The sequence below is a fragment of the Dama dama genome, chromosome 18 (genome assembly GCF_033118175.1).
Source record: "Dama dama isolate Ldn47 chromosome 18, ASM3311817v1, whole genome shotgun sequence".
NCBI lineage: Eukaryota > Metazoa > Chordata > Mammalia > Artiodactyla > Cervidae > Dama > Dama dama.
Window position 1 is genome coordinate 70,734,609 of NC_083698.1, and position 72,089 is coordinate 70,806,697.

The following is a 72,089-nucleotide window of genomic DNA, read 5'->3' on the forward strand; positions in this document are numbered from 1 at the left end:
TTTGGGTAGATTCCGGGAATTGGTGATGGACAGGGAGGCCTGGTGTGTTGTGGTTCATGGGGTCGCAGAGTCAGACATGACTGAGCCATCGATCTGAACTGAACTGATTTCCTTTAGGATGGACTGGTTGGATCTCCTTGCAGTCCAAGGGACTCTCAAGAGTCTTCTCCAACACCACAGTTCAAAAGCATCAACTCTTTTACACTCACCTTTCTTTATGACCCAACACTCACATCCATACGTGACTACTGGAAAAATCATAGTTTGACTAGAAGGACCTTTGTCAGCAAAGTAATATCTCTGCTTTCTAATATGCTGTCTAGCTTGGTCATAACTTGCCTTCCAAGGAGCAAGCGTCTTTCAATTTCATGGCTGCAGTCACCATCTGCAGTGATTTTGGAGCCCCCAAAAAAGAACTCTGTCACTGTTTCCCCATCTATTTGTCATGAAGTGATGGGATCAGATGCCATGATCTTCGCTTTCTGAATGTTGAGCTTTAAGTCAACTTTTTGACTCTCCTCTTTCACTTTCATCAAGAGGCTCTTTAGTTCTTCCTCTGCCATAAGGGTGGTGTCATCTGCATATGTGAGGTTATTGATATTTCTCCTGACAATCTTGATTCCAGCTTGTGCTTCATCCAGCCCAGTGTCTCTCATGATGTACTCTGCATATAAGGTAGATAAGCAGGGTGACAATATATAGCCTTGACATACTACTTTCCTGATTTGGATCCAGTCTGTTATTCCATGTTCAGTTCTAACTGTTGCTTCCTGACCTGCATACAGATTTCTCAGGAGGCAGGTCAGGTGGTCTGGTATTCCCATCTCTTTCAGAATTTTCCACAGTTTGTTGTGATCCACACAGTCAAAGGCTTTGGCATAGTCAATAAAGCAGAAATAGATGTTTTTCTGGAACTCTCTTTCTTTTTCGATGATCCAATGGATGTTGGCAATTTGATCTCTGGTTCCTCTGCCTTTTCTAAATCCAGCTTGAACATCTAGAAGTTCATGGTTCATGTACTGTTGAAGCCTGACTTGGAGAATTTTGAGCATTACTTTACTAGCATGTGAGATGAGTTCAGTTGTGCGGGGGCTTGAATATTCTTTGGCATTGCCTTTCTTTGCAATTGGAATGAAAACTGACCTTTTCCAGTTCAGAGGCCACTGCTGAGTTTTCCAAATTTGCTGGCATATTGAGTGCAGCACTTTCACAGTGTCATCTTTCAGGATTTGAAATAGCTTAACTGGAATTCCATCTCCTCCACTAGCTTTATTCGTACTGATGCTTCCTTAGCCCCACTTGACTCATATTCCAGGATGTCTGGCTCTAGGTGAGTGATCACACCATGATGATTATCTGGGTCATGAAGAACTTGTGTAGTTCTTCTGAGTATTGTTCCCACCTCTTCTTAATATCTTCTGCTTCTGTTAGGTCCATACCATTTATGTCCTTTATTTTGCCCATCTTTGCATGAAATGTTCCCTTGGTATCTCTAATTTTCTTGAAAAGATCTCTAGTCTTTCCCATTCTATTGTTTTTCTCTGTTTCTTTTCATTGATCACTGAGGAAGGCTTTCTTATATCCACTTGCTTTTCTTTGGAACTCTGCATTCAAATGGGTATATCTTTCCTTTTCTCCTTTGCTTTTTGCTTCCCTTCTTTTCACAGCTATTTGTAAGGCCTCCTTGGACAGCCATTTTGCTGTTTTGCATTTCTTTTTCTTGGAGATGGTCTTGATTCCTGTTTCCTGTACAATGTCACAAACCTCCGTCCTTAGTTCTTCAGTCACTCTGTCTATCAGATCTAATCCCTTGAATCTACTTGCCACTTTCACTGTATAATCATAAGGGATTTGATTTAAGTCATACCTGAATCACAAGGTCACAAGATTGTATGGGCTAGCAAATGGCAGAGCCGGTCAACTGGCTGGTAAGTCAGACAGGAGTTGACGGGTGCAGTCTTGAGTCACAAATTTGTAGGGCAGGCTCACTGGCAGGAAATTCAGGCAGCATGTCTGTGTTACAGTCTTGAGGCACAGTTCTTTCTTCAGGAAATCTTAGTTTTCATTCCCAAGGACTTTAACTGGCCAGATGAGCCCCACGCATATTATTGAAAGTTGTCTCCTTCATTTAAATTTAATAGATTTCAGGTGCTAACTACATCTACAAAATACCTTCACTGAAAAATCTAGACTAGTACTTGATTAAACAGCTGGGTACATAATCCCGCTAAGTGGATGCATTAAAACTGAGCCATCCCAAGTGGGTTCTTTGTTCTAGACAAGTAGAAGTCTTCACTGGATTTCTTTGTTCTAAAGTCTCTTAATCTCTTCAATGCACTCATCCTTGATAATAAGTGTAGGTGATTTGCATGCAATTCATGTAGTTCATTCATTTACTCAACAAATGTTTATCGAGCATTCCTCTGTCCTGGCACTGTTCTAGGCACTAGGGATATAGAAATACAGAAGCGAGACACAATCCTTTCCATCATTAGCTTTATATTTATGTTGCTTAGAGTACTTATTACCACTCAATGTTATACTTTATATCTACTTACTTATTAGCTTAACCCCACAGAAATACTATAAATATTCTGGGAACACTATTGTGACTTTGTTATTGCTTAGGCCCCACACCTCCAGATCCAGGTAGAAAATAGGTAACCAAGACATGTGCTAAATGAATTAATGAATAGTGCAGTATGTTTTACAGATGATAAATCAAAGGCTCAGAGACACTGACTTATTTAAAGACACACAATTTTAATTATTCAACACAGATAGCCAAGCTCAAATATCTTTCAAGAAACCACACATATAAAAGGTACATTCAATAAACATTTATAAAAACCATGTTGATTTATGAAAATAATGATCCCAACAAAGAGCAATTACCCTGATGAATTAGTCTAAGACTATCATTCATTTTTCATCGTCTTCCTTCCTCCACAAATTTAATGTCCATCTGACTACTTTCTTCAATCTTGAATTTAAAAAGATAGCCTTGGTATTTCAGAACAAAAGTATAATTAGAACTCCACTGACAACTGCAAATTAGCATGAGGAGTCTGAGTCCTAATATAAATAAATTATTCTATCAACCCACACTGCCTAACTTTGATACACATAGTTTAGAACTTAAACAAAACTGTAATAGCTTGACAGTCTATCTTAAGTTTTCTCCAACAATAAGCCTGCTTTCCTACTGGAAATTCATTCCGTGAGGCTGAAGTGGAAACAGTCCCTAAACTTCTATCCTCTCGTTTGCATTTCTGGGTACAGGGAAGGGGCCACACCCAGAACAAGTCATCCAAAATACTACATTTCCCAGAAATGGTTTCAAAGAAACTACAGGGCCTGAGGAGGGCCAATCAGAGGCCACCTATGAGGCGCCTCCTCTAAGGTCACTACATATAAGAACTCGGAAGCTTTATGCTACTGGCATGATCTTTTCAATCATGAGGAGCTAGACTGTAAATGAAGTCAATTTAGTAGAAAGAAAATCTGAAAAATGGGGGAATGAGAAACCTTATCATATACCTTGAGGGTCCACATCTAGTTGTGCCTGAATTTCAGATTTTCAATTACATGGGTCAATAAATACATCCTTTTTTTATTTAAGAACATTTTACAAGAAAAGCTCCGATAGATATAGTACTAGAAGTCTATAAATGCTGATAGTTTGATTCACTGCTACATCACCAGCATCTATAATGGTACCTTAACATCTAGAAAGTCATTCAAAAAACCTGGAAAATAATGGGTCCAGTTCCATGGAGTCTATGTCACCATGGTCAAAAAAGTGCAAAGAATGTCAAGCCAAGATCTCTGTCACTAATGTAAATCACAACGCCCAAAAGAGCTATCATGCACTGCTATTTCTTATCTCACACATTTTAACAACACAAGCAATAGTCATTATTATCCTCATGTCCCAAATGAGGAAATTGAACTCAGAGAGGTTAATTAATTTACCAAGGTCATACAGCAAATGATGGCGCTGAATTGAATTGAATCCAGGTGTTATGTCTGACTATGTCTATATGCATCCCTTTAATTATAATACTATACTATTTTATTTTAAGAATATTATAAGTGTTGTTAGTCATTTGACACAACAGAGCAACTTTAGCCAACTTCTTATCTTTAAATAAAAATTTCATAGAACTAAAAGTCAAACAACTTGTACCAAATGAAGCAGCAAGGATAAAAGGGCTGTAAATAGATTACAAGATTCACCATTTGCTATTTAACACTCTTAATCAATTTCAGCTGCTATAACAGAATACTATAGAATGAAGAGATTAAACAGCAAACATTTATTTCTCATAGTTCTGGAGGCTGGTAAGTCCATAATTAAGGGGTTGGCAGATCATGTCTGAATCTTTGCGACCCTATGGACTACAGTCCGCCAGGTTCCTCTGTCCATGGGATTCTCCAGGCAAGAATACTGGAGTAGATTGCCATGCACTTTTCCAGGGGATCTTCCCAACCTAGGGATCGAACCCATGTCTCTTACATCTCTTGCAGTGGCGGGGGGGTTCTTTATCACCAGTGCCACCTGGGAACCTCTACCCATTTTACTGGTGGCCATTTTTTTGTTGCATCCTCACATGGAAGAGGGGAGAGAGAGTGTGAGAAAGAAAGCAACCTCTGGTGTCTCTTCATACAGGTGCACTAGTCCCATTCACAAGGGCTCCCAAAGTTCCCCAAACCTAACACCATCATATTGAATGTTATGATTTCAATATATAAATTTTAAGGAGATATAAACATTCAGTTCATAACAAGTCCTCTGAATCATACATATGTTAAGCTGTTTTCTAAGTACTAAAATAAAAGAATACACTGAAAGCTAAATTACATACAAAGAATGTTCTTGACCACTAATGGAAGATTAAATTTAGGACATCACTTAAATGTTTTAAAAAGTTGGCTAATCATTAGTTGGTAACTCTTTCACAGGACTACTGAAATGTATCAGTGTTTCGAGGGGATTTGGTGATTTTGAATATGATTCTGTACAATGAGTCATCACTCACAGTTTCTCACTATGAAGTTGAGGTCAAGTGTTTTGGTCCCAAAAGATGTATGATAGCTTTTTAGAATCAGATCTTGTCAGTTCTCCTCTTAAAAATCACATGGAGCAAAGGGAATCATGAAACTGAAAAAATTACTTTTTAGCAAAAGTAGGGGACACAGTTATTTGAACTGGCTTGCATAGGGAACAGGTATCAAGACCATCCTAAAGAAACAGAAATGCAAAAAGCAAAATGGCTGTCTGAGGAGGACTTATAAATAGCTGTGAAAAGAAGAGAAACAAAGAGCAAAGGAAAAAAGGAAAGATATACCCATTTGAATGCAGAGTTCCAAAGAAAAGTAAGGAGAGATAAGAAAGCCTTCCTCAGCGATCAGTGCAAAGAAATAGAGGAAAACAATAGAATGGGAAAGACTAGAGACCTCTTCAAGGAAATTAGAGATACCAAGGGAACATTTCATAAAAAGATGGGCTCAATAAAGGACAGAAATGATATGGACCTAACTGAAGAAGAAGATATTAAGAAGCAGCAGCAACAATACATGGAAGAACTATACAAAAAAGATCTTCATGACCCAGATAATCACGATGGTGCAATCACTCACCTAGAGTCAGACATCCTGGAATGTGAAGTCAACTGGGCCTTAGGAAGCATCACTACGAACAAAGGTAGTGGAAGTGATGGAATTCCAGGTGAGCTATTTCAAATCCTAAAAGACGATGCTGTGAAAGTGCTGCACTCAATATGCCAGCAAATTTGGAAAACTCGGTAGTGGCCACAGAACGGGAAAAGGTCAGTTTTCATGCCAATTGCAAAGAAAGGCAATGCCAAAGGATGCTCAAGCTATCACACAATTGAACTCATCTTACACGCTAGTAAAGTAATGCTCAAAATTCTCTAAGTCAGGCTTCCACAGAACATGAACCTTGAACTTCCAGATATTTAAGCTGGATTTTGAGAAGGCAGAGGAACCAGAGATCAAATTGCCAACATCCATTGTATCATCAAAAAAACAAGAGAGTTCCAGAAAAACATCTACTTCTGCTTTATTGACTATGCCAAAGCCTTTGACTGTGTGGATCACAACAAACTGTGGAAAGTTCTGAAAAAGATGGGAATACCAGACCACCTGACCTGCCTCTTGAGAAACCTATAAGCAGGTCAGGAAGCAACAGTTAGAAGTGGACATGGAATAACAGACTGGATCCAAATCAGGAAAGGAGTATGTCAAGGCTGTATATTGTCACCCTGCTTATTTAACTCATATGCAGAGTACATCATGAGAAATGCTGGGCTGGATGAAGCACAAGCTGGAATCAAGATTGTCAGGAAATATCAATAACCTCACATATGCAGATGACACCACCCTTATGTCCGAAAGTGAGGAACTAAAGAACCTCTTGATGAAAGTGAAAGAGGAGAGTCAAAAAGTTGACTTAAAGCTCAACATTCAGAAAGCTAAGAGCATGGCATCTGGTCCCATCACTTCATGGCAAATAGATGGGGAAACAGTGGAAACAATGACAGACTTTCCTCGGGGGGGTGGCTCCAAAATCACTGCAAAGGGTGACTGCAGCCATGAAATTAAAAGATGCTTACTCCTTGGAAGGAAAGTTATGACCAAGCTAGACAGCATATTAAAAAAGCAGAGATATTACTTTGCCAACAAAGGTCCGTCTAGTCAAGGCTATGGTCTTTCCAGTAGTCATGTATGGATGTGAGAGTTGGGCTATAAAGAAAGCTCAGCACCGATGATTTTCAACTATGGTGTTGGAGAAGACTCTTGAGAGTCCCTTGGACTGCAAGGAGATCCAACCAGTCCATCCTAAAGGAAATCAGTCCTGAATATTCATTGGAAGGACTAATGCTAAACCTGAAACTCCAATACTTTGGTCACCTGATGTGAAGAACTGACTCATTTGAAAAGACCCTGATGCTGGGAAAGATTGAAGGTGGGAGGAGAAGGGGAGGACAAAGGATGAGATGGTTGGATGGCATCACCCACTCCATGGACATGAGTTTGAGTAAACTCCGGGAATTGGTGCTGGACAGGGAGGCCTGGTGTTCTGCAGTCCATGGGGTTGCAAAGAGTCAGACATGACTGAGTAACTGAACTGAACTGGACAGAGAAAATTGAAAATTTACTAGACATGTATATGCATGATCCAAAACTCCTCAAAACAGCAAAATTAATCACGGAACCCTAGATAGAGCAATCAGAATACACAAGAGTACAAAAGGAAGTATCGAGTTAACATATGTAGAGGGACTAATGAAAAGTTAGGGTTATAAAAGGTGATAAAGATCAAAACAATCATCACCAAATATTCACCCCTAGGTAGATAGAACCCCACATGAATAGGAAATGCTGTAAGATGGTCAAAAGCAAACTAGGAAACATAGAAAACCAATAAACTCCAGATTCTGCATCAATACTACTTAAGATACAACCAAGCAGAATAGAACCAGAGGAACAGGCAAAAGGGCTTCAGTATAAAATAGGAAGTTCTAGGTCTTAAACCAGAAAGATTTCAGAAATCTTCGAGAAATAACTGTTTCCAGAAGTAGAGGGCCTTCCACTCAAAGAAAACTGCTAGAACAGCCACTGAATAAACAGAATTCCTGAGGCAGTGAGAGCAATGAAGAGAGAAAATCTTGATGGGTGTTGCCAAACAACTGGTAAAGCAAATCCATCATCGTGTAACTCAAAGGCTCTGAGGAGATGTGGGAAACACAGAATTGGAGGCAGGTGCCTTGTTAAATCATTTTGGGTTCTGAAGGTCAGAGACGAGGCACCCAGAAAGATGGGCTATATTTTTAATACCTGACTCAGGCTACAGAGAAGGGAAGACTTGAATTATGAAACTTGACTCCTTTTCCAATTCAAATCCAACCTAAAATAATCTCCTATCATGAGTTCAGGAAAATCCACATGCTTCAAAATGCATAACATAAAATAATTTGGTCTGGTTCCATACAAGCAAAGGATGAAAATGAGTAACTAAACTTTTTAACAACTGATGAAAACTCAAAAAACATTTTTTTGAAGCAGATGAAAATTTTAACATAACACTCCACAATAAACATTCTGAAAAACACTCCTGAGGAAGCAATATCAGTTATTAAAGAACATAAAAGAGAAATGGGGGAATTCAAAGGAGAAAGAACCAGAAAAATAGAAGGATGTGCAGAATGCATGAAAGAAACTGAAAGAAGGGCAATTTTAAAAATAAGACAGGTTGCATCCCCACCAAGAGTGTAAGAGGGTTCCCTTTTCTCCACACCCTCTCCAGCATTTATTGCTTGTAGACTTTTGGATAGTAGCCATTCTGAATGGCGTGTAATGATACCTCATTGAGGTTTTGATTTCCATTTCTCTGATAATGAGTGATGTTGAGCATCTTTTCATGTGTTTGTTAGCCATCTGTATGTCTTCTTTGGAGAAATGTCTGTTTAGATCTTTGGTCCATTTTTTGATTGGGTCATTTATTTTTCTGGAATTGAGCTGCAGGAGTTGCTTGTATATTTTTGAGATTGATCCTTTGTCTGTTTCTTCATTTGCTATTATTTTCTCCTATTCTGAAGGCTGTCTTTTCACCTTGCTTATAATTTCCTTTGTTATGCAAAAGCTTTTAAGTTTCATTAGGTCCCATTTGTTTAGTTTTGCTTTTATTTCCAATATTCTGGGAGGTGGGTCATAGAGGATCTTGCTGTGATTTATGTCGGAGAGTGTTTTGCCTATGTTCTCCTCTAGGAGTTTTATAGTTTCTGGTCTTACATTTAGATCTTTAATCCATTTTGAGTTTATTTTTGTGTATGGTGTTAGAAAGTGTTCTAGTTTCATTCTTTTACAAGTGGTTGACCAGTTTTCCCAGCACCACTTGTTAAAGAGGTTGTCTTTTTTCCATTGTATATTCTTGCCTCTTTTGTCAAAGATAAGGTGTCCGTGGGTACGTGGATTTATCTCTGGGCTTTCTATTCTGTTCCAGTGATCTATATTTCTGTCTTTGTGCCAGTGCCATACTGTCTTGATGACTGTGGCTTTGTAGTAGAGCCTGACGTCAGGCAGGTTGATTCCTCCAGTTCCATTCTTCTTTCTCAATATTGCTTTGGCTAGTTGAGGTTTTTTGTATTTCCATACAAATTGTGAAATTATTTGTTCTAGTTCTGTGAAGAATACCGTTGGTAGCTTGATAGGGATTGCATTGAATCTATAGATTGCTTTGGGTAGTACACTAATTTTCACAATACTGATTCTTCCAATCCATGAACACGGTATATTTCTCCATTTATTTGTGTCCTCTTTGATTTCTTTCATCAGTGTTTTATAGTTTTCTATGTATAGGTCTTTTGTTTCTTTAGGTAGATATACTCATAAGTATTTTATTCTTTTTGTTGCAATGATGAAACTAGTACAGCCACTATGGAGAACAGTGTGGAGATTCTTTAAAAAACTGGAAATAGAACAGCCATATGACCCAGCAATCCTACTCCTGGGCACACACACCAAGGAAACCAGATCTGAAAGAGACACGTGCACCCCAATGTTCATCACAGCACTGTTTATAATAGCCAGGACATGGAAGCAACCTAGATGCCCATCAGCAGATGAATGGATAAGGAAGCTGTGGGACATATACACTATGGAATATTACTCAGCCATTAAAAAGAATTCGTTTGAATCAGTTCTAATGAGATGGATGAAACTGGAGCCCATTATACGGAGTGAGGTAAGCCAGAAAGATAAAGACCAATACAGTATACTAACGCATATATATGGAATTTTAAAAGATGGTAACGATAACCCTATATGCAAAACAGAAAAAGAGACACAGATGTACAGAACAGACTTTTAGATTCTGTGGGAGAATGCGAGGGTGGGATATTCAGAGAGAACAGCACTGAAACAAGTATACTATCAAGGGTGAAACAGATCACCAGCCCAGGTTGGATGCATGAGACAAGTGCTCAGGGTTGGTGCACTGGGAAGACCCAGAGGGATGGGATGGGGAGGGAGGTGGGAGGGGGGATCGGGATGGGGAACACATGTAAATCTATGGCTGATTCATGTCAATGTAGAGCAAAAACCACTACAATACTGTAAAGTAATTAGCCTCCAACTAATAAAAATAAATGGAAAAAAAAATGATAAAATGAGGCATAAGAAAAAAATAAAAATAAGACAAAGTTTTAAGAGCCACAATAGAAAGTAGATATACAGAAGGATCAGTAGCAAAGTATTTCGTCTAAAGTTAAAAGTGAATAAAATAAAAGTGATACTTAAAAAGAGAAGAAAAATTTGGAGAGAAGCAGATAGACATAGAAGAGAATAATGTAATACTGTAAGAATGGTGAGTCAATCACTTTTAACACCAGTACAAAAGTTAAAAGACCAAAATATTAAGAATAACCATAACCACAAAAATTGGTTAATAGATCCACGATGTAAAAAAGTAAATTCTAACATTAAAAACATAAAGTATAGAGAGGAGTAAATGTGTAGATTTAAAAACTAACAAAAAGCTCACCTTTATTCTACATATCAGATGACATTAGTGCATATATCTTTCACAAACTTCTCTTTATACTTTTTAACCTTCAATTCTGTTGCCTTACAAGAGGAAGATGTGGGGTTTAATTTTTTAAATTTTAAAATATAAGTTATTAGCTGAATAAACAAAGGCTACTCATTGACTAAACACTGATTTTGCTATTAGAGAATGTGTAGAAATTTTGTATACAATTGAAATTTAGTTATCAGTTTAGACTATTATAATGATTAAAAGTCTTATGAAAGCCTCATGGTAGCCACATTGAAAAAGCTATCATAGAGACAAAAAAGGTAAGGGAAAAAAATCAAATCATCAAATCACAAAAAGGACAACAATAAAGGAAATGAGAAACAAAAGAACTACAAACCATGCAGAAAACAAAAAGTTTCTTTCTATCAATATTTTGTTGTTTTCAGCGAATAGATTTTTCACTTCCTTGGCTAAGTTTTTTTTTAGGTATTTTATTTTTTTAGGATTGACTTCCATCAAACCGGTCAATCCTAAAGGAAATCAGTCCTGAATACTCATTGGAAGGACTGATACTGAAGCTGAAGCTCCAATACTTTGGCCACCTGATGCGAAGAACTGACTCTTTGAAAAAGACCCTGATGCTGGGAAAGATTGAAGGCAGGAGAAGAAGGGGACGACAGAGGATGAGATGGTTGGACGACATTACCAACTTGACAGACATGAGTTTCAGCAAGCTCTGGGAGTTGGTGACAGGGAAGTCTGGCGTACTGCAGTCCATGGTGTTGCAAACAGTAGGACATGACTGAGTGACTGAACTGAACTGATTTTATTTTTTGATGCCATTTTAAAAGGGAGTTTTTTAAGCTTCCTCTTTTTGATATTTCAATATTAGTGTACACAAATGCAACAGATTTCTGTATATTACTCTTGTATCCTACAATCTTGCTGAATTCATTTTATAGTTCTAATAGTTTTGGGGTAGAGATTTTAGAGTTCTCTGTATAGTGTATCATATAGTATCATAAATAGCTGACTTAAAACTCAGCATTCAAAAAACTAAGATCATGGTGTCCAGTCCCATTACTTCATGGCATAAAGATGAGAAAACAATGGAAACCGTGACAGATTTTATTTTCTTGGGCTCCAAAATCACTGCAGGTGGTGACTGCAGCCATGAAATTAAAAGACGCTTGCTTTTTGGAAGAAAAGCTATGACAAACATAGAAAGCATTTTAAAAAGCAGAGATGTCACTTTGCTTACCATATAGTCAAAGTTATAGTTTTTCCACTAGCCATGTAGGGATATGAGAGCTGGACCATAAAGAATTCTGAGTGCTGAAGAACTGATGCTTTTGAACTGCGGTACTAGAGAAGACTTTTGAGAGTCTCTCGGACTGGAAGGAAATCAAATCAGTCAGTCCTAAAGGAAATCAACCCTGAATACTCATTGAAAGGACTAATGCTGAAGCTGAAGCTCCAATACTTTGGCCATCTGATGTGAAGAGCCAACTCACTGGAAAAGACCCTGATTTGGGGAAAGATTGAAGGCAGGAAGAGAAGGGGCAACAAAGGACAGAGGTGATGGATGGCATCACCGATTCAATGGACATGAGTTTGAGCAAACCCAGGGAGATGGTGAAGGACAGGGAAGCATGCTGCAGTCCATAGGTCACAAAGATTCTGACACTACTGAGCAACTGAAAAACAACATATGTTATCTACAAATAGCACAGTTTTACCTCTTCTCTTCCAATTTGGATAGTTTGTATTCTTTTTATTGTCTGATTGCTGTGGTGAGTTCTTCCAATATTATGTTGAATACAACTGGTAAGACTGGGCATTCTTGTCTTGTTCCTAAATTTAGCAAAAAGGCTTTCAACTTTTCACTATTGATTATTACATTGGCTGTGGGTTTATTGTTAATTGCTTTCATTATGTTGAGATATGTTTCCTTTACACCCACTTGGGTGAGACTTTGTACTATGAATGAAGGTTGAATTTTACCAAATATTTTTTCTGCAACTACTGAGATAATCAGGTTTTTTATCCTTTATTCTGTTAATATGGTGTATCACGGTGGTTGATTTGCACATGTTGAACCACCCTTGTAACCCTGAGATGAATCCAACTTGGTCTTGCTGTATGATCCTTTTGTGTATTGTCGGATTCAGCTTGCTAATATTTTGTTGAGGATTTTTGCACCTATATTCATCAAAGATAATGGCCTGTAATTTTCTTTTCTTGTAGTGTCTTTGCCAAATCCTAGTAATATGGGGATGGGGCTTCACAGAATAAATTTGGGAATGTTTCTTTCTTTTCAATCTTTTGAAATAGTTCGAGCAGAATTGGTATAAGTTCTTCAAACCAGATTCACTAGCACATTAAAAACATAACATGACCCACTATAACATGACTCTCAAATATCCACAGTGGGACTTATTCCTGGGATGCAAGGATGGCTCAAAATACACAAAATAATAAATGTGATATATTAAATAATGAAAAATAAAAACCAAATAATCACCTCAATAGATGCAGAAAGGTATTTGACAGAATTCAACTTCCTTTCATGATAAAACTCTCAAATTAGGTAGAGAAGGAAGTTACCTCACACGGTAAATGTTATTGTATTTTTACTTTTATTGAAATAATAAATGATAGCATACCAAAATGTTGCTTTTCTCTTCCATTGTCAATATTAAAATGGCTACACAGAAATTCACCAATTCTGCTGTTTTTTTTAAATGCACACTGATATGACAGCTGTCACAGTACAATCTAACAAAATTGTTTCAAGTGACGTTAAAGACAGCTAAGCACTACTAGAGCCATCTTATGAAGAAAACCAAACTTTTGGCCAACCCAATAGAATAAGAAAACAAACAGCCAAACTTCTACCATCTTTTAATGCTAACAAAGGTCCGTCTAGTCAAGGCTATGGTATTTCCAGTGGTCATGTATGGATGTGAGAGTTGGACTGGGAAGAAAGCTGAGCGCTGAAAAATTGATGCTTTTGAACTGTGGTGTTGGAGAAGACTCTTGAGAGTCCCTTGGACTGCAAGGAGATCCAACCAGTTCATCCTAAAGGAAATCAGTCCTGGGTGTTCATTGGAAGGACTGATGCTGAAGCTGAAACTCCAATACTTTGGCCACCTCATGCGAAGAGTTGACTCATTGGAAAAGACCCTGATGCTGGGAGGGACTGGGGGCAGGAGGAGAAGGGGACGACAGAGGATGAGGTGGCTGGATGGCATCACTGACTCGATGGGCATGAGTTTGAGTAAACTCCGGGAGTGGTGATGGACAGGGAGGCCTGGCGCGCTGCAATTCATGGGGTCGCAAAGAGTCGGACACAACTGAGCGACTGAACTGAACTGAACAATGGGCGGGCATAACAAGTTAGGATCCCTAGGAACACCATGCACAGAGTAAGTCTGTCCCTCTTCCCCTAGATCTTTACCCAGGACACAGGATAAAATGCTAAATCCTATGCAAAACGCAGCAGAGCTGAGAAAGATCTAGTTTGAGATGCACAGGAGCTTCTCCTGCAAGGCAGCAGGCTGTTAATAAGGGTAGGAGAACTAAGTAAAATCCTTGGAAGGCATTACAAAGGATGAAAGAGAAATAGAAAAGAGAGAAATACCCAGGAACAGAAAGTGTAGGGTGGAAATTAAGAGAAGACACTATCCACAGTTCAGAAAGTTGATAGGTAGGTAGGTATGTTAGTAAGTAGGCAGGTAGATGGAAATATGAATGAGAGATAATAGATGGTAATGATATGTAAACAGAAAGATATGTAAATAGAAGAAAGATGATGGATGGATGGGTTTTCTTTCTCCTTTTCAAATTGAGTCATACTACTTTCTGCTTTAAAAAAAAAAAGAACACTATAAATGGTTTCCTTTGTGAAGACCTCTTAGAATTTTTCAGAGATCAAGACATCCGCATTATCATTGCTATGAGATCCCACTGAAATCAAGAACAAAGGTCTCCTTCTAAATGTGTGTGAATTGCCTTCATTTACAACTTCCAGAAAGAAACCTGCCATGGCATTACTAAGAGTAAAATCCATTCTTTTGTTCACTAAAATTAAACCATTGCATTAGTGCAGACCAAGACAAACACAAAATATCACAATAATGCTGTGGGGGATATACGCTTCATTAAAGATAATCCACTACAATATGACAAAACATAAGGTAGCTATTCTTTCTGCAGCAACACAGATGAAGACTTTATTTTAAACCCATAGCAGATTGAATTTTTGCATGATGTTTTCTTTAAACTGCCTTGCTTAATCTAGAAATACATTAAAACACTCATTCACCAGCTGTGCCGGTTTCAGCTGTGGCAAATTGATGATGAGCTTTCTCCTGACAATATTTTCTTCCCACAAATTTTTAAAACAGACTGAAATGACATTAAAAGTCAGGAATGGAAAATACACCTTCATTATTAACTATTTAAAAGCTGTTTTATCATTAAATCATTTGAATAACATTAGCTAAAACCATGAATATTGAAAAACATTAAATAGAAGTGAACTTTTTGTGTTTTATTCTTTAAGATAAAATTCAAAACTTATCATCCCAAAGCCAAGTAAATAGGCAAAATTAATCAGCATCGCCTACACGAAACTCTGTCACAAAATTGGGGGTTTCTGTAATAGTCATAGCACTTGGTAGTAATTTAAGGCAACCTTGGTTATTAATGATGCAGATTTTTTAATCTTCTTTGCTATTTGATTTACCAGTGTATTTTAGTCCAATTTAATTAATTTTCATATTTAAAGTTAATTAAATTAGACTAAAAGAAAATACATGTAAATGAAAAAGGGTCTAAGCAAGAGTTAGCAAACTGGAATACATGGACAATGGTCTGTTTTTGTAAATAAAGTTTTATCAGAACACAGCCACTCCCAGTTGTTTACATATTGTACCAAACAGACATCTCATAGTGGTGAAGTCGAGTAGTTACTACAGAGACCTAAGAGCCTTCAAAGCTAAAATATTTACTATCTGGTCTTTTTAAGAAAAAGTCCAGCTCCTGGTTTAAATGAGAAGTTTCAGCCATCTCTCACCTTCATTCCATAAAGTTTTTTGGTATGTTCTTCCAGGAGGAGAGGGGCTTCCCTCGTGGCTCAGATGGTAAAGAATCTGCCTGCAATGCAGGAGACCCGGCATCAATCCCTGGGTTGGAAAGATCCCCTGGAAAAGGAAATGGCTACCCACGCCAGTATTCTTGCCTGAAGAATTCCATGGACAGAGGAGCCTGGTGGGCTACAATACAGTCCATGTGATTGCAAAGAGTTGGACATGACTGAGACACTAACACTTTCTTTCTTTCTTCCAGGAAAAGAGAAAAAATTTTAAAACAACTAAAACATATGGTCTCCAGATTAAATCAACTGCATTAAAATTAAGGAAAAACAAAAAGTAAATCACCTCTACATTTGTCATTTCACTGTCCCTTTATCTGACCCAGATACTATATTGAGTTCTCATCTTAGCCCTATAGTGCACTGTACTGCTCATGACTGATTATCATTTTGATTAAAATACACACTCTTGTCACTGACAGTATCTCATACCTATCCTTATTTTCATTCAAATTATTTTGTACTTCTTAAAATTTTCAGTCATCAGTACCAAATAAATGAAAAGTTAATTAATTTGACCCCTTCAAAGGCTGGGAGGTAGGTCAAATTACTCAACATCTAACACTTTTAGACTTAAAACTTTGTAAAATCATTTATGGTCAAAATCTACTACTTTATCGAATTCTACAAGCCCCTATGTGAAGGAATCGTAACTGGTCTTGGTAAACTGAATATATCCTAACTGGTAAAGCCTTCTTGATTATGAAATCCTATACGTGCTAAGCACTGGCTGACTCCATGTATGAGAATGAAAATCTTTGGATTATCTTCCAAATTTCAATTGAAAGGATATTCTAAACTGGAACCCATTCCTATTGTGAGACTTAATAGGTAGCTAAAGAAGACAAGCTAAAGTCACACTGTAAATATCACCTACCTTCTATTTGATGACAGAATTAGAGAAGAAATGAAGCACAAAGAAATAAGTCCAAATTCACAAAAACCTGTAGAAGTCATTATTTAAGGAAGTCTATAGTTCCATGGGTTTCTAACCTTCCTGCACATCAGCAACTGGTAAACATATTACAAAATAAAACTAATATTGAGTGCCCTCCCTGTAAGATTCTGATTCAGTAGTTTTGTTGTGGTATCTGAGATAATAATACTTTTAATAAACACCTCATGTTTTTTTCTGCAGTGGATACATGAACAGATGTTTAGGAATTGATACTGTTGGTATCAATGCAATGTAAGAAAGGAATGACAATTTAGATCTATTTTTTGTTGCTATTCTTTCACAAATAGCTTTTTTGCAATCAGTGTAAAAAGGGGGTAAATTATCACTTTGCCAACAATGGTGCATATAGTCAAAGCTGTGTTTTTTCCAGTAGTCATGTATGGACGTAAGAGTTGGACCACAAAGAAGGCTGAGAGCCAAAGAATTGATGCTTTTGAACTGTGTGTTAGAAAAGACTCTTGAGAGTCCCTTGAACTGCAAGGAGATTCAACCAGTCCATCCTAAAGGAAATCAGTCCTGAGTATTCATTGAAAGGACTAATGCTGAAGCTGAAACTCCAATACTCTGGCCACCTTACTCAAGGAAGTGACTCATTGGAAAAGACACTGATGCTGGGGAAGATTGAGGGCAAAAGGAGAAGGGGTCGACAGAGGAGGAGATGGTTGGACAGCATCACTGACACAATCAATGGACATGAGTTTGAGCAAACTCTGGGAGATAATGAAGGACAGGGAAGCCTGGCATGTTGCAGTCTATGGGGTCACAACGAGTAACTGAATGACAAATCTTACTGAAAGTTTGAAAGTTCAGAACTCCTCATTCTTTCTCAGTTTTATTACTGTCAAACTCTGAAATACTGGGCAATTCTGCTGATCTTGTATGTTTCTGTTTTCCCATCTGTTAAGTGATGAGCATGACTGCTTGCCTATCTCACAGTTTGGGTGTGTAGCCACATGCCTCAAAGAAAGTAGAGGAGAACAGGGTAAATACAGCAAACTGGACATACAGATTTTACTCCACTTTCTCCTATATGACAATAATGACCTTAAGGGTATATTTAAAGGTATTACATCATAAAAGCAAAAGGAATGGGAAAGAAGACAATATTCACAAAATTTATGCAGAAGGATAAGTGCAAGTGATTTTTCAACACAAGGGAAAGCTGAATCTTCAGTAAGCATTATGGAAAGTTGATATGTAACCAAATTTGTATGGCAGAAGCTTCAAATGGTTCAACCTTGAGGGGAGGGGGAGCAGAGGTGAAACTGACAGTATTAAAAAAAAAATGAAGGAGTAGCTGAAAGTTTGTTCAGGATGTAATTAGAATCTCGGATGCCCTTAACTGGAAGACCACCACTCTCCTCCTCCAGCAGGAGTGTTGTATGCTCAGTCACTTCAGTCGAGTCTGACTCGTTGCAACACCCCCATGGACTGTAGCCCACCAGGCTCCTCTGTCCATGGGATTCTCCAGGCAAGAATACTGGAGTGGGTTGCCATGCCCTCCTCCAAGGGACTCTTCCTGACCCCAGGATTGAACTTGAGTCTTCTGCATTGGCAGGTGGGTTCTTTACCACTAGCACCACCTGGGAAGCCTCCAGTAGAAGAATGGAGCTCCATTCTCTGCAGAGAGCCAAACAGAGCACCTCAGATTTGAAACATGCCAGATATAGTCAAGGGCAAGGTTACCATATAAAATCAGAGGGATTCAGGAAACATTTCATAAAAATATTGGGAGTCCCTGCTCTAACCTCTGGTTCAGCTATGTAAACACTAGCAATCAAGCTTATTATACTCTAAGAAGGCAAATGGGAGGTTCTTCCTACTGAACTGACCAGATCAAGAGACAAGACCTCTGGACGTTGAGGCTCCTCAATTAACTATCCCATAAAAAATTGGGTTCACCCACAACCACCCAATTTTCCCAAGTATACAGAGCTTACAGTCAGTACAAACACCTGCAGAAAACCTCTACTGCAAAAGGCAAAGACCCAAAGAGTAAATACAACTAGGAAGAACCAGGATTTAGGCAGGGAGATGGAAAGCTTTAAAAACTGTAATTAGGTCCAACTATGAGATCAGTCCTGGGTGTTCATTGGAAGGACTGATGCTGAAGCTGAAACTCCAATACTTTGGCCACCTCATGCAAAGAGTTGACTCATTGGAAAAGACCCTGATGCTGGGAGGGATTGGGGGCAGGAGGAGAAGGGGATGACAGAGGATGAGATGGCTGGATGGCATCACCAACTCGATGGACATGAGTTTGGGTAGACTCCAGGAGTTGGTGATGGACAGGGAGGCCTGGTGTGCTGTGATTCATGGGGTCGCAAAGAGTGGGACATGACTGAGCAACTGAACTAAACTGAACTGATGTGTAAAATGTAATTTGTTTACCTAATTATATTCTGACCAACTCGCATCATAATTCAGAGACAAAATATTCTAATTCTGAACTGAAAAAATATTCAAAAATACAACAAAAATAACATTAACAATTCACTATAATATATCCCTTGATAAGCCCAGTAGTATGTATGTACTATCCCACAGAAGATCAAGACTATTGATCTTATTGATTAATGAATACAAGCCATAAAAAGTTATGAATGAAATGGTTTGTCATACTCAAGGCTAATTTAAATTGAACAAGTATTTATTTCATATGTGTATACCTTCCTCAAAGAGATCTATCTGCTTCTATGCTTGTCCACTCCCAGTCTTCTTTTCAACAAGCAACCAAACTGATCCTGCTACAATAAAATCTTGAATCATGTCACTGTTCTGCTTAAAACTTTCCCATCTCATTCAGTGTAAAAGATAAAAACTGGACAATAGCCTACAAAGTCCCACCTCCTCTCTTCCTACTCCCTCCCTGATGTTCCCCCTCCTCTCTCTCAGCAGCCACACTAGCCTCCTGGAAAAGTGAAAGTGTTAGTCACTCAGCCGTGCCCAACTCTTTGTGACACTATGGACTGTAGCTGGTCAGGTTCCTCTGTCCATGGAATTCTCTGGGCAACAATATTGGAGTGGGTAGCCATTCCTTTCTCCAGGGGATCTTCCCGACCCAGAGATCGAGTCTCTTATGTCTCCTGCATTAGCAGGTTAGTTCTTTACCACTAGTGCCACCTAGGAAGCCCCTTCAAAGGCATTCAGTTCAGTTCAGTCGCTCAGTCGTGTCCGACTCTTTGCAACCCCATGAGTCGCAGCACGCCAGGCCTCCCTGTCCATCAACAACTCCCAGAGTTTACTCAAACTCATGTCCATCGAGTCGGTGATGCCATCCAGCCATCTCAACTTCCGTCATCCCCTTCTCCTCCTGCCCCCAGCCCCTCCCAGCATCAGGGTCTTTTCCAATTAGTCAACTCTTCGCATGAGGTGGCCAAAGTACTGGAGTTTCATAGATAATGTTAAAAACTGAAGAACATCAAGAAAAAAATAAGCTACAAGCACAGTTTCAAAAGTATGAATATTACTTAAGAAAGCCAGAGCTCAAAGATCTCTGTGCCAGGAAAAGTCACTCTTAACCATGCCTCCTTTTAAAAGTACGTGAAAACTCGAAACATCCCACGCTCGCCTCAACAGATAAGTATTAAGATCGAACTTCATACAAAGGTGATATCAATTTAGTTCAGTGTAGTCTCTCCGTCGTGTCTGAATCTTTGCGACCCCATGAACCGCAGCATGCCAGGCCTCCCTGTCCAACACCAACTCCCGGAGTTTACCCAAATTCATGTCCATTGAGTCAGTGATGCCATCCAACCATCCCATCCTCTGTCGTCCCCTTCTCCTCCTGCCCTCAATCTTTCCCAGCATCAGGGTCTTTTCAAATGAGTCAGCTTTGCACATCAGGTGGCCAAAGTATTGGAGTTTCAGCTACAACATCAGTCCTTCCAATGAACACCCAGGACTGATCTCCTTTAGGATGGACTGGTTGGATCTCCTTGCAGTCCAAGGGACTCTCAAGAGTCTTCTCCAACACCACAGTTCAAAGGCATCAATTCTTCTGTGCTCAGCTTTCTTTATAGTCCAACTCTCACATCCATTCATGACTACTGTTGATATAACATGAAAGAAATTTAAAAACCAGAGTAAAATCTCAACCAAAACTGAAAAGATACTGGGAAGAGATCACCAAAGAACAGATAAACACTGTAATCTTCTATTTCACAGTAAATTATAGTATTAATATTACATGATACAGAAAAGCAACAAAAGCTAGAAGTGCAATAATTCAGAAGTGAAGTGACAGAACCCAGAGAAAACAATAGAGAACAAATGTAAATTTAAGAAATAAAAACCAAACTAGAAGAAACAATAGCATAAAATACAATAGATAACGCCTAAGAAAAACAGGAGGGAAAAGTTTCATAAATCAAAAATCAACAGGGAAAAAATAATTCAATAAAAAGTTGAAAGCAGGCAAAAAAATCCTTCATATAGATAATGAGGTGCAAAACAAATATTAAAACTGTAACTTGGAAAGCTTACTTGAAATAAAAATTTAAATTATATATGACATAGCATATAGCAGATGTTAAAATATTGTCCTACAATTGCTAACATGAAGAAGTAGTCTGGTAACATCACCAGATTTGAAAGAAACAGAAAAAAATATTTTAGGCACTTGCCTTATAAGGGAAACAAAATTGTATTAGACTTTAAGGCAACCATACTTAAGAGAAACTGGAATAATATTTATGATACTCAAGGAAAGAAAAAGAAAAGATTTTACATCCTGAAAAACCAACTTGAGTATAAATAGACAACCACTTATCAGGATGCAAGAACCATATTAGCCTCATGAACTCTTGCTGAGGAATCTACTAAAGAAAAAGCTTCAGACACCAAAGTATCTAGAGAAGCATCAATGTAATACCAGAAAGTGAGCATTAAAATATAATTAATTGTACAACTAAGACTAAATGAGTGCCAAACAGAAGAGAGTACAGTATGAAATGGCTACAAGCTCACAGAAGGTAGACATGGTATAACCATTAAAAAATATGAGGGGGAATAATGGGAAAACATATTGAAAATGATCAATAATTTTTTGGATGTGTTATCATTGTTATTTTTACAAAGTGGTATATTTGTTGCAGATTAAAGTAAATGATGATATATGCTATCACCCTCCTTGGTCCTTGCAATTCAAGATTCAAAGTGTTAATGAAAGTAGATACAAATATAATACAAAACAGGGTCAATTAAATAATCCTGTAGTTTTGATTTTGACTTGGAAATATCAGTAGGAACTCATAAATATTTCACCTTTAGAAATAGGAAGGTATTAATATTTTTCTCTTCTCTATAACAGATCAAATGGCACAGAAATTACTTGCTCCTTTAAAAGTTAAAAGCAAAATCACCCAAAATTAGAGCATATTTAGACATCAATTGTTTCACTTAAGTATTAATCTAATTAGATTATATAATTTTTCTTGAATGAGCCATTAGTTTCAGGTATATTTTAATATATTAGCATAAAGTTGTTTTTGTTTAATTATCATTTGAAATTATATCTCATCTGTATCTTTAATAAATTTTTGTAGTGTAAAAATATAGTGTATTTGACCTCTGAATATTCTCTTGCCATGATAATATTAGCCATAAGTTTTTATGATTTTATGATTTATTCATAAAGAATTACTCAAATTTCCTAAAAAAGATATTATATATTAATAGATTCCTAATTCTGTCCACTAAAGAGTTTCAGAAACAACAGCCAGCCTAAGAGCAAAGACACCTCTTAAATCCAGAGTGTGTTCTTGAAATACCATTTCCATTTAAAAGAAACCAGAAAATGTAAGAGATGAATGTGTAAGAATTTTTGCATACCAAAGACTAAAAATAGCCACCAGAAACATAGAAGGTCATGTTGATGCAGTCAGAACTTCAATTTAGACAGTTTTGACTGGCCAAAAATGGGACAATTTCAACTTTTAAAAGACTAATAATTGCAATGGGTTAAAATCTATTAAATATGTCCAAGTCTAGGAATTCATTATGATATTTAAAAAGTAAAACTAATTGATTGTCTTTGGACAATGATAGGAAAGCAATTCAATATTTTGAAAACTAGTAAGTAAAGGGAAATAATCAAACGTATTCTCCCTTTGCTGAAAGTGAAAGTCACTCAGTCGTGTCAGACTCTCTGTGACCTCATGAACTATACAATCCATGGAATTCTCCAGGCCAGAATACTGGAGTGGATAGCCTTTCCTTCTCCAGGGGGTCTTCCCAACCCAGGGGTCAAACCCAGGTCTCCCGCATTACAGGCGGATTCTTAACCCAGGTCTCAGCATTGCAGGAGGATTCTTTACCAGCTGAGCCACAAGGGAAGCCCAAGAACACTGGAGTGGGTAGCCTATCCCTTCTCCAGCAGATCTTCCCGACCCAGGAATCGAACCGGAGTCCCCTGCATTGTAGGCGGATTCTTTACCTACTAAGCTATCAGAGAAGACTGGATAACTAAATAGTAGATGAAGATAAATGTCATAAAACTATCTCAACTATAAGTTGAAAAGAAATAATAGACACAGAATATCATCATTTTGTATTCCCTAATAAATAAATGTGTCTAGGCTCTGAGCACCTACAGCTATTTATATCTTAAAAAGAGACACAACCAGGCATTATGTGCTTCCTGATGAAATAACACAGTAACTTGTAGTTCTGACGAAAGAATAAAACATAGTCTGATCCAGCCTCTGAATCAAGCTGAACATTTTGAAAAGTTCAGAGGATGCAGAAACACACTGAGCCCTTACATGAGTATGCAACTTTAAAAACCCCACCCATGAGAAGTACTATATGTCCAACACCAAGATTCCTCGAATAGAGTTGACCTTTGAACAGCATGGATTTGAACTGCACAGGTCCGCTTACACACGGATATCTTCCACTAACTACTACTACAGTCTACATAATCTGTGGTTGGTTTAATTCAAAGTGCAAATACAAGATAACCAATGGTAGGTAAAATTATAGTGGACTTTCAACTATGCGGAGGGTTACTCTTAATCCCAATGTTGTCCAAAGGTTCACTGTAAATTGTAAGGATAAAAAGGATGACGGGAAATCTGTAACTTAATGGGAAACTTAAAGAAATCTTAAATTTTTATAAAAACAGGTAAGACTAAATTAATCTGTCTAGGATCCACAATTGGGTAATAAAACCAAAAAGAAACCTCCCCCCAAAATGATTACTATGAAAATCAGGGTGGCTGTTATTTTGAGGGGCAGGAAGAGGACTGTAATTAGGCAAGGACACAAATAGGCTTGTAGGGAAGTCTGGAAATTTCTATTTCTTGACCCTAATGCAGTTATAAGGTCTTTCAATAACTCACTAAGCTATAATTTGTTATGTGTGGTTTTCTGAATCATTTCTATAATAAAAATGCTTCAGATGCTCAGATTTTTAAAAGTATATAGAATAGCTAAGAAAATTTCCTAGAATAATAAAGAAAATGGATATAACCTACCAGCTACTAACAATCATCATAAAATATGGTGATTTTAATACTGTAAGGCAATAACACTGAACAGAACAGAAAGCCAAGAGATATACAACCACATGGGCACACATATATACAGAAAAACTTACTACCAGAAGAATTAGCATTCAGAATCACAAAAGAAAAGCTGAACTACTTAATAAAAGGTGCTGGGACAACTGGCTATTCATATGGAAAGCTGAACTCCAAGTAGATACTCAAAAGTTCTAAGAAAAATAAACAAAATGTATTTCAACCATATATAAACATCTAAATGTAATTTTGTAAGTTTATCATGCTTTGAGAAAATGACGGGCGTATTAAGGAAATTTACATATGATATTGAGATAGTAAAATTTTCTTTAAAAAGCTATTCAAAGAATATAGATAATAAAAATTGGCCATATCAAAGTCAAATTCTTTTCCCAGCAAAATACATCATAAATACAATTCACCAATCAGCTAAAGACAGAGAAAATTTGCAATATATAAAAGCTTAGTACTCAAGATATAAAATCAATAACTACAAGGCAATATTTAAAAAAAGAAAAGAGGTCAAAGCTACAAAGAGGCAATTTACAGGATAATTCACCATGGCAAACAAGGATATGTAAAGATGCTAAAGCATTACTAATCTGTGATAGTATATCCACATAACATTTCCATATTTGTCTGATTGGGAAAAACAAAAATTTTGACAAGGTATGTCTTGGTAGGGATGTGCTAACACAAGAACTTCTATTCAGAAAGTAAATTAGGACCACCACTTTGTCGATTAATCAATTAACCAGCAATATCTAGCAAATGTTGAAAATATTCATGCCCTCTAACTCAGTTATTTCCCTTTGAAATGTTTTCCCTAAAGATACCTAATACAGGTGCATGAGGAGGGAATTAAAAATTATTCACTTATATATTTTTATAAGTATAAAAAAACAGAAGTCTGTGAATAGGTATTAAATCAATAAAATAACTGTGTTTGACTCAAACAATATAATGTTATATACCAGAAGAATGAAGAAACTAAATCTATATGTATTTTTGGCAGTCTTAAATATATGTGATTGCCAAAGCGATTGCATTACACATAAACTCTTATATATAATACAGTAGCATTTATATATATTTTAAGACACACAAACATTAAAAACACAAAGTAGTAAATGTGCTTAATTATGGTAGAAAGAGAACATGGAGTTGGACTGGAATAAAAGGAAGTTCACCAGTATCTATACTTTCTTGGGACAACAAAATGTTTGAAGTAAATGTCATACAACTGTAAAGTAAAATATGTTTGTGAACCATTTGTCACTTTCCTTATTTTTATAAAAATTTCATTCCATTTAATAAAAAACAAAAACAATCAAGTATGAATTCAGATTCAATACAATAACATTCATAAATGTATAGGCTTTGATTAATGTTTCATATAGAAGAAAATTAAGGAAATAAAAATGACATGATGAAAGATAAACAGCACTTAATGAAGAAGGCTACCATAAACGCACTAGAAGTTCCAGAAAAGACAGAAGAGGTTGAAATGATATTTGAAGAGGTAATAGCTAAGGATTTTCCATAACTGATACTTTAAAAAAATCAAGTCACAGAGTCAAAAGCACTATAAATCACAGTAGGTTAAGAAAATAAATCCACGTCTAGGTACACAAAAGGAAACTGAGGAAATCAAAAACAGAGAAAAATGTTAAAAAGCAACCTGAGAGCAAAGAATACATTACCTCCAAAAAACCAAATATTAATAATGGCAGACTTTTACACAGAAACAGCTAAAGGAAGGGAACAAGGAAATTACATTCTGTTTAATGATATTTAATTTTATAGTTTTATTATTTTTAAAAGTGCTAGTATGTCTTTATTTTTTAACAGAATTTTGTGCCCACAGATGATATTATTCAAACAAAAGATAAAAAGAGACATTTTTGAGGAAAAAACTGAAATTCTTCATTAGAAGACTTGCAAAAAAGAAAATAATAAATGAAGTTCTTCAAAAAATAATTCCAGATGAAACTCAAAGAGGCAGGAGAAAATAAAAAGTATATACTATATGTATGCCTATATATGATATATATATATCTTCATTTTGTATATTTGTATTTTATATGTATTCATTGTATACATGTTGGTTCATGTCTAGTATCATAGTCTCTATATATAAATATGGAGATATAGTACAGTAACTGTAAAATTAATATATAGTTGAACAGAAATAAAATATGTGACAGAGCTTCCCTGATAGCTCAAGGGTAAAGAGAATCCACCTGCCAGTGAAGGAGATGCAAATTCTATCGCTGGTCTGGGAAGATCCCCCGGAGAAGCAAATGACAACCTACTCCAGTATTCTTGCCTATAAAATCCCATTGACAGAAGAGCCTAGCAGGCTACAGCACATGGGATCATAAAAGAGTTGGACATGATTTAACAACTAAACAACAACAACAAAATATATTAAAACATAATTTGGAAATATGCAAGTAGATTTAAAGTATTTTACAGCCCTTGCATTTTCTCAGAAGAGTAAAAAATGCCAATTAATACCAGACATTGGTAAGTGTATGGTGCCTGTGCACCATTAGGAAAATACTAAAAGAATAGCAAATGAGGGTTTAATTTCCAAACAGCAGAAGGAAATAATTAAGGAATAAAAGCATTTAATCAATTTTAAAGATGAAAGAATAGAGCAAAGAATGTTAAACAGCATGTCCCGTAAAACATCCAGTAAGTCAATAGATTTCAACAAAATTGTCAGTAATTACATTAAATGTCAATGGGATGACTATTCCTATTAAAAAACATAGACTTTCAGGGCAGATTTGATAAAAATAAAACTCAAAGTTAAACATTTATCAGCAGAACACAGGTTGTTTATTCAGAACTGGATTGTCTTACTTATAGGTTATATCTTTCACTTTTTATATTCAATGACAAGCTGTTTTCAAAGAAGTTTATCAGTTTATATTGTCAACAAGGACATGTGAAAATGCATATTTTTAATATCCTTGCAATCTTTTAATTCTGCCCATTCTGATGAGTGGATAGTTGCATATCATTGTGCTTTAATTTGGATCTCCCTCATGACTAGTAAGTTTATGGGCCAATTCTTGTGATGTGCTTGTTCAAATCTCTTTACCTTTTTCATTTGGCTGACAGTCTTGAAAAACTGACTTTTAAGAGTTCTTTATATATTCTGGATATGGGTCCTCTATTGGATCTACATGTTGCAAATATTTTTTGCTTTAAGCTTGCTTTTTTACTAAAATAATGGTATCTTTTGATGAACAGAATTTTAAATTTCAATGTACTTCAATTTATCAGTCTTTCCCTCCATTGTTAATGCTTTCTGTGTCTTTTTAAAGAAGCCCTTCCCTACTGCGAGATCGTGATACATTCCCTTATGTTATTATCTAGGAATTACAGTGTTACTTTTCACAGTAGACATATAATTTACATTCTTTTTTGTTTGTTTGCCTTATGGTTAACACAGGGGTATAATACTAATTTTCTATTTGTGTATAAATTGTATAAACATCATTAATCTAAAAGATTGTTCTTTACTCACCTTTACAACAAAGATATAACCTTTGTTATAACACACGTATTCACATATGTGTGGGTCTGTTTTTGGACTATCTATTCAATTGATTTATTTCATTTATCTCTGTCTTTCCTGAGGCAGTGCCACGCTGTCTTAATTACTGTTGCTTAATAAAGTCTTACAGTCCAGGAAACAGATCTTCTCATCTTGTCTGATTGCTGCAGACAGGAATTCCAACACTATGTTACAACAGAAGTAGGGAAAGTGGGCACCCTTGTTTTGTTCCTGACCACTTAATAAATTTCCAAATTATGAATTGCCTATTTGTCTTGCCTTATGCATTTTGTTTTAATACAGATGGATGAACATAACTGATATATTCTGTATCCATTTTTCACACCATTTTAAAAGTTCTCTTGATTTTAGATAATTCCTATTTAAACTTTTTCAAAATTTTTCTGCTAACTCAAAGTATGATGTTAATGATTATGGAAAGAGAATTGTTTTAACTTTTTACCAACTGGGTTCACCTGACCCAAAGGAAAAGCATGATTTTACTGAATGGTGTAGGCATTTTCTAGCTGCCCAAGTATGCATTGTTTCCATTTCCTCTCTCTTTTCTTTCTTCTATCCCCTATCTGTGTTATCTTCCTTGAGGAATTTGAACCAACAAGAGCTGAAGGAGAGAACAGAAATTCACACACTTGTGTTTCGCCAACCATCTCCTGAGCAGAGTGAGAAGTAACTGTGATGGTTGGTGTTCAACTGGAAGTTCAGTGCAGTTTTAGTGAACAGGGACTCAAAGGAACAAGATCATCATTGCCTCCAACAGTCTTTGATGTTCCTCACTATACTATATTGATGAATGCTGCATGACTCCCAAATTTGCCCTAATACCCTCACTGCCCTTTCCATTTCTAATGGTATTGTGGATCTCTTTAGGGGATCTTGACTCCATGCTTCTGTCAGACTGACCCTTTTCATAAATCCACAGTCATGCATATGACAGTACAATAGGCACTATTAAATAGCTCAGATGACATATCAGAGAGAGATTTTAAAAGGATTGTTAAAGGTAAGAGATATTACTATACACATAAGAGAGAATTTCATTGATCCACAGGACAGAAGTCCTAAAGGAAGCCAGCCAAACCATGAATGCATTCTAACATTTAAAACTCAAAAGCTAATCCCATGCAAAATTTTTAAAATGAGAAAATGTCATGGGAAAATTAAGTGAGCCTGCTTTCATAGACAACAGTACATGTGTGAGCCAGATGACACAATATAAAGGGTAAACGCACACACACGCATATACACACACACACACACACACAGACACCTCATGCTCCTCTACTTTCCACAAATTAGATACTGAAAAGCAATTCACCAAAATATCCCTTGTGTGTTAGGTCAAAGTAACAATACTATGCGAGAGACTTGTGAAAATATTAGAAGGAAGATTTGATATTTTATTGTGTATCAGAATAGTGAAAAGACCCTAGCCATTTGAGCTTCTATTACACTACCACATCATGTAGTAATGCAGGCTAGAATGTATCTGCTTATGCCTTTTGGATGATGATTTTCAGATTCCTGATCTACCACTTGTCCATCATACCACCACTCAAATCCTGCACCTACTCTCAGTTCCCACTGCCCACAGACAAATACCCCTGGCTCTTAACAAAACAAAACAACCACTTAAAGATATTTAGTCTCATGGGGAGTCAGGAAAGGCAGCCAACCACACAAGCACATATGCAGTCTTAGAAACTGAACAAATGGGCAACTGCTCAGAGCCTCACCTAAGCAAAGCCATGAGTAATAGCTGAACACAAATATAATTTCAGAGAATGGACTTTAGGAGAATAGATACTTTTAGAGAAAAGTTCTGTGAGAATTCTAAAGAAAAATGGGGGAAAACACATGAAATACCATGAATAATATATAGCAGATTCAAAGGGCCCTAAATATTACTGCCATCTGGGTTTTCATATATTCTACAGACATTGATAATTAAAACCATTTTTTCATTAGAAGCACCTGGGAAATTACCATACACAATATTTAACTTTTCCTTGTTGTAAATTTTGAAACTCTCAGAAAAGAGTATTTTTTAAACATAAAATTGTAAAACTTTTAAAATTTACACCAAGTATATTTGCTTTATTTTGCTGTTTCTTTCATTAATAGTTTCACTTCAAACTAAAAATAATATACATACTCACATGATTTTTTAGTATGTTTAAGTATCAAACATTATCAGTGATATAATTTTAATTTGTAAGAACTTTTAAATAATATACAAATAATATGTTCTGCAAGGATACAAAAGAAGCCACCAATAATACTGCTCTAACAGTGGCCATTAGGCTGAATTTACTTAATAAAGAAGGCACAGAGGACCCAGAATGACTTAAAAATCTGTTGTTGTTGTTGTTGTTGTTTTTATAGGAAAAGGATACAATAGAGGCACCACATCATATGTCATCAAGGAAATGCAACTTTCAATAAGACACCAGTACACACCTTTTGGGCTTCCTTAGTGGCTCAGTAGTAAAGAATCCACCTGCCTGTCAATAGAGGAGACGTGGGTTTAATCCCTGTGTGGGGAAGATCCCCTGAAGAAGGAAATGGCAACTCCAGTAGTCTTGCCTGGGAAATCCCATGGACAGAGGAGCCTGGTGGGCTACAGTCCATAGGGTCACAAAGTGATGGACAAAATTTAGTGACTCAACAACAAAACAACACATATACTATAATGACCAAAATCCAGAACACTAACAATACCAAAGGCAGATTAAGATGTCCTGAAGCAGAAACTCTCATTTATTGCTGGTGGGAATGCCAAATGGTATAGCCACTTGGGAAGACAGTTTGGTGGTTTCTTACAAGACCAAACATACTCTTACCATACTATTTATTATGCTCCACAGCATTTACCTAACGGAATAAAAAACTTCTATCCACACAGAAACCTGCACATGGATACTTATACCAGCTGTGTTTATAACTGCCAAAATTTGGAGGCAACCAAGGTGCCTTTAGGGGAATGGATAAACTGCAGTACCTTTAGACAATGAGATATTATCCAGCAATAAAAAGAAATGAAAAGACATGGAGGAAACTTAAACATGTATTACTAAGTGAAAAAAGCCACTCTCAAAAGGTTACATACTATATGACTCTAGTGACATGACACTCTAGAAAAAGCAAAACTATGGAGACAGTAAAAAGATCAGACATTGCCAGGGGTTGGGAGGGAAGGAAGGAATAGCATAGCACAGAGGATTTTTAAGGCAGTGAAAATACTCGGCATGAAATGATAATGGTGGTTGCATGTCATTATACATTTGTCAAACCTCTAGAGTTTTCAAAACCAGGAATGAGCTCTAGGGTAAACCATGGACCTTGGGTGATCATGATGTGTCAATGCAGGTTCATCAACTATAACAAATATACCACTCTGGTGTGCAATGTTGATAATGGTGAGGCTATGTATGTGTGACTGGAGTATATGGCACATAAATACTCCTTCAATTTTTCAGTGATGCTAAAACTACTCTTAAAAATTTCATGTTTTAACAATTGGGAGTCAAAAGTTTTTTTAAAAAATCAAGTAGAGCCCGTCTAAATGTCCTACAAGATTCCGATATTCTTTGAAAAATGGTACAATGCCAGAAATTTTAAGTACGATATAGAAAAAGAAATTAAGTAAGGATACGCTTCTCCGCAAAGGCTGCCTCATAGCAAGGAACACAGGTAGTTAGGTATGGGCTCTTTTGATGTCCTTCTCTGAGGGTGCACCTTCTCTCTTGGATCAGGAACCAGCAATATCCGCATGGGACACTTTGGAACCAAAAAGCCTAAAACAGAGTCTCAGCTTGGTGTTTTGTTTTGTTTTGTTTTTTGCTTGTTTGTTCAATTTTGCTGGTCATGTGGGTATAATCCTAATATGCAATCAGCCTCAACAGTAGAGCCCTCCCTGGGTCTCACTGAAGCCAGGTGCAAATCATCAGTCTCGCTGTTATTAATAAATAATGCTCACAAGCTTATATAAACCACTCCAAAACTCATTGGCCCATGTCCACAAGATAACATCAGTGTGTTTCATGCCTTGACCAGGAGTCAATGTAGTACAGAAACATTTCATATTTCAGTAGGATACGTCAGGCTAACTCCAGACCTACCAATTTAGCCTTCACAATACAAGCAGTTTCTTTGTTGAAGAATAAATCAAGTGAGTTGACCAGTGGAGTGATTTTGATTTTCTTTTTATACTTTGTTATTGCTTAGAGCTTGAACACTCTAAAAGAGTATCTTCCTTTATAGACACTATTGGCATGTGCATTAGCAGATACCATCCACTCTGAGTGAAACTGAAAATAAATTGTTGTAAATGAAATTTATGTACAATTGTTATGAAAAATCTTGCCAGTAGAAGGCCACACTCCTCTGTACTTAGTGATCTCAAGAATAATTAAAAACAAGAAGGGAGAACCAAACTCTATTTTATCAACATTTAACTTCAGTTTTCTCTTTAAGAAAAATCATTCTTAGCACATCAATGAAGCACAAAAGCACTTTATGGCAGATCTTTTAACCCAGAATGCAACACGGATTCTCTAAAAAGTTTATTATTTGTTTCAAATACTAACTACTGCTTTTGCTTCAGTATTTGAAGTATTTCAGTATTTCAGAATTCAGTATTACTGAAATTCAGTATTCCAGTAAAGTATTTGCTTTAGTATTTGCTTCAAATACTAAATAAGAACAATTAAGGCCCACTCAAAACTCTGACCCTGCCATCTCTCAATTTTTCCTTTATCCATAAACTGAAGCTCAAATTTAAAGTTGCAAATCCTAAACATATACACACTGTGCTATGCTTAATCACTCAGTTGTGTCTGACTCTTTGTGGCCTTCCAGGCTCCTCTGTCCATGGGGATTCTCCAACAAGAATACTGGAGTGGGTTGCCATGCCCTCCTCCAGGGGATCTTCCCAAATTAGAGACTGAACCCAGGTCTCCTGATTTGCAGGTGGATTCGTTACCATCTGAGCCACCAGGGAAGGCCGGTATACACACTCTGCTTAGTTTAGTTCAGTCGCTCAGTTGTGTCCAACTCTTTGTGACCCCATGAGCCACAGCACACCAAGCCTCCCTGTCCTTCACCAACTTCCAGAGTTTACCCAAACCCATGTCCATTGAGTCGATGATGCCATCCAACCATCGCTTCCTCTGTCGTCCCCTTCTCCTCCTGCCCTCAATCATTACCAACATCAGGGTCTTTTCAAATGAGTCAGTTCTTCGCATCAGGTAGCCAAAGTACTGGAGTTTCAGCTTCAGCATCAGTCCTTCCAAAGAACACCCAGGCCTGATCTCTTTTAGGATGGACTGGTCAGATGTCCCTGCAGTCCAAGGGACTCTCAAGAGTCCTCTCCAACACTATAGTTCAAAGGCATCAATTCTTCAGTGCTCAGCTTTCTCTATAGTCTGTCACAACCATATATGACCAATGGAAAAAGCATAGCCCTGACTAGACAGACCTTTGTTGACAAAGTAATGTCTAGGCTTTTCAATATGCTGTCTAGCTTGGTCATAACTTTCCTTCCAAGGAGTAAGAGTCTTTTAATTTCATGGCTGCAACCACCATCTGCAGTGATTTTGGAGCCCCCGAAAATAAAGTTAGCCATTGTTTTCCACTGTTTCCCCATCTATTTCCCATGAAGTGATGGGACCAGATGCCATGATCTTACTTTTATGAATGTTGAGCTTTAAGTCAACTTTTTCATTCTCCTCTTTCACTTTCATCAGGAGGCTCTTTAGTTCTTCTTCATTTTCTGCCTTAAGGGTAGTGTCCTCTGCATATCTGAGATTATTGATATTTCTCTCAACAATCTAAATTCCAGCTTGTGCTTCATCCAGCCCAGCATTCCTCATGATGTACTCTGCATATAAGTTAAATAAGCAGGTGACAATATACAGCCTTGACATACTCCTTTTCCTATTTGGAACCAGTGTGTTGTTCCATGTCCAGTTCTAACTGTTGCTTCCTGACCTGCATACAGGTTTCTCAAGAGGCAGGTCAGGTGTCTGGTATTCCCATCTCTTTCAGAATTTTCCAGTTTATTGTGATCCACACAGTCAAAGGCATTGGCATAGTCAATAAAGCAGAAATAGAGGTTTTTCAGGAACACTCTTGCTTTTTCAATGATCCAACGGATGTTGGCAATTTGATCTCTGGTTCCTCTGCATTTTCTAAAACCAGCTTGAACATCTGGAAGTTCACGGTTCACGTATTGCTGAAGACTGGCTTGGAGAATTTTAAGCATCACTTTACTATCCCGTGAGATGAGTGCAATTGTGTGGTAGATTGAGCATTCTTTGGCATTGCCTTTCTTTGGGATTGGAATGAAAACTGACCTTTTCCAGTCCTATGACCACTGTTGAGTTTTCCAAATTTGCTGACATATTGAGTGCAGCACTTTCACAGTGTCATCTTTCAGGATTTGAAATAGCTCAACTGGAATTCCATCACATCCACTAGCTTTGTTTGTAGTGATGCTTCCTAAGGCCCACTTGACTTCACATTCCAGGATGTCTGGCTCTAGGTGAGTGATCACACCATCGTGATTATCTGGGTTGTGAAGATCTTTTTTGTACAGTTCTCCTGTGTATTCTTGCCACCTCTTCTTAATATCTTCTGCTTCTGTTAGGTCCATACCATTTCTGTCCTTTATTGAGCCCATTTTTGCATGAAATGTTCCCTTGGTATCTCTAATTTTCTTGAAGGGATCTCTAGTCTTTCCCATTCTGCTGTTTCCCTCTATTTCTTTGCATTGATAGCTGAGGAAGGCTTTCTTATCTCTCCTTGCTGTTTTTGGAACTCTGCATTCAAATGGGTATATCTTTTCTTTTCTCATTTGCCTTTTGCTTCTCTTCTTTTCACAGCTATTTGTAAGGCCTCCTCAGACAGCCATTTTGCTTTTTTGCATTTCTTTTTCTTGGAGATGGTCTTGATCCTTGTCTCCTGTACAATGTCACGAACTTCCATTCATAGTTCATCTGGCACTCTATCAGATCTAGTCCCTTAAATCTATTTCTCACTTCCCACTGTGTAATAATAAGGGATTTGATTTAGGCCATACCTGCATGGTCTAGTGGTTTTCCCCACTTTCTTCAATTTAAGTCTGAATTTGGCAATAAGGAGCTCATGATCTGAACCATAGCCAGTTCCCGGTTTTGTTTTTGCTGACTGTCTAGAGCTTCTCCATCTTTGGCTGCAAAGAATATAATCAATCTGATTTTGGTGTTGACCATCTGGTGATGTCCATGTGTAGAGTCTTCTCTTGTGTAGTTGGAAGAGAGTGTTTGCTATGACCAGTGCATTCTCTTGGCAATACTCTATTAGCCTTTGCCCTGCTTCATTCTGTGCTCCAAGGCCAAATTTACCTGTTACTCCAGGTGTTTCTTGACTTCCTACTTTTGCATTCCAGTCCCCTATAATGAAAAGGACATCTTTTGGGGGTGTTAGTTCTAACTCAATGAAATTAAACATTGTCTAACTCAGTGAACCTAAGCAACGCCATGTGGGGCCACCCAAGATGGACAGGTCATGGTGGAGAGGTCTGACATAATGTGGTCCACTGGAGAAGGGAATGGCAAACCACTTCAGTATTCCTGCCTTGAAAACCCCATGAACAGTATGAAAAGGCAAAAAGATATGATACTGAAAGATGAACCTACTGACCTGGGGAGAGTATACACACTACTAAATATAAAATAGATAACCAACAAGGATCTACTGTATAGCCCAGGGAACTATATGTAATATTTTATAATAACCTACAAGAGCCAAGAATCTGAAAAAGGATATGCACATATATGTTATATATACATAACTGAATCCCTTTGCTGTATATCTGAAACTAACATGACACTATAAACTATGCTTCAACTTTTTTAAAAAGCTGTAAATTCTATTATTAATAATAATGCTGCATTAGTCAGGAGAATTATATGTCCCATTCTCTACCCCAGGGATAAGTGGGGAGTTCAGAAGAAAGAGGCTAAAGCTGAGAAAAAGTAATGATTAAAGGAATACATAAATGCCACCCGAATGTTTACCTGATTGAATGCCACATACTATTTATAGTTGAGGGGTGGTCATGAATTTGGCCAACCATAGCAGTCTGGATTCTTTTCTTGAGTCAGTTGGCCATTTTTTGAGCATGTAATAAATGCTGTCACACCTTTGACCCTCAAGGAGTTTACAAACAAGCTGTGTCACCAAGGATCTTCACTTGTTTTGTGCTTATCTTACACTTCAAACATCATGAGTTTGTGTCACTGTTAAAACATTGTTTGAACCTGAGTCTTGGATCTTGGTTCAGTGCATAGAATATTTTAATAGTCTACCATAATTGTTTTAGAAAACTGAGAGCCAGTTTCTGATTAATTTTCATTTCTTGGTTTGTTTACTTTTTAATTACTATGATTTGTAGCTGAGTAAAAAACAATGATAATTTAATGAGCTTAAGTTTCACCTATTATTTTCTAGTTTAGGGTTCACAGTTTGGCTCTTAGTTCTTCTTAATCACTACATTGTTTTAAATTATCAAGGTACAAAATTCACACACACCAAAAAAAAAAAAAAAAAACTTTTTTACAATATACACTTAGTGACATCACTTGTTTAAAGCAAATTCTTACAATGTTCTATAAATACTTTAGAAGAAAATAAATTCTGAAACTACTTGCCTCGTGAAAACAAGAAACTTTCTACGTCAAATGAGAAGTTGGGGGAAGCATCAAAATGGCCTGGCAAAGTAATTATGAATACTTTTCTTCAGTCATAAGAATTACTCTCACACAGGACACACACTCTATTCTTTACTGTGATAGTTTTCACTTCATCTCTTTATTTCATACTAAAGAAAGTATATCAGAACACTAGTGAGTGCTATAATTATTAATATTTAACTAAATCCATTACAAATTTTAACACAACAAAGGGTAACAATTATTTGCAACACAACTTTCATCTTGCCAAAATACACTGCATCAAGACCCCATGGATGAGAAGTGCAGAAGACAGAAAATTACCTAGGACTGAACGTGCCTTGGAGAAGGCAATGGCACTCCACTCCAGTACTCTTGCCTGGAAAATCCTATGGATGGAGGAGCCTGGTAGGCTGCGGTCCATGGGGTCGCTAAGAGTCGGACATGACTGAGCGACTTCACTTTCACTTTTCACTGTCACACATTGGAGAAGGAAATGGCAACCCACTCCAGTGTTCTTGCCTGGAGAATCCCACGGATGGGGGAGCCTGGTGGGCTGCCATCTATGGGGTCGCAGAGTCGGACATGACTGAAGTGACTTAGCAGCAGCAGCAGAACATGCCTTAGACTTAAGCAGAATATAAGAATGCCTCTGGGAGGCACTTGGCAGGAGTATTTCGTGTTACTTTTAAGGTAGGGTGATGATGGGTATGAACCAGTAGAGTAAAAAGTACTGATGACAAAAGAGAAAGGAGGGAGAACCAGAGAAGTGAAGTTTATAGGAGATGAAAAGAAATGAGATCCTCCAGGGCACAAGGCGTGGCAGAAGTGAGGACTCTTTAGGTAACAGCAAAGCTAAAAACAATATGCCAGTAACATGGAAGAGTGGATGGAGTTGGTAATGGGATTATCAGAAAGTTCCGTTTCTATTTACTCCATCTCTTTACTGAAGTGCCAGAGGCAACTGCATCAGCACAGAAAGATAAAGGAAGAGGTTGAGAGCAAACATACACTAGGTGTGGAAGGATCAGGCAGCACTGAGTACCCGTTTGAGACCTGAGTCCTCCACTCTCTGTTCAGAGGGGCCTGTCCATAGACATACGTCAGTGGGTGGTCCTCAACTTATGAAGGCTTGGCAGCGAGTCCTTTGTAATCACTTCCCTGCTGATTAGAATGGAGACCTTTGTTGCCTCCTGTTCCTCCATTTCTTCTTTTCCCTCTGAGTTCTCCTGTCTCCCCTCTCCTACCTCCAGTCCTAGCATTGTAAACTCTTTGAAAAAAGAAAACAAACCAAAACAAACCACCTTTAGTGAACACATGAAAATTTTTCTGATTCAATTTTTCTACTTGTTCCTAGTCTTCCTTTCCTTTCCCTTCCATTGCTACTACTTTCCTCTCCTAAAAATTCAATAACAAAATAATCAGGTGGCACAGAGCAAGGAAGTTAATGAAACAACAGACAATGAGGGGAGAGGTAGTCACGGTGGCCGAGAGAAGAGTGGCAAAGCCTAAGCAGGCTGAGGAGGGCATTCATGTGTGGGGTCATAGGTACACATTTTCTGGGAAATTTACATTTTGAATACATTTAAAATTTTCAGATACAGTGGGGTGAACATGAAAGGAAAGAGAAGGATAAAATCATGATGGAAAACAAATTCTAAGAGATCCTAAATGTCATGATGACAGAGAGAACCTTTGGGAAAAAATGATGCTAAGACTTGCTCACCTATAGCCATCGATCCATACCTTCTAGGACACCCCAGCAGGTATTGCAAAGCCAAGCACCCCAAGCACCTTGAAAGATCCCAAATGAGCCAGAGGTTGTACCCTGGGTGGTTTTCCACCCACTTGGAGAGAGGCCAGGCAATTTCAGTGGTACTGTGGCCTGCACATTCCCAACTAAAGGTACTTGGAGCAAGAGGCCAATGGTCCAGTCAAGATATTCCATTAACCCAAAAAGAGAGGTTCTGAGACTAAATGGTGAAAAGTTATAGCATGCAGGATCTCTTGTGCAAAGGAAAGGCAGTGTGGGAGGGCAAGAAAGTATCTGTCCTCAGACATGTTAACAGAAAACCTTTTTTTACTAAAAGAAGACTCCATTCAAGATGAAACATAACTGAAAAATATCAAACTGCCCTCTGATTCTAGTATAATAGCTTGCCAGGAGCATAATTTTCTCAAATTGCATCCATTTTTATGACTAAGTAGGGCACTTGGCAGCAGTTCTAAATGATTCTGAGGACTAAGCACAGTGGCTGCTCCTTCTGTGCAAAAGCATCTTTCTTTAATGCAGCCAGCACCATATTCTTATAACTTTTTTGTATCCCTCCATCCAACCTTACCCCCTACAAATAGGTGCTGAAAGGAAAGCTGCTACCTCATTCTGGAAATGTTACTTCTTTACCTCAGTGGTCCAGCAACTGGGTCACACGAGCAGTTAGATTAACTGTCTGCTCTACTCTGAATAAACAAGCAGCATCCATTCCTAAGCAGCCTGACTTTCACTCACTGCAAATGAATTAAATGATGCTGCAGAACTCAGAAAATAAAACTCAGTGCTTTACACTCACAATAACTTGTATCACCTCCTTGTCATTGTTGTTCAGTCGATAAGTCATGCCCAACTCTTCAGGACCCCATGAACTGCAGTATGCCAAGTTTCCCTGTCCTTCACTGTCTCCCAGAGTTTGCTCAAATTCATGTCCATTGAGTCAGTGATGTCATCCAACCATCTCATGCTCTACTGCCCTCTTCTCCTTTTGCCTTCAGTCTTTCCCAGCATCAGAGTCTTTTCCAGTGAGTCAGCTCTTCGCATCAGGTGGTCAAAGGATTGGAGCTTTAGCTTCAGCATCAGTCCTTCCAATGAATATTCAAGGTTGATTTCCTTTCGGATTGACTGGTTTGATCTCTTTGCTATCCAAGGGACTCTCAAGAGTCTTCTCCAGCATCCCAGTTTGAAAGCATCAATTCTTCAGCGCTCAGCCTTCTATAAAGTCCAGCTCTCACATCCATACATGACTACTGGAAAAACCATAGCTTACAGATTCTATCGACAAAGTGATGTCTCTGCTTCTAATATGCTGTCTAAGTTTGTCATAGCTTTCCTTCCAAAGAGCAAGCTTTTTTATAATTTCATGGCTGCAGTCACTGTCCACAGTGATTTTGGAACCCAAGAAAATAAAATCTGTCACTGTTTCCACTTTTTCCCCTTCTGTTTGCCATGTAGTGGTGAGACTGGATGCCAGGATCTTAGTTTTTTCAATGGTGAGCTTTAAGCCAGCTTAATAACTAGTGTCTCTTCTCCTCACCAAACCCTATCAGATATAACATGTGAGCTAATTTTTTTGCCCTGTAATTTGTCTAAACACCAAAAAAAGGAAAGAAAGCAAAATTTTATATTTATTGAATTTTCAATAGTAGGTGACAGTGCAATTTTTCAACAAACTAACAAATACTCTCTCCCTCTTATTGACAATGACAGAAAACACACAACTGATACCAGGACCTACATTTCAATCGCTTTTTTCTTTGTTGTTCGCTGTTAATGATGAATAGTTTGGAGTTAAACTCTAATGCTAATAATTTTATTGGTCAAAATTATTTATTTCCCATAAAGGAAAAGTAATTCAATGTTGAGCAAGAAAACAGAGCTATGAAAACTTCAAATGTTCCTGTATTCAACTCCTGCAGTTGCTGTAACAAGTTACAACAAACTTAGGTGTTAAACACATTATAAGTGTGGTCTCTCACAGATCTGGATGCTAGAGGTCTGAAAAAAAGGTGTGAATGGGGATGTGTAACCTCTGAAGGCTCTACGGGAGAATCTGCTCTTTGCCTCTCCCAGCTTCTGCTGGCTACTGTCATCCTTGGCTTTCCTTGCCTTGGGCCCTGATCACTTTGGTTTCTTCCTCTGAGATCATGTTGTTTCCATATCTTTGTGTCTGTGTCTGTCTCAAAATTCCTCTGCCTGTCTCTTATAAGGATATACATGATTACATTTCACATCCACCAAAATAATCCAGATGATGCCTTCTTTCAAGTTCCTGAATTTAATAAGTTCTTTTACCATGTAAGGTAATATTGAAAGAAACTGGGAATTAGAACATGGACATATCTTTTGAGGAGCTACCATGTAGCCCACTCTAGTCAACCCTCAAATGACCCCTTTATTCCTTTTATAGTCTTATTTTTGAAACAGAAATAACAATAGTTATTTTGTCATCCCATTACTGTATTTTGGAAACAGCTTAACTGTGGAAAATTCTTGAAGAGAATTTATCTGCCTCCTGAGAAACCTGTATGTGAGTCAAGAAGCAATAGTTAGAACTGTATATTGAACAATGGACTGGTTCAAAATTGGCAAAGATGTACATCAAGGCTGTATACTGGACCCTGCTTATGGTAGCTCAGTTGGTAAAAAATCTGCCTGCAATTTGGAGACCCCTGTTTAATTTCTGGGTTGGGAAGATCCAATGGAGAAGGGATAGGCTCCTGACTCCAGTATTCTTGGGCTTCCTTAGTGGCTCAGTTGGTAAAGAATTCACCTGCAATGCAGGAGACCTGGGTTTGATCCCTGGGTTGGGAAGATTCCCTGAGGAAGGGAATAGCTACCTGCTCCAGTATTCTGGCCTGGAGAATTCTATGGACTGTTTAGTCTATGGGGTCGCAAAGAGTCAGACATAACTGAGCAACTTTCACTTTTATTTAACTAATATGCAGAGTACATCATGTGAGATGTTGGGCTGGATGAATCACAAATTGGAATCAATAATGCCAGGAGAAATATCAAAAACCTCAGATATGTAGATGATACCACTCTAATGGCAGAAAGAGAAGAGGAACTAAAGAGCCTCTTGATGAAAGTGAAAGAGGAGAGTAAAAAGATGGCTTAAAACTCAACATTCAAAAAAATAAGATCACAGCATTCCATCACTTCATGGCAAATAGAAGGTGAAAAAGTGGAAACAGTGACAGATTTTATTTTCTTGGGCTCCAAAATCACTGTGGATGGTGACTGCAGCCATGATATTAAAAGATACTTGCTCCTTGGGAGAAAAGTTATGACAAAACTAGACACCAAATTAAAAGCAGAGGCACTGCTTTGCCAACAAAGTCTGTATATTCAAAGCTATGATTTTTCCAGTTAGTCATGTACAGATGCGAGAGTTGGACCATAAAGAAGGCTGAGTGCTGGAGAATTGATGCTTTCAAATTGTGGTGCTGGAAAAGACTCTTGAGAGTCCTTTGGACAGCAGAGAGATCAAGCCAGTCAATCCTAAAGGAAATCGATCTTGAGTATTCATTGGAGGGACTAATGCTGAAGCCGAAGCCCCAGTGTTTTGGCCACCTAATGTGAAGAGCGAACTCATTGGAAAAGACCCTGATGCTGGGAAAGATTGAGGGCTGTAGGAGAAGGGCACAACAGACAGTGATATGGTTGGATGGAATCACTGACTCAATGGACATGAATTTGAGCAAACTCTGGAAAATAGTGTAGGCGAGGGAGGCCTGGCATGCTGCAGTCCATGTGGTCATGAAGAGTCAGATAGGACTTAGCAACTGAACAACAACAAAAACTTGTTTTCTAGTTTCACAGGTTTACTTATGGAAAGAAATATTGCTCCAGGATGGACCATACCCAGAGTCTCACCTGTACCTTATTTAGATTATGTAGATTATTAGATTTGAAGCTTTTTTTAGCAACAATGTTTAGGTAAGATTTTTGGCTTGGAATTGATGCTAAAATGAGTTGAGACTTTTGGGGATGTTGGGATGTGGTGAATATATTTTGCCTATGGGACAAACATGATTTGGGGGCAAACAAGTGGACAGAATACAATCAGCTAAATTGGTCCCCAAAGATATGTCCACATCCTAACTGAAGAACCTATGAATAGTGCCTTACATGGCGGAAGATGTGATTAATGACCTTGAGAGGAGTTTATTCCAGATTATTATCCAAGTAGACCGTACATGCAATCATATATACTCTTTTAAGAAAAAGGCAGAGGTTTTGACTCAGACACATAGAAGAGAAGCCACATGAAGAGAGGAACAATATGATCATGGAGGCAGAGACTGGATTGATGCAGCTACAAGCAAGGAACATCAGGCAAGAGTCACCAAAAGCTGAAAGAGGCAAGGAATGGATTCTCCCCTAGAGTGTTCAGAGGAGAACAGCCCTACCAACAACTTGATTTCAGACTTCCAGTCTCCGAAACTGTGACAGAATACATTTCTGTTGTTTCTGGACATTAAGGTTGTGGTAATTAGTTAGAGCAGCTCTAGGAAATACTACAGTTCCCAAAAGATAACAAAGTAACACAGTGCACAAAGTGCTCTGGTAACCCTGTAAAAATAAATCCAGATTTGGAGGGGAAAAAAATTAATAGCCAAAGGATTTGTATTTCTGCCTCCGAGAGGGGGAGGGGCGAATGTAGGTACAGACTCATTTATCCTAGTTCAAATAGATTTTTAAGTACAAAAATTATTGCTATTTAGTTGGAATTTGTTTCCAATTGTCGAAGTTATATGAGAGCTTCAAGAATCAAAAAAATGCTTTAAAAATTACTACATCATTAAATTTCCATAGCTAATCAATTTCTCCCAATAATGACTCAGCTTTTTACCTAAAAGACAACCTGTGGCTACATTGATATTCACTTGAGTGCTGTGTTTCTAACATTATGGAATGCCAGACTCCAGCAATTCAAATCATCCCAATGGTATTTTCTGTTCACTGCTATAGATTTTCAGCATAAAATCTTTCCAATCAGATAGTGCTATCACAAAATAAGTGAGAGAAACTGTCTCCTTAATACAAGAGAGGAGGGAAAATTCTAGTATTTATCTTAATGTGTTCAATAATTTAAAATCCTGTAAACCTGTTTCACTTTTATTCATCAACCTCACGAAAAAGGAAATTTCCTTAAAAGCCAAGAAAAATTGTGAACGAAATAACAATTCACTTTACAGCCTCTTTCAACTTATAACTGTGTTTCAAAACTTTTAAATGGATCTAAATTTTATTAGACTAGGTTTGACCTAGAGATCATCTAACAATCATTTTCTGCCTTTCATAGGTTTCAAGGAATGTGCTTGCTAACCTCAACTTTAAAGCACTATAACATTTCAGATATATCTTGGTTTCTATAACTCATTAGACCTGTCCACCGGAGAAGTAAATAGCCTAATTTTGCTTTTCATTTTTCTTAAATGCTGAGTGCTTCAAATATGATATTGGATATTAAAGAGTTAACTTAATATTGAGAAAAATATTTTCATGAAATGACAAATTATACTCAAGAGTACCAGAGCTCATTGACTTGCAAGGTCAAGGCTAACTAGAAGCTCTGAGAGACCTTTCTGTTTTGCTACCGCCCACCTCAGGCATACGGCACTCCGGTCCTACAGGAAGCAGAAAAGCTTTCAAGGTGCCCTCCCCTACCAACACATAAACAAACAGACTACCAGACTTGAGGTTCAGACAACAGGAATGGAGATAGTTAAGAGCCTAGAGGTCTAAGCAAAACTGCTGAGGGCCATGAATAGAAATACCTGGGCAGAAGTGAGGAGTTAGTATCCGAGCTTCTGGGTGTGTCAGTAAATAGGGACCAAGCATGGCATGTTCTCTTGGCAAAACTCTGTTAACCTTTGTCCTGCTTCATTTTGTACTCCAAGGTCAAACGAGAGTGCAACTGTGCGGTAGTGGTTCAAACTACCACACAAACACGCCAGCAAAGTAACACTCAAAATCCTTCAAGAGTGAACCAAGAACTTCCAGATGTACAAGCTGGATTTAGAAAAGGCAGAGGAACCAGAGATCAAATTGCCAACATACATTGGATTATAGGAAAAGCTAGAGAATTCCAGAAAAATATCTACTTCTGCTTCATTGATTACACTAAAGTCTTTGACTGTGTGGATCACAAAACACTGCCGAAAGTTCTTAAAGACATGGGACTACCAAACCACCTTACCTGCCTCCTGCAAAACCTGTATGGAGATCAAGAAGCAACAGATAGAACCAGGCATGGACCAACGGATTATTTACAAGTTGGGAAAGGAATATGTCAAGGCTATATATTGTCACCCTGCTTATTTAACTTATATGCAGAGCACATCATGAGAAATACTGGACTGGATGAAGCACAAGCTGGAATCAAGATTTCTGGGAGAAATATCAATAATCTCAGATACACAGATGACATAATCCTTATGGCAGAAAGTGAAGAGAAATTAATAAGCCTCTTGATGAAGGTAAAAGAAGAGAATGAAAAACCTGGCATAAAACTCAGCATTCAAAAGAACGAAGATCATGGCATCCAGTCCAATCACTTTATGGCAAACAGAAATCACTTTATGAGGAAAGAATGCAAGCAGTGACAAACTTTATTATCTTGGACTCCAAAATCACTGCAGACTGTGAACACTACCATAAAATTAAAAGACGCTTGCTCCTTGAAAGAAAAGCAATGACCAACCTAGACAGCATATTAAAAACCAGAGATACTACTTTGCCTACAAAGGTCCGTATAGTTTAAGCTATGGTTTTTCCAGTAGTCATGGATGGATGTGAGCATCAGACCACAAAGAAGGCTGAGAGCCAAAGAACTGATGCTGTGGTTCTAGAGAAGATTCTTGAGAGTCCCCTGGACTGCAAGGAGATCCAACCAGTCCATCCTAAAGGAAATCAACCCTGAATACTCATTGGAAGGACTAATGCTGAAGCTGAAGCTCCAATACTTTGGCCACCTGATGCGAAGAGCCAACTCATTAGAAGAGACCCTGATACTGGGAAAGATTGAAGGCAGGAAGAGAAGGGGGATGAAGAGGATGAGATGGTTGGATGGCATCTTCAACTCAATGGACATGAGCCTGAGCAAATTCAGGGAGATGGTGAAGGACAGGGAAGCCTGGCATGCTGCAGTCCACTGGGTCAACAAAAGTCGGCCACAAGTGAGTAACGGAATAACAACAACATGGCACACAGTCAGATCAGACTAGCAGACCAGGAAAGGGCAAAGTCACCCAGGGTAACCACAAGCCCCATCTCTGCTTAGTAACCATGAACACACTAATCCCTGAACAGAGTAAGATGAACCTAAGACTTATTCCAATACCAAACACTTAATAGGGAATAGGATACTTGCATGGTCTTAAAAGTCTCCTTACAGACTGTTTACTGGTTGCAGGGGGTGGATAGAATGTAATTATACTGTGAATAAATCAACTGATCAAAATTATCATCACCTGTAACTAACAGGGGATATGTGTAGCTTACTTACTGTACTATAAAGAAAGCTGAGCACAGAAGAATTGATGCTTTTGAACTTCGGTATTGGAGAAGACTCTCGAGAGTCCCTTGGACTGCAAGGAGATCCAACCAGTCCATCCTAAAGGAGATCAGTCCTGGGTGTTCATTGGTAGGACTGATGTTGAAGCCAAAACTCCAATACTTTGGCCACCTGATGTGAAGAGCTGACTCATTGGAAAAGACCCTGATGCTGGGAAAGATTGAGGGCAGGAGAAGGGGACGACAGAGGATGAGATGGTTGGATGGTGTCACCGACTCAATGGACATGGGTTTGGGTGGACTCCGGGAGTTGGTGATGGACAGGGAGGCCTGGCGTGCTGCAGTTCATGGAGTCACAGAGTCGGACACGACTAAGCGACTGAACTGAACTGTACTAAGAAAGATGTATCAGCGATCCAGGATCATAGCAAAGAATTAGAAAATGTTTTTAAGGCAGTATTTAAAATAGCCCCACAAAGCTATAAAATATATTACAAATGATAGGTAATAAAACTTCAATGAAAACACTGAAGTAGGCCTAAGTAAATGGAAATCTATCTCATGCTTGTAGATGTAGCAAATAAATGTCAGTTTTTATATCATAAAAATGTCTGATTTTATATCATAAAAGTGTCAGTTTTCCTCAAATTGATTTATAAACTTAATGTATCTCCAATCAGAATTCCAATGAGGTTTTTCATAGAATTAGAAATATTGGTTACAAAATTTCTAAGGAAGATTGAAGAGCCAAGAATAACACTTCAGAAGAAAAGGAATGAGACTTGCCCCCACTATATCTATAGACTCATTATGATGCTATACCAAAAAGGCAATGTGACATAATCATAAGGAAAGAAAGAAAAACTAACGAATAGAAAAGAACAGAAACCAAAAATAAGCCCACACCATATATGAAATTGTGATGGGCAAGTAGAGGTAAGATGGCCAATCAGTGGAGAAAGAAAAGCTATGCAATAGAAGTTAAAACATGATTCAGTTTGGTTCAGTCACTCATTCGTGTCTGACTCTTTGTGACCCCATGAAACACAGCACGCCAGGCCTCCCTGTCCATCTCCAACTCCCGGAGTCCACCCAAACCCATGTCCATTAGTCGGTGGTGCCATCCAACCATCTCATCCTCTGTCGTCCCCTTCTCCTGTCCTCAATCTTTCCCAGCATCAGGGTCTTTTTCAATGAGTCAGCTCTTCACATCAGGTGGCCAAAGTATTGGAGTTTTGGCTTCAACATCAGTCCTACCAATGAACACCCAGGACTGATCTCCTTTAGGATGGACTGGTTGGATCTCCTTGCAGTCCAAGGGACTCTCGAGAGTCTTCTCCAACACCACAGTTCAAAAGCATCAATTCTTCAGCGCTCAGCTGTCATTATAGTCCAACTCTCACATCCATACATGACCACTGGAAAACCATAGCCTTGACTAGGCGGACCTTTGTTGGCAAAGTAATGTCTCTGCTTTTTAATATGCTATCTAGGTTGGTCATAACTTTCCTTCCAAGGAGTAAGCGTCTTTTAATTTCATGGCTGCAATCACCATCTGCAGTGATTTTGGAGCCCCCAGAAAAATAAAGTCAGCCACTGTTTCCACTATTTCCCCATCTATTTGCCATGAAGTGATGGGACCAGATGCCATGATATTACTTTTCTGAATGTTGAACTTTAAGCCAACTTTTTCCTCTCCTCTTTCACTTTCATCAAGAGGCTCTTCAGTTCTTCATTTTCTGCCATAAGGGTGGTGTCATCTGCATATCTGAGGTTACTGATATTTCTTCCAGTAATCTTGATTCCAGCTTGTGCTTCCTCCAGCCCAGTGTTTCTCATGATGTACTCTGCATATAAGTTAAATAAGCATGGTGATAATATACAGCCTTGACATACTCCTTTTCCTATTTGGAACCAGTCTGTTGTTCCATGTCCAGTTTTAACTGTTGCTTCCTGACCTGCATACAGGTTTCTCAAGAGGCAGGTCAGGTGGTCTGGTATTCCCATCTCTTTCAGAATTTTCCACAGTTTATTGTGATCCACACAGTCAAAGGCTTTGGCATAGTCAATAAAGCAGAAATAGAGGTTTTTCTGGAACTCTCTTGCTTTTTTGATGATCCAGCAGATGTTGGCAATTTGATCTCTGGTTCCTCTGCATTTTCTAAAACCAGCTTGAACATCTGGAAGTTCATGGTTCACGTACCGCTGAACCTGTCTTGGAGAATTTTAAGCATTAGTTTACTAGCGTGTGAGATGAGTGCAATTGTATAGTAGTTTGAGCATTCTTTGGCATTGCCTTTCTTTGGGATTGGAATGAAAACTGACCTTTTCCAGTCCTGTGGCCACTGCTGAATTTTCCAAATTTGCTGACATATTGAGTGCAGCACTTCCACAGTGTCATCTTTCAGGATTTGAAATAGCTCAACTGGTATTCCATCACATCCACTAGCTTTGTTTGTAGTGATGCTTTCTAAGGCCCACTTGACTTCACATTCCAGGATGTCTGGCTCTAGGTGAGTGATCACACCATGATGATTATCTGGGTCATGAAGGTCTTTTTTGTACAGTTCTTCTGTGTATTCTTGCCACCTCTTCTTAATATCTTCTGCTTCTGTTAGATCCATACCATTTCTGTCCTTTATTGAGCCCATTTTTGCATGAAATGTTCCCTTGGTATCTCTAATTTTCTTGAAGAGATCTCTAGTCTTTCCCATTCTGCTGTTTTCCTCTATCTCTTTGCATTGATCACTGAGGAAGACTTTCTTATCTCTCCTTGCTATTCTTTGGAACTCTGCATTCAAATGGGTATATCTTTTCTTTTCTCATTTGCCTTTTGCCTCTCTTCTTTTCACAGCTATTTGTAAGGCCTCCTCAGACAGCCATTTTGCTTTTTTGCATTTCTGTTTCTTGGCGATGGTCTTGATTCCTATCTCCTGTACAATGTCATGAACCTCCATCCATCAGGATGTTCATCAGGCCCTCTGTCTATCAGATCTAGTCCCTTAAATCTATTTCTCACTTCCACTGTAATAATAAGGGATTTGATTTAGGTCATACTTGAATGGTCTAGTGGTTTTCCCCACTTTCTTCAATTTAAGTCTGAATTTGGCAATAAGGAGTTCATGATCTGAACCACAGTCAGCTCCCAGTCTTGTTTTTGCTGACTGTATAGAGCTTCTCCATCTTTGGCTGCAAAGAATATAATCAATCTGATTTTGGTGTTGACCATCTGGTGATGTCCATGTGTAGAGTCTTCTCTTGTGTAGTTGGAAGAGGGTGTTTGCTATGACCAGTGCGTTCTCCTGGCAATACTCTATTAGCCTTTGCCCTGCTTCATTCTGTGCTCCAAGGCCAAATTTACCTGTTACTCCAGGTGTTTCTTGACTTCCTACTTTTGCATTCCAGTCCCCTATAATGAAAAGGACATCTTTTTTGGGTGTTAGTTCTAGAAGGTCTTGTAGGTCTTCATAGAACTGTTCAGCTTCTTAAGTGTTCCTGGTCACTCACATACAAAATTTAAAAGATTATTTTTCATCCTCATCATAAAAGCATAAAACATTAATGTGGAAAGCAAAACTTTAAAACTAGAAGATAATACAAGTTAATATCTTTCTGCCCTTGAGGTATGAAAGGACAGCTTCAGAAAGAAAATTTCCAAATGGTAAAAAAAAAAAATAGATATATTTGTTTATATTAATATTAGAACTTCCATTCATAAAAGATACATTAATAAAAGAAAAAGCCAAACTAAAACTTGGAGATAAAACTGACAAAGGGTTAATAATAAAAATATGTAAATAATCTCTAAAAACCAATAATAAAAAACACAAAACATACAAATAAGCAAAAGATACAAACAGATGTTTATAGAAGAAGAAACACCTATTGAAGGATAAACACAGGCATAATGAAACATCATTTTAAATCCATTTGATTGGAAGAAATAAAACAAGAAATCTAACAATCTGAAATACTGGAAACAATGGAGATTAGTGTGATAACATATCTGGAGGTACAGACACTTAGAAAACAATTTGCATTATCTTATAAAATCACACATGGCTTCCCAGGTGGTGCTAGTGGTAAAGAACCTGCCTGCCAATGCAGGAGACATAAGAGATGTGGGTTCGATCTCTGGGCTGGGAGGATCTCCTGGAGAAGGGCATGGCAACTCACTCCAGGAGAGTTGCCTGGAGAATCCCATAGACAGAGGAAACTGACAGGCTACAATCCATAGGGTCACAAAGATGTGACTGAAGCAATTTAGGATGCAGCACATAAAGTCACATATAATATTCTATTACCCAGTAATTTGCACAAGAGAAACTTGGGCTAATATGTATAGACCTAGTGTTCATAATGTTAAATACAGGAAAAACATGATAAATACCCATCTATAAACAAACAGATAAATAAACTGTGGTACATATAACCATATAATGTTATACAAAATAAGAATGAAAAAAACACAATACAGGCACTTTGCCGACAAAGGTCCGTATAGTCAAAGCTCTGGTTTTTCCAGTAGTCATGTACACATATGAGGGTTGGACTATAAAGAAGACTAAGCCCCAAAGAGTTGATACTTTTGAACTGTGGTGTTGGAGAAAATTCTTGAGAGTCCCTTGGACAGCAAGGAAATCAAACCAGTCAATCCTATAGGAGATCAACCCTGAACATTTATTGGAAGGACTGATGTTGAAGCTGAAGCTCCAATACTTTGGCCACCTGATGCAAAGAGGGAATTCACTGGAAAAGACCCTGATGCTGGTAAAGATTGAAGGCAGGAGGAGAAGGGGGTGCAGAGGATGAGATGATTAGATGGTATCCAACTCAATGGACATGGAATTTGAGCAAACTCTGGGAGACAGTGAAGGACAGAGGAGCCTGGCATGCTACAGTCCACGGAATCGCAAAGAGTCAGACAGTACTTAACAACTGAACAACAGGCAACAACAGGAATGAATGACAAAATATAGGGACAAAATGGCATTTCCCAGAAAGCAATATAGAGTGGTAAAGTTATTACAGTTTTTTTTTTACAGTTTTTATTATTACTCTTTTATTAGGTTAAAAATAAAGTACATGAACATTGGTTGTTTTTTTTTTTTACTGGAGTATAATTGATTTACAATGTTGTTTAGTTTCTGCTCTACATTAAAGGTAATCGGTTATACATATATATTATTTATATATATGAACAATATGCTGTTTAGACATATAAATACATGGGATAAATACATTTCATGAAAAGCAAAGGATAACAAAATTTAGGATAGCATGTATGTCTGTGGAAAGACACCTGAAGAGGCACACAGAAATAAATGTAAGTTATTGATTTCTAGTTCTTCATTAGTAGTGATTTTCAGGAGCGGGGGCAAGACAGTGTCATATATAGATTAATGATGATAATGCGTCACCAACCAAGGATTGCTATAATTAATAAAATTCTGTTCACCAGAGATTTGTTTTTTTAAGTCCTATAAAGGTCTCACAACATCCAGGGTATTCTATTCATCCCTATTCAAGATGAATTGCTTAAGAGAGTCTTTTGCTTTTTTCCTATTTATTTTAGATTGCATGTTGTTATTTTGGTGAGGAGAAGAAGAAAGAGAACAGAAAGTGAATGGGCAAATAAAAATACATCTCTAAGTCTTCCCTGTTGCTTCTGTTGCTGAGAGAAATATAGCAGCCCCTGGAACCTAGGCATTTTAATGTATTGCACTCATAACCACATCTATTTGAGAACAAGCTAGAAAAGGTTCACAAGTTGTCATAATTTTGCATAATTTTGCTCAGATGTAAATGTAAGTAATATGTATATGTATAGTACTTCTCAAATTACAGTGTGCATAAGAATGTCTTGAAGTGTTTGGAGAAAGTGCAGATTCTGATTCAGTAGATCTGATCTGGGGTCAAGGAAACTATATTTTTCACCAGCCTTCAGGTGATTGTGTACATTTTAAGAAACAGTAATAAAGAGCCAGTGAGCCCAGAGGTAAATGCCTCTCACATAGGTATGTAATCTTTTTCTCATCAAAAAAAGTCCATGACTATATTATTAGTGGGAATTTGAACTTTTCAAATGTTCAGATACAATATCCAGGTGAATGTCAAGAGCTAACTAAATCTAAATCTTTGCACCTCACTCCTACCCAGTTATACCTCATCCAACCATGAGTATCTTAGGTATCAGTTTAAACTGATTAGAAAGCATAAAGGAGCAATGTAGAAAAGTGGCAAATCTCACTGAATACAGAGTGAGGAACACTTACTGCTTCTTCAATTTCATTTCCCTCCCCCTTCCACCAGTGGGGCAGCCTGGCACCATCCTGGTACCTGCTGAGATTTCCCACAGTTCATAGTAGCAGGGCTGCTCAGGCTTTGTACTCTTATCCTCACCATACACAGACTTAAAGGTCTTGGCCAAACACAATACATGAGGTAAGACTCCGTTAACCTCCATCTGGCACCAAGAGCATCCAAGTAGTCCCAGCACTGACTGAGGCCATGGCTCCTGGCTTTGTGTTTCAAGGTCAGGTTAAGTATCCATCTCCACACCCCCAAAACCCCTAAGAAGCAAGCTTTTCTAACAATCTCTTGCAAAAACACACCAAGGTACTATTTTCAGGGAATAAACAAGGTCTGATATTAAAACATTGCACTTTTGATAAACAGAAAAGCAAGTACTCCATACTTTCTATATCTTTAACTGTGCTTCTAGTATCTTAACATTTCTCATTGACTACAACTGGTTCTTTTCTTCTTTAATCAAGCATATTCTAAAAAATCAAGTTGTCTTGCAGCGTCTGGTTCAGAATATCTGTCCACTTACTGGTAAAATTTTTCATAAATAAAATATACTGGAATACTTATGGTTGGGATATCATCAATGATTGGCCTATATTATGGATTTCAAGCTCATTTGTTAGACCTCCTCAATATACATGTAAAGGTCTTTCACTCAAGACATTCCCTATGGGTATTTTTTCTTATGTTTACATGGGCCCTAAGACTAACAGGAAATGTTTACATGAGATAAATTATAAATTTCATGGAAACTGAGAAAGTCTTAGACAATGACAAAGCTTGCTCCTGTTGAAGTGAAGTGAAGTGAAGTCGCTCAGTCGTGTCCGACTGTTTGTGACCCCATGGACTGTAGCCTACCACGCTCCTCTGTCCACGGGATTTTCCAGGCAAGAGTATTGGAGTGGATTGCCATTTTCTTCTCCAGAGAATCTTCCCGACCCAGGCATCGAACCTGGGTCTCCCGCATTGTAGGCAGACACTTTACCGTCTGAGCCACAAGGGAAGTCTCCTGCTGAGGGGGCACCAAATAAAGCACTGGCTTCCAGCAAAGTGAAAGCTTCACCACCTGCTATTTAAAAGAATTGTTGTCAAAAAAAAAAAAAAAGAATTGTTGTCATTCATGCATGGAGGTGAAGGTGGGCTGCCTCTGAGGTAAGCTGGGAAGCCAGTGACTCAGTTCCCACGCAGATCCTGAATGTGCAGACATGCCCCTCGTGCATGTTAGGGGCTGAATTCTGTTTTTGAAGTTCATATGTTGAAGTTCTGAGGTACCCCTAACATCTCAGAATGTGACTGTACTTAGAGATGGGGTCTTTAAAGAAGTAATTAAGGTGAAATGAGGTAATATGTGTGGGCCCTAATACAATCTGACTGGGGTCCTTATAAAAAGAGAAGCTTCGGACATAGACACGTATATGTACAAGGACCATGTGAAAACATTAGTAAGGAGGCAGCCACCTGCAAGCCAAGAGAGACCTCAGAAGAAACTAAACCTGTCAGCACCTTGATTTTGGACTTGCAGCCTCCTGAACTGAGAATTTCTGTCAATTTCTGTTATTCAAGCCACCCAGATTATGCTATTTCATTGGCAGAGTCCTTGCCAGGAAAGAGGAGCATTTTCTCCCTGTGGAACTCTGCTACCATCACAGGGAAACAGAGCTCCCCCTGCTGGTCTCCCAATTCTATTTAATTGAAAAGAAAGAAAGTGAAAGTGAAATCCTCAGCTGTGTCGGACTCTTTGCGACCCCATGGACTGTAGCCCACCAGGCTCCTCCGTCAATGGGATTCTCCAGGCAAGAATACTGGAGTGGGTTGCTGTTTCCTTCTCCAGGGGATCTTCCCGACTCAGGGATCGAACCCCGGTCTCCCACGTTGCAGGCAGATGCAGCCAGACACTTTAACCTCTGAGCCACCAGGGAAGCCCAGTTTGATTGACGTTTCTGTTAATTTTTTAAGCTGGCAATCCTTGGCACTTTTTGGCTTACAGCTGCATCACTCCAGTCTTTGCTCCTGTTACCACACGGAGCTCTCCCGTGATTCTGTCTTCTCACAATGCTTTCTTCTTATTAGGACACCAATCATATTGGATTCAGGACCCACTTCCAATAATCTCATTTTAACTTACTTATATTTGCAAAGACCCTGTTTCCAAATAAGATCACATTCACAAACATACCAAAGTTGAGGATTTCAATGTACCTTTTTGGAGTACATAATTCATCCAATAACACTACTCAATCTGAGAAAGGTTTAGATTTTCAGTCTCAAAAACACCATCTCCCTTCATGTTTCTTATCAAAATGCTTTATGCCATGAATTTCCCTCTTTCTGCCTCCTCTGCAGTAGCCCCTTATATTTTTCTAATGCTTTCAGGACTTCTGAAAAATAGTAGCCCCATTAAGTCTACCAGAGCTGGGTTTGTCTGTTTTCATCTCTTTCATTCTGTGCTATATTGCAGCACCCAGATCAGTTCTTGGCACTTAGGAGGATTCATAAACAATTTTTGAATAAATAAATGGCTACAAAGGCTTGTGAAACACTTCATTTTCTGAACTGCCTTATACTTGCTCTTGGGTAAAAAGTCCAGTACCAGCTAATTCCTTAAACATGAGGATGGGGAAATAGAAAATATTAGAAGAAAATCTTAATAACTAGAAATATTATCCAGTTACATGCGACAAAAGTCAAAGGATATATTTACAAGGTAAATCAAATCATGTATCAATAGGCAACTCAAATGATTTATCAACACGTTAAACAAATTATAGTCTTTTCTCTTAGAAGGGAGGTAGGAATTTTAAATATGTGCTGTCTCATTTAATATTAAGTCTTAGAGGCTTTTCAGAAAGTCATTGGAGAAACCATTACCTAAACACCTCTAAATAACAAAAGTTGGCCTCGTGAAACATGTCGGCCTACAATAAACACATACTTGACAATGGAATAATCTTGAGTTAGTGGTTGAATTTTATACAATATGTATTATAGCTTAGACTTGAAAGAAAGACAATAATATTATCAAAAATCACTTTAGCAGGCATAATGTCAAATTAAAGATGCTGGGGTAAGTTTTAAAAAAAAAAAAAGAAAACAGAGAAATATTCCACTACAAGGAAGAAGCACAACCATCCAAGCTCTTCCTTCAATAGCTGAGCACACGGGTAAGTCATCACCTCCCACAATGGGCTTGGTCCTCCTTCCGAAGGCTTTCTGCCTCACTCAGGTTCCTCACTGCTACCACGTCCATTGTTATCAGTACTAAAAATGGTCCTATTCTTTGCATTACTTTACGTATTCTCTATGTATTCATCTGTATCATCTAGAGATAAGAAACTTTCTTTTTCACTACTGAATGTCTAATGCTTTAAATCATAACTAACATGTAGCAGTCACTCAATAAAATCCTTGTTAATCGATGACTAAAATATTCACTAGCATGTTTCTTAACACAGAAATCATGGACTCAAAGAGATTGATAGAAGAGTTATAAGAGAATCCCATCCAAAGAAAGAAAGAAAATCTGAACTTCTCACAGATAATGGGCTGCAAGCTATATAATAAATAAAGTAAGACACAGTTCAAAGAGAAACTTGAACACAGTTATCATTTGAAAATTGCAGTTTTTAGTAGAATAGAAAAAGTGGAATGGGGGAAGGGTGCTGGGGGGCTTTCAAAGTTTTATACAGAAAGAATCTGAGAGTCACTTATGCTTTAAATGCTGAAAGGTCTATGTTGATGTTCAGTCACTAAGCCGTGTCTGACTCTTTGAGACACCATGGACTGCAGCACGCCAGGCTTCCCTGTCCTTCACTCTCTCTTGAAGTTTGCTCAAACTCATGTCCATTGAGTCAATGATGCCATCCAATCATCTTATCCTCTGACCCGCCCCACCCCACCCTCCACCCCCGCTTCTCCTGCTGCCTTCGATCTTTCCCAGCATCAGGGTTTTTCCATTGAGTCGGTTCTTCACATCAGGTGGCCAAAAGTACTGGAGTTTCAGCTTGAGCGTCAGTCCTTCCAATGAATATTCAGAACTGATTTCCTTTAGGATTGATGGGTTTGATCTCCTTGCAATCCAAGGGACTCTCAAGAATCTTCTCCAACACCACAGTTCAAAAGCATCAATTCTTTGGTGCTCAGATTTCTTTATAGTCCGACTCTCACATCCACACATGACTACTGGAAAAACCATAGCTGTGACTAGACAAAGCTTTGTTGACAAAGTAATGTCTCTGCTTTTTAATATGCTGTCTAGGTTGGTCATAACTTTTCTTCCAAGGAGCAAGTGTCTTTTAATTTCATGGCTGCAGTCACCATCTGCAGTGATTTTGGAGCCCAAAAAAATAAAGTCTGTCACTGTTTCCATTGTTTCCACATCTATTTGTCTATCTATTAGAAAGTATCAGGCTGAGAGATATAATTTAATATAAATGCATAATGTCAGTTTTCAACAGTTCAGTGAAGCTATAGGTGATTGTAGTAAACTGATTTGTAACCTGAAAGGAAGTATAAATGTTAGCATTTTTATTAGTGTAATATGGTGGGGAAAGGTATGTTTACATGAGGCTTTTTTTCCTATCTTTGAAAAAAAATAACACAATTACAAGTTTAATGCACACCGACAGCACTTTTTTCCCCTTTTAGGAAAAACAAAATAATCAATTATCCAAGGTACCTATCTAAAACTTAATTACCATTATCAAGTAAAATCTAGAAAAATAACATTAGAAACTATTAACCATACCTTAAAATCCACCAGTACCCAGTGAAACCTGGACTTCATCCAACTGCATCCTGTTGTCTAGTTACCAACTTTTAAATTGTGAGTAATCAGCTGAATTTCAAAATTGAATTATGCAAGTTTGATTTCCTCTGCTTGCCTCTCATGAAAGGATATAAAAATGAAAATGGCTTGGTAGAGCTGGTAGGAGCAGTCGGGGGAATACAACATAATGCTGTCAATCTCATTGTGTCAGGAGGCAATGGGTGTGGTGGACACAATCAGGCCTAACAGAGAAGAAAAATTATTTCAGCCATGGCCACCAGGAAATAGGCAACACCAGGAATGAGCAGAAATTTTGCACAAGTGAATGTACAATCGATAATGTACACTGATATGTACAATTGATAATGTACATTGAATATACATTGATAAAAAAACCTCCAGAGAAATTAGAAATTATAAGCAAGAGATGAAGAGAAGAGACACTAAAAGAAACCCTTGACTTTCCTCTAACCACCATGAAATTTCACCAGCACAAACTTTTTAAGCCATGAGGAATGCCAGATAAAACAGCCATTTCAATAAGAGGTTTCCTGATTATCTAAAGATTTTTAAAGATAAGAAAATGAAAACAACTGTTCCTATGGCAAGAACTATTTGTTGAACTTTGAAGTCTTCCTCACTGATGCATTTTGACCAATATCAATTAAAACCAAATGTAGCTTAATAGCACAAGAGACATGTCCTGAAAAGTTAGAAGATACAGCTCTCTGAATTTGTCTCAGAGAGCTAAAAGGTAGGATCCTTCCTCTTAAGAGAGTCTTAGCATTATTAATACAAGGTAAGACTAATATATAAACAAATCACCAAAATGCAAAAACAAACCACCAAGAAAAGCAGCTCAGTAACTATTTCATTTCATTTACTTTGTCAGTATTCGAAAGTTAGTCTCTTTCAGTTCAGTTCAATCACTCAATCGTGTCTGACTCTTTGCAACCCCATGGACTACAGAACGCCAGGCTTTCCTGTCCTTCACCAACTCCTGCAGCTTGCTCAGACTCATGTCCATCAAGTCAGTGACGCCACCCAACCATCTCATCCTCTGTCATTCCCTTCTCCTCTCGCCTTCAATCTCTCCCAGCATCAGGGTCTTTTCCAATGACTCAGTTCTTCGCATCAGGTGGCCAGAGTATTAGAGCTTCAGCTTCCAGTGAATATTCATGACTGATTTTCTTTACAATTGACTGGTTTGATCTCCTTGCAGTCCAAGGGACTCTCAAGAGTCTTCTCCAACACCACAGTTCAAAAACATCAATTCTTCGGCGCTCAGCTTTCTTTATAGTCCACCTCTCACATCCATACATGACTACTGGAAAAACCATAGCTGTGACTAGATGGACCTTTGTTGACAAAGTAATGTCTCTGCTTTTTAATATGCTGTCTAGGTTGGTCATAACTTTTCTTCCAAGGAGCAAGTGTTTTTTTAATTTCATGGCTGCAGTCACCCTTTGCAGTGATTCTGGAGCCCAAGAAAATAAAGTCTGTCACTCTTTCCACTGTTTCCACATCTACTTGCCATTAAGTGATGGGACCGGATGCCATGATCTTAGTTTTCTGAATGTTCAGCTTTAAGCCAATTTTTTCACTCTCCTCTTTCACCTTCATCAGGAAGCTTGTTAATTTATCTTCCCTTTCTCCCACAAGGGTGGTATCATCTGCATATCTGAGGTTACTGATGTTTCTCCCAGCCATCTTTATTCCAGCTTATGCTGTGACCATCCTAATTCCAACTTGTGCTTCATCCAGCCTGGCATTTCACATGACATACTCTGCATATAAGTTAAGAAAGCAGGGTGACAATATAGAGTCTTGACATATTCCTTTCCCAGTTTGGAACCAGTCTGTTGCTCCATGTCCAGTTTTAACTGTTGCTTCTTGACCTGCATACAGATTTCTCAGGAGTCAGGTAAGGTTGTCTGGTATTCCCATCTCTTTAAGAATTTTTCATAGTTTGTTGTTATCCATGCAGTCACTTTAGTTCTATATCATACATTCTATATATAGATATATATAGACAGATATACATTCTATATCATACATTTAGTTCTGTATCTTACATTCCATTCTTGATTTGGAAGATTCTTTAAGGCTTTTCCTTCAATGTCTCATATACTGCGCTCTAGCCAGACAGTCTATCTGCGTTCATATTCTCTCCTAGGATAAAATTATTCTTGATAAGCTACACCTATTCATACCCTCTTCCCATGGTAGCATGAGCAATGGGATGTATGCCAGGATTTGTAAAGATTTCCAACCATCAAGGAGAGATGATCTTCTAAAGACAGCACCATTCCCAGATCTTTCTCTTGCTTCATCAGAACTGAAATATTTTGTTTCCTTTCATTTTGAGGTCTTGCCTCATTTCTAGTTACAATGGGTTATGACAGATGAGATGAATTCATTTTTATCTATTAATAATTCTAACTTCAACAGTACGTGAACCGTGAACTTACAGATGTTCATGCTGGATTTAGAAAAGGCAGAGGAGCCAGAGATCAAATTGCCAACATGCGTTGGATCACAGAAAAAGCAAGAGAATTCCAAAAAAACATCTACTTCTGCTTTATTGACTATGCCAAAGTCTTTGACTGTGTAGATCACAACAAACTGTGGAAAATTCTTAAAGAGATGGGAATACCAGACCACCTGACCTGCCTCCTGAGAAATCTGTTTGCAGGTCAAGAAGCAACAGTTAGAACCAGACATGGAACAACAGACTGGTTCCAAATTGGGAAAGAAGTACGTCACGGCTGTCTATTGTCACCCTGTTCACTTAACTTATATGCAGAGTACATCATGAGAAACGCTGAGCTGGATGAAGCACAAGCTGGAATCAAGATTGCAGGGAAAAATATCAATAACCTCAGATACACAGATAACAACACCCTTATGGCAGAAAGAGGAACTGAAGAGCCTCTTGATGAAGGTGAAAGAGGAGAGGGAAAAAACTGGCTTAAAACTCAACATTCAAAAAACTAAGATCATGCCATCCAGTCTCATCACTTCAAGGCAAATAGATGTGGAAACAATGGAAAGAGTGACAGACTATTTTCTTGGGCTCCAAAATCACTGCAGATGGTGACTGCAGTCATGAAAGTAAACAACACTTGCTTCTTGAAAGAAAAGTTATGACCAACCTAGACAGAATATTATAAAGCAGAGACATTACTTTGCTGACAAAGATCCATCTAGTCACAGCTATGGTTTTTCCAGTAGTCGTGTACAGATGTAAGAGTTGAACTATAAAGAAAGCTGAGTGCCAAAGAATTGATGTTTTTGAGCTGTGGTGTTGGAAAAGATTCTTGAGAGTCCCTTGGACTGCAAGGAGATCCAACCAGTCAATCCTAAAGGAAATCTGCCCTGAATATTCATTGGAAGGACTGATGCTAAAGCTGAAACTCCAATATTTTGGCCACCTGATGCAAAGAACTGACTCATTGGAAAAGACCCTGACGCTGGGAAAGGTTGAGATGGAAGGAGAAGGGGACTATGGAGGATGAGATGGTTGGATGGCATCACCAATGCAATGGACATGAGTTTGAGTAGGCTCCAGGAGTTGGTGAGGGACAGGGAAGCCTGGCGTGCTTCAGTCCATGGAGTTGCAAAGAGTCGGACATGACTGAGTGAACTGACCTGAACTGAATTCTAACTAATATATTATCCATCATAGAGAAACTAATTGTCTAACAAATTAAAAGACAAATATTTTCATCACTATGGAATGCATGTAGAAGGAATTTTTTGATCAGTGGCCCTTTCTATTCTCCAAATTTTAAAACATGTACGGTTACCCATCTGACCTACACACAGTGCCAGTCCTAGGGTGGAGAAACAACTTAATTAAAAGCCTCAGCAAATAAAACAGCAATTTAAACAGCCAGGTAAAGGATTTCTAGGGTTAGACTCTGGAACTCAAATATCTACACAGTTGCAAAAGCAAATAACTGTACAGTTACAGCATAGCTGCTTTTACGGCAAAAATTGTTATACATAAATAGATTTCAATACATATTTTGTCCCCCTCAAATTGCCATCACACTGCTAAAGAGCAATAACATTCAGACCACAAAATTGAGTTATTTTTATAAGTAAAGTAAAGTAGACAGCAGCTGCAGGATTAATACATTCCCTTGATTTATTTTTTATTTACAGATGCACATTTTCATTAGCTGGGATTTGAACAGAATGGATTTTTACAACAAAAGCAATAGCAGCCCAATTCTGGCTTTTATACACAGATGGGCTTCTCTCTATCTCCTTGGACAGTTTTGAGTGTATCTTCTTCCAACACAACCCAGATGCGTCTATTTGTAATGTTCAGTTTGCAGCCTCGAGGCAGAGTACACAATTTCCCTCCCTAATCTGCAGAGCAAATCTCAGATGCAAACCGTTTTCTGTGTAGATGCAAGGAAGTCGTGGAGAGTTGGGCTGGAAATGCAAACAGAATTATTTTCTCCTTCTTCCTATGAAAATTAAGGCATTTCATGTCTCTGTGATGATTTCTTTAGTTATCTATCTACATTTGCTACAATGATTTCCTAAATGGCCTTAGGCTGTATTACTTCCCTTGGCCTTAGAAAACAATCAAATTTGTGTTGCAAGTGTCCCAGCCTGACTGTTCTGTTTGATCACAGTTATTAGACTATCCTCTAATACACTGGAATGGTTATTGTTTTAGACGTTGAACCACAATAGTTATAAATAACCACAGATCCTCAAAATTTCTCATGTGTGGTATATATTCTCTCTGACCAGTCTTATTTGTGTTGGTGCCTAAGAAAGGTTTGCTTACTGAATAAAGCCACCATCTCTCATCGCACAGCCCTGTCTTAGTTTTGGGGGTGGTACTGCTAAGATACCTTCAGGGCTATGGTTTAAAAGGGTACTCTAACTGTGTTAGAATAGCAATACAGTATCCCATACTGTAAAGAAACACACAGGATGTGGTGCTACTGAACTAGCCAAGGCAGTAAACAGGCATCAACACAATCAATGATGGATATCTGGAATGCTAGGTGGAGGCAGCAGTAACCAAAGCCTGCAGGACTTCAGGATTACAGAGTGCAGAGGGCATCTGAGCCCTAACCCCAAGATGTACGCTCTACCTTTTTCCTTATGCTTATTCTTTACCAGGCTCTCAGAAAGACCAAAGGAAGTTAAAGAACTGGAATGTCAGGCTAAGACTTGCCCATTCCATACTTTTATCCATAGCTCTGTGCCTGAAAAATTCAGGATCTTGGTTGAAAAGAAAGACAAGAACAAAAATAACTGCAAAGTGACCAGAACTTTACACTTGGCAAGCTTGCTAGCCCATTCTCTCAGGCACGACTTGTCACTTTCCCCTGCCACATGCCTGTCCACATTTATGGATGAGTGGATTATCACTGAGCAAAGACAAATTATCTTTAAATCTGAAACTATAAAATGTCTGTCTGTTGGATTACATTTCCCTGTTGTTTTATCAGGGGTGGTGCGCAGGGCGGCGGGGAGGCTGGGCAAGCAGAGTGACTGAAAAGGATAATAGCATTGGCCCATTCTATGCCAAAGAGAGAAAAAAAAGCTAAAATTATGCTAGCAAGCACCAATGGTGGTTCTGACTCCAGAAAACCTGAATGAGCAACACACCTTTTAAACTACAGTAGTGAGAAAGAAAACTCAGTTCCCTATCCAAAGTCTACTGCACAGCTAGAAGTCCCATCATCTCAGGTTTTAAATAAGCTTCTAGGTAAAGACCTGTGCACCCAATTTCCACCCAGAGTGTACCTGCTAACAGTTTATCTGATTTCTTGATATCTGATGTATCATAATATCACTCTGTTTCAAGAACCTGAGTGGTTAATTCACAATGAAAGGTCCCTTCTTACCAAATGCTGTGGAAATAATCTCTGAACTTTATCTTGATTTTAGATGCAGTATTTGTTGTGCGAAATTTATAGTCAGCGTATGGTGCCTAGGTTTTATTTGTCCAATTTTTTAACTTAGCATGAGTTCTTCTGAGATTCACCTCTGTTTGGCTAAGGTAATCATAGAATAAAAATAAATACATAAATAAAAAGGACTTTTTTTCATAGAAATACTGACACAATCTTAACTGGAATGGAGGGAGTTGTGCAGCCATAATAATAAAAGTAGCAAACGTTAGCAATCTGCTTCATAGCGTGAAATAAAATGTATTTCAGTAAAAACATGAACACTGTTCCAACTGTAATTTTTCACACAGCTGTGATAAAAGAACGATAAAAGTGATAAGGCATAACAATTCCTGAGTAAACACACATATAAAATGAAGTGAAAGCTCAGATCTAAAGTGTTTTGTTTTACTTGCAGATGCTAAACATACCATGGGTGAAGCCTTAATATTTTTTAACAGCTATCAATTTTATTCACTTGTACAATGTAATGGATGCTAGAGGCTTCCAAGAAATATGTTGCATTAAGAGATATTCTCCCTCAGCCTGGACATTTGACATCTTGTCACTTTGTAACACTACATACTTTTGAATAGATATACTATCTATAGCACTGCTTGATAAGAAAAAAATAATAGCAAAAGCAATACCAATGAATCTCTCTTATAGAAAAAAAATTTCATTTCCTTAAAAAATTATGTTATTCTGTCCCTGCCTCTTAAAAATCTGAGTCTTTCCCAAGGTAATAGAACACTTCTTTAATCATTAGAATAAATGGATGTTTGTCCAACGAGAACAGTTATTTTCTAAAATAGAAACATTCCTTCTAGAATGTTCTTGGGGCAAACAAATGATGTTGAAAGCACATAAATGACAAAATGTACTCAGAGGAAAAAAAAAGATGACTCAATATTTTCATAACTATTCATCACAATCTATAAAATACTCTATGGCCTTTGGATCAAGGCACAGTTAGTGAACAGAGATAAATCCCAAACTGATTATTTCTCCCTTAGAGTAAACAGCTACTCTCCCACTGACATTAAGGCTGTGAGCTATTACACTCAGTAGTCACAAAACACATGCTAACCTGTGGCTCTCACCTAATCTCCTTTACCCTTGAACTGGTACACAATATTTATTCATCCATTTTTTATCCATTTTTTTTTCTCCAGCATATATCAAAGCACCTCCAATGGGTGAAGGAGCTGTAGAGACCTATGACTTCCTGCACTGTTGTGGTAAAGCTACCTGTTCAACAAAATCTGGGTTCCTATCCCATAGGATCTAGGGAAGCATGTTCTATGTATGCTTGAAAGTTGGCTCAGTCATGTCCAACTCTTTGTGACGCCCTGGACTGTAGCCCACCAGGCTCCTCTGTTTATGAGATTCTCCAGGCAGGAATACTGGAGTGGGTAGCCATTCCCTTCTCCAGGGAATTTTCTCGACCCAGGGAATGAACCCAGGTCTCCTGCATTGCAGACAGATTCTTCTCTATCTGAACCACCAGGGAAGCCTGTTATATTATATTTCCTTGGCTTTCTTTGCATCTGGCCATGGACAGATGGGGCTTCCCTAGTGACTCAGACAGCAAAGCATCTGTCTGCAAAGCAGAAGACCTGGGTTCAATCCCTGGGTTGGGAAGATCCCCTGGAGAAGGGAAATGGCAGCCCACTCCAGTATTCTTGCCTGGAAAATTCCATGGACCGCAGAGCCTGGTAGGCTACCGTCCATGGGGTCGCAAAGAGTCAGACACGACTGAGCGACTTCACTTTCACTTTCACTATGGACAGATGACTACAGAGTGCATAAACTCTTTGGGGCCCCTGGTCAAGAAGCAGATGCTTTCTTTCTACTCTCTCTTGGCCTTACTTGGTGTCCTTGGAAATTATATATTGAACAGGGAAAATTGCCTAGAGATGGAAAGAGGCTGGTTGCTACATCACCATACAGAAGACTGCCTGCCAGAGACCACACTTAAGTATTGTAAGAGTGAAAGCAAACTTCAGTTGTGTTAAATTATAGGGTTAGCCAAAAAGTTCATTCAGCTTTAAGAAAAACTAAAAGGTGTATTTTTCAGATTCGCCAAGAACTTTATTGACCGATGTATTCACTAACTGAATGAACTTCTTGCCAACCCAATATTTTTATTTAAGGACTTATGTGTTAATGATAATTAACACTATCATATATAGGAATCTTATTCTCAGGAGCTTACCTTTAATAAAGGAGATGATTTGTTGTTGTTGCTGTTCAGTAACTCAGTCGTTACTCAATAACTCCAGCTCTTTGTGACCCCATGGACTGCAGCACACCAGGCTTCCCTGTTCTTCACCATCGCCTGGAGTTTGCTCTTACTCATGTCCTTTGAGTCAGTGATGCTATCCAATCACCTCATCCTCTGTCACTCCCTTCTCCTCCTGCCCTCAATCTTTCCCAGCATCAGAGCCTTTTCCAATGAGTCAGCTCTTCACATCAGGTGGCCACAGTACTGGAGTTTCAGCTTCAGCATCAGTCCTCCAATGGATATTCAGGGTTGATTTTCCTTGGGATTGACTGATTTGATCTACTTGCTATCCAAGAGACTCTTAAGAGTCTTCTCCAGCATCACAGTTTGAAAGTATAAGTTCTTTGGCACTCAGCCTTCTTTATGATCTGGCTCTCATATCCGTACATGACTACTGGAAAAACCACAGCTTTGACTATATAGTCCTTTTCCAGCAAAGTGATGTCTCTGCTCTTTAATATGCTGTCCAGGTCTGTCATAGCTTTTCTTCCAAGGAGCAAGTGTCCTTCAATTTCATGGCTGCAGTCACTGTCCACAGTGATTTTGGAACCCAAGAAAATAAAGTCTGTCACTGTTTCCATTGTTTCCCCATCTATTTGCCATGAAGTGATGGGACCAGATGCCATGATCTTAGTTTTTTTTAATGTTAAGTTACTTCAAATCATGTTTGAGAAAAAAAATGAGACATGTTTGTACAAGGTAATAAGGCAAGTAACCCCAAATTATACTTTAGAATATCATCAACATAGTGAGAAAAGGATCTGGGTTTCAAAGAGCAGGATCAGGTAAATCTAGAGCTGTTGGACAAGGCCTCATGGAGAAAAGGCCTTTTAACTTGATTTCAAAGGATGAATAGCAGTATGACAAGTAAGAAACAAAGCTGAAGGCATTTCAGGCTGAGGGAACTGTGTGGTCAAGAGGGAGGAAATAAAGTGTAATGATGTAGGAAACGCCAGTATCTGAATAAAGAATTATAGCCTGCCTGAAAGCAACTGTGAAATGGTTAATCAGAACCTCCCAAGTTGCTATAGTTCAGCACTTACCAATAACCTGACATGTAAATTATAAAGCCACGGCTTTGGCATTATGGAGGGGACAACATGCACTGGGGAGGGTTACCTCAACTTAAAAGTTTTTCTCTTCTTTCCAAAAATCCAGGTACTAGAATGTCTCTATTACCATGTGGATAATGAGAGAGTGATACAAGAATTTCAAAGGTCTGACAGGTCACAGACAGAGCCCCAAAGCACATACCCACTGAGTGCCAGTGTCGAAATGGAAATGCTCCCTCTAGAAATTAACATTTCTCAAGAAGCATGATGAAAGAGACAGAAATCCTCCAATCCCAAAATGCATGCATCTATAGACTTGTCAGCAATACTTGGGCACATGCTGCTATACCTATTACAGAGCTTTCTTCAGCTTTATGAATAAAATTTAAAACTCTGATCTTAAAATTCAAAGATCTGATAAATAAGCATTCTTTCAGAAATTGATAGTTCACAAAGAGTGACTAGAAAACGAAGATGAGTTAGAAAAGCGAACACTTAGGGATAAGGAATCCCCCAACCTTATTTTGAAGGGATTGAAAGTTAAGATCAGAATCCTACTATACAACTCTTATTCTTCAATGTTCTATGCTTGAGTCGATAAATTAGAAAACTATGAGTAATTTTCATCCCATGGTATAAACACACTCATTCTTTTAGGAATTTTTTAAGTGACAAATGGAGGACTATTCAACAAATGACACTTATCTAGAAAATACATCTGCACTACATTTTAGTTTACATGGAGAACTGCCCATTACAGACAAATGTCCATTGGCAAATAACTCCAGTTCTCTACAAAAGCCTAGATAGGTCTTGTCCACAAAAAGAGAATTTACTCCTTTCTTCATGGTCCATTCTGGCAAGGGTACAGAAGAGACGCACTATTATGGATTGAATATCTCCCCAAAATTCATATGTTGAAACCCTACATCTCATGTGATAGTGTTAGTAAGTAAGTGGGAGGTAATTTGAAACAGAGGAACTCTTAAGGGGGAAGTCCCCATAAATGGGATTAGTGCCCTTTTAAGAGTCAGGAAAGAGCTTGCCTACCACCTCTGTTCTCTTCAATGTGTGGACACTCTGAGAAGTTGGCAATCTGCAACCTGGAAGAGGGTTCTCACCGGAACTCAACCATGCCACACCATGATCATGGACTTGCAGACTCCAGAACTGTGAGAAACAAATGTCTGCTGTCTATGAGCCATTCAGTCTTTGGTATTTTGTTATAGCAGCCCAAACTAAGATACCTATACAAATTTAAACCAGTTCGTACTGTCTCCTCTTTGGAAGTTTGAATTACAGAGCCTGACTCTAAGAAAAGAAATATATTTCCTTGCTTTTGCTTGCCTGTTTAAAGACATGCATAGTTTTCAAATTTTTTTAGGTGTCTTAGTGCCCTGTGTTGTCTGTTTAGCTTCTCTTGGGCTAGAGAATAGAAGTCTCATTTCCAAGACAGCACTGTGTGAAAAAAGAGAGAGACAGAGAGAAAACTGTGAAGAAAAGGTGTGGGGCAAGCAAATGAAGCAAACTTAACAGCTTCCTTCAACAGCTTAGTAGCAGCTCTGCATCCCCAGGACTAGCCATGCCAATACCGATTTTCATTGCCAAGTGATTCTTTCCTCCTCACTGTCTCCCCTTCTTTTCTTATTATCTTTTTTCTTCCCTTCCTGTGCTACAATAATTCACAAGAGGTTTGGATAAATGTATTTATGCTTTAAAAAGAAATTTTCATTTAAACTGATGCAAGCGTCAAAGGATGACAAAATCATCCCCTTTCTATACAGATGAGTAGCTCTTTTTCCACTTTAAAACATTTTTTCAGAAAATCTAAAATATGTGAGGCTGGAGATTCTTTTGGAGATAGCAAAGAAAGGAGATGTACTCTGTGCTTGTAAGAGAAAATTTGTCTTAAACCTACCTTCTTTCTACACTGGAAAACAGCTGGAAAACAAATTAGCACAGGGCATATTCTTAAGAACATTTTCCTTGAAAAAATAATAACTTAATTCAAAAACCTAAGCCTGAATCACATTTTTTTCTTGATGCTCTCTTACTTCATCTGCTTCCCTGAGCCTTCTCTCCTATCTGAACCACCTTCCCCAGTTCACCCTCCATGGAGTCACAAGAACAAGCCACATAAAAATACAGCTTTTATAGCATCACTCCCTGGTTAAATTAAATCAACAGTACCTAACGCCAGTTTTAGGAAAGCCCACAACTCACTATATTATCTCTTAATATGCCAACCTCACTTCTCTCTCACCTCCTTACACTCCAGCAATAATGACTTACTTTGATTCATATTAATATACCATAGCATTTCATGCTCGCCATTTATTCATTCATTCTGTTAGCAATGAATGGAATGAACACTTGGTGCACTCCTGTTCATCTTCCAAACCCTTTGTATCAGTTAGAGTTGAAATGTGTGAAACAGAAACTACTCTGTATATCAGACAGGAAGGCATTTAATGCAAGGAATGAAGTGCCAATGAAACTGTTGAAAGGATTAAAGGAACACAAGTCGGGGCCACCAATAAGCTTTCAGGTCACAACACTGCAGGTATGATCCAGAATTTGGGAGCTGCTACTAACAGTTAGAGGTCAGAAAGCTACAAGAACTACTATCTATGTCATACCTACCCACACAGTCAAGGGTGATGACCGGGCGGTGAAACAAGGAGTCTGAATACTATAAAAAATAATGTTTGCTGGATCCTTGTATGTCAGATGTCATCACAGCAAAAGGAAAAATGACTCTATTCTCTCCTGCTCTACAAATTTTTCACTAGAGCATTTCATTACATTTTTTGGCCTTCCAACCCCTATAGAGTATAGGGACATGGATGAGGAGGAAATAGGTGCAAGGATCAGTAGATAACAAGGGCTTCCGAGGTGGCGTAGTGGTAAAGAATCCACTGGGCAATGCAGGAGATGCAGGAGATGTGGGTTTGATCCCTGGATGGGGAAGATCCCCTGGAGAAGGAAAAGTAACCAACTCCTGTATTCTTGCCTGAAAAATTTCACAGACAGAGGAGCCTGGCAGGCTACAGCCCATGGGGTTTCAAAGAGCCAAACATAACTGAGCAACTGAGCTCACATCAGTAAATATTAGGAATCGTACCCTCTGTCAAGCCCTTCTTTGGACCTTCCATCCCTAAAAGTCTTGGGTGATCATTTCCTCCACCATATTCCCTCTGTTCTTTACTAAGCATACTATTCTATTATCTTAGTAGTCTTACCATATTTCAAAATTTGTGGACACACATATAGTTCATATATTATAAATACCCAATCATTATTTTACTCATCTTTTAAAAATCCCTAGTGCCTAGCATAATCTCTGACACATAATATCTCCATATTTTATTTCAAATATTATTAAGTACCACTTTAATTTACAAAAAATATTAACTTAGGAAAGTGAGATTTTCAGTTTCAAGATTTTCAGTTTCAATCTCCTCTTCAATAGATTCAAAAAATACAGAGTTGGAAAGCAGTGACATTGAACACTCTTGAGATTTCAGCAAATTCTCTTTTCCATAGAAGAATAATATCTTAGGATGTTATTCAATTAAAATGCAAATTTGAGGATTCTTTGGTTCTAGTAGATATTCTACTCATTGTACTCTCCAGTGATCAATTTGCTCTTCCCAACAGAGGATAGAAAATCAGGCATTTTATTGCACTTATTTAAATTATATTTCATTTATGCATTGGGTTAAACAACCTCTGGGCATGATTATAAGCCTCACAAGTAAAAACACAGTGAGCAATTTGAATTTATGTTCTAATATAGATTAAGTATCAAAAGAATATTCAAATAAGATTCAGAATATATTTTTATATTCCACTCACAATAATTTCTTTATTAGAGTGTGGAGAGTAAGGAAGAATGTCTGTGTCTAGCTTCTTATATCTCTGGAGTAGGACAGATCAACTTCTACAACATGCCTAAGTACAGTCCAGCGATTCTTAACAACCAAATCACAGCTTAAACAAAAAATTCCTAGAGACATACGATACTCCTCTGGTTCCATACAAATACCCAGTTGTCCACTGGAGGTGGATTAAGGGGGAAGCTAAGATGTAATAAAACTAGCAACACCTTTTTAAGTACTAAGCTAGAAATGTTTTGTGTAAAATTATGTCACATACTAACAGAACATTAAATGGCCAAAGATGAATTTACCTTTTAGTTTCACTTAAATTCAGTAATAAGAATCAAAAGTAAAATGAGACTACTCTAGAGAAAAATTAAGAGCAGACAGTGTAGTTATCAGTAGAGAAATAAACTGCAGAGGCTATAACTTTCACCATTGGCTCTCAGGTAATTTTAAGTGCTTCCCCTGACCTTTACAAATGAAGAAAATGAGGTACTGAGAGCTTGTGCGGAGAATATCAAAGAAGCAGAATTCATCAGTGTTATGATCTAAATGTTTGTATCCTCCCAAAATTCATATATTGAAACCTTAACCCCTGCTATAGCTGAATTTGGAGACAGGACCTCTATGAAAGTAGTTAAGGTTAAAGGAGGTCATGGGGGCACTGGTTTTGGCGAAGGCGGAAGTTGATTTGATTGGATTAGTGTCCTTATACGAAGAGACACCAGAGAGCTCCATCTCTCTCCTCCTGCATCACAGAACAGCCATATGAGGACGTGGTGAGAAGGCAGCCATCTGCAAGCCAGAAAGACAGCCCTCTTCAAAAACCAACTAAGCAGGCACCATGATCTCAGACTTCCAGCCTCCAGAACTGTGACAGAACATATTTCTGTTGTTTAAAATGGCCAGTTTGCAATATTCTGTTATGCAGCTTAGCAGACTAATACAATCTTAGCCAACTAAGATCCTTCTCCGCTCCTGCTCTCATCTATACACAGGCACCATAGAGTCACCAAAAAGCTGAAGGCCGAGGAAACAGCACAGGAAAAGCAGGCGCAAAGTACTGCAATTCTTATGCACTGCCGTTGAGGAAAGTGCCAAACAGGTACTTTGTTCCTCTGACATGTCTCACTGAAGGCTACTCATGATACAGATATTTAGATAAAATAACATAGACAAAATTAATGTTATACTGATTACACGTGCATAAGAATGTTGCAGCAAGACAACCACAGTGTGATTTAGTCACCCAGGAAAACCCAGGCCAGAAGTCTTTGCTCAGAGCCTTGGATGACAGACATAGAAATGGGATTCTAGGTTCATGAGAACACAAACCCCACTACATATTACTGTGGTATTTTCTGTATGTAATGTGTTTAAAATTGTTCTAAATCTTGGCTTTGGAGTTGATAATAAGAAGCAATATCTTCCAAGTCTTTTAATTATAAACTAAATCTAGGAAGTGGAAATATTCTCACCATTAATCAAATTAATGGTAATGGATCCATCATTTTCTGGAAAAAAAAATAATTTTGTGTAACTAGTAAAGGCTATATCCCACTTAAATTGGTTTCCTCGCCCTGTCTACCTTCTGTCAAATTTTTGACCACTTATAAGGACTGCTCTCAGATCTAAGCTATGATCTAAACTTAAAAACTCTAAATTCAGAAACACCTTTAAAATAAATACCTTAAAATACCTTTAAATGACTGTTGGCATTGTGCTAATTATAAAGCTCTTGTCTCTCAGCTCCAGATCTAATATAACACAAGCTTACGCTTTGACCTACATGGTGCAGAACACTGGGGTCATCTCTACAGAACACAGGTCACACAACCAAACATGATTTCAAACTAAAAGATTTCAAATCTTTTATTTGTACTTCTCAAACATGGTGGAAAAGAAAAGGATATAGCAACATCGTTCATCACCATTTTCCTTTTCTATTGCTACTCTCACATAATGATTGTGCTCCAACCTAGTCCTGCCCCACAACAACAAAAATTTCTTCCAGAAGCTTCTCACCAGTTTCACTTTTCTAATTCTCCCGCACAAAACCTCAAATAT